The sequence below is a fragment of the Capra hircus genome, unplaced genomic scaffold (genome assembly GCF_001704415.2).
Source record: "Capra hircus breed San Clemente unplaced genomic scaffold, ASM170441v1, whole genome shotgun sequence".
NCBI classification, from domain to species: Eukaryota; Metazoa; Chordata; class Mammalia; order Artiodactyla; family Bovidae; genus Capra; species Capra hircus.
Genome location: NW_017189852.1, coordinates 6,243 through 76,631, shown reverse-complemented (window position 1 = coordinate 76,631; position 70,389 = coordinate 6,243). Strand labels below are relative to the sequence as shown.

Below are 70,389 nucleotides of genomic sequence, written 5' to 3'. Positions count from 1 at the left end.
GAGGTTGGAATGTGGTGGGATTGCAGGTGACACAAAGCAGGTTTTGGGGAGCTGGGGAGGCAGCTTGGGTTTAAAGAAAAGAGACATCTATAAAGGTCATTTTGGGAACCCTGGAGGAAATCTGAATAACTTATATTGGATAACACTATAGCACTGAGATTAAATTTCCTGAGGGGTGATGCTTTAGGCTATGGTTGTGGGGGGAAGATGTCCTTATTCTTGGGGGACACATGCAAGAGGATTTGGGGTGAAGTGTCATCAGGTTATTCAAGTGATTCAGGAAGATGATCAAGCGATCGATAGAGCGAGCTAATGTGGCAGGATGTTGACAGTTGGAGAATCAGGTGATGCGTATATGAGTGTTCATTGTACTATTCTTTCAACTTAGCTTTGCAGTAACTTTGAAATTTTTCAAAATGATAAACCTGGGGAAAAATAAAACATCCATTTAAGATAAAAGAACAAGAAAAAAGAAAGTGTAGAACTTCTGAGTCTCAGATTTCCAAAATTCTCAGCATCCTATAGGAACCTTGGGGACTTGGAATCTTATCTTTTAGATAAAGGCATGCCCCGGTTTGTGGAAACATTTCAGAATCTTAGAATCCAGAAATCTTATTATAATTCTAGAAATCCAGAATGCCAGCATTTTGGAAGCATAGAATATGAGAATTTCAACATGTCAGAATCCCCAAACCCTGTAACATGGTACTTTGGGATACATGGTACTTTCCATAGCCCTGTGACATGTGCATTTCAGAATTTTATAACCTTGGGATGTAGGCATTTCAAGACCCCAAGATTTAAGAACCTCAGCTTTCAAGAGTCCCAGAACCCAGGGATACTGAAAGGCATGGTTTGGCATGGCAGGATGAGACTTGATGTGATATAGCATAGGGTGGCTGGGTTAGTAGGATGTGGGGTGGTGGAGTGAGGCTTAGCCTGGTGGGATGTGGTAGGCTGGACACATAGGAGCCTGGCTTGGCAAGATATGGCAGAATAAAGTGGACCTTGGTATGGATAAATGTGGCAGGTGTGATATGGCTTGGCATGGTGGCCCATGGTGGGGCAGGCACTTACCAAGCCTCCAGAGGACGCGGCAGGCGAGGCAGATGGCAAGGAGCAACCAGATCTGGTCAAGGCCCTGCTGGGCAGTAGGCAGGAGACAGCCCTGCAGCAGCTGCTGGAAAAATTCCTGGCGGCTGAAGGTGGCCATTGCGGACCCCCAAGGATGGATGGACAGATGGATAGACCTGAAAAAGGAGGGACACAGAGGAGGCTAGCTGGGATGTCCATGGGGCAGATGATGCTCAAGGGATGGATTTGAGCACTCAGATTTCAGCTTAGGGTATGGTGGGGGGAGGGTGCGAGTGTAAGGTACATCAGACTGAGCTGCCAACTGTGTGTGTGTGTGTGTGTGTGTGTGTGTGTGTGTGTGTGTGGAGGGGTGTCCCAGGTGCCCATACACAGCCCGTGACCTGAGGTGAATGAAGGATCTGTGTTCTTGTACGCTGGGAACAGTCCGGGTCCAATGGTGATTGAATGGTGTACATTCTAGGCCTGTATATCAAATTGAAGGGCTCCCTGGTTTGCAAGGTAGAGTCACGCTGTGTGGAGGGCAGAGAGGGAGATCCTGTGACACTCGGGGACCGTGTGCATCTCTCCTTGAACGGAGGTGGGGGGTGTCCTGTATCCCCCGCGCGCCCCATCCCACCCCCACCCGGCCGCCAACAAAGCCCTTCCCAGGCCCGGGGGCTGCAGGGAGGTGGAGATGGCGGTAGGGGACACGGCAGAAGGGGGAGGTGGAAAGGTGATGGAGAAGGGGCCCTAGCACACGCACTGCAGACCCACAAGGGGAGGCCGGCTCAGGATGCAAGCTGGAGAGCCGAGCGTGCACCACCGGCGACCTACCTGGCAGTAAGGAAGCTGCGGTCCAAGGGGCTGGGGACGTGCCGCCGCCGCCGTCGTCGCTGCCTCCTCCCGGCAGCCTCCCCCGCAGGCCGCAAGGCCGGGACCAGCTGCAGCTTTCAGGGCTGCGCGGTGAGCGGGCCCTTTAAATCCCGGGCCGGCCCGGTCGGCCAATAAGAGAACGGGAGCGGGGCGGGGACGAAGGAGGAGGGGAGCGGGAGGATTGAGGGAAGGAGCTGGAGGTTGAGTGGAGCTGGGCGCGGAGGACGTAGGCGAGGGGAACGTTGGCTCCCTCAACTTTCCGACCTTTTAGTGTGCCAGTCACTAAAGGGTCGTGTCGGGAGGTCTTCTGACCATCCAAGAAGAAACCGTCCAATCACCAAATTCCTAAACCGTGGAAGCCAAGATGGGAAAGATAGGGGAGGGAAGAGAGAAAGCCCGTTCCTCCATTCATCCGCCTCGTCCCTTAAACTGCCCACCTGCGCACATCTTCGTGACACTGTTATGCCCCCATTTCACAGATGGGAAAATAAACCGAGGTCTCTCCTTACCCATCCTTTGAGGGAGCTATGGGGATTTCCAACCCTCCCCACCATCAGAGACCAGCCAGAAACACAAGTACTGACTGTGTCACCTGGGAGCACGAATTAAGCGCCTAGGCTTTCCCCTAGGGACTCCCAGTGAGCACTTAGCTTGTCATTGAGAACTGATTTGCAGGTTGACTTCCCCACCAGACTCACCTGATTTGCAGGTTGACTTCCCCACCTGCATTGAGGGTGACCCCAGCAACTACTGAGCGTTTCCTATGAACCAGGAGGCTAGTACAGAGCACCTATTTCCCGCTGGCTCAGCGGTAAAGAATCCGCCTGCAATGCAGGAGACATAAGAGACGCGGGTTCGATCCCTGGGTGGGGGAGATTGCCTGGAGAAGGAAATGGCAACCCACTCCACCCGCTCCAGTATTCTTGTCTGAAGAATCCCATGGACAGACAGCCTGGTGGGTATGGGCTCCTAAAGAGTCAGACATGACTTGGCGATTCGGGCTCTATCTGCACCAACTCTGAGGATTTATGCAGCACTTGGTGTTTGCCTCTCCCTTCCCCTAGGCTGATGAAGGGCCCTCCTCCAAAGGAGCATTTATTGGGTACGGATTGCAAATTTAGCTATCAAGTGGAAGGAAGAAGAAAGCTTAAGTCAAGATGGACCCCACCCTGGCCTGAGGAGCTAAATCAAACAGGTTCTAATCAGATTAATGCCTGCCTGTATGGAGCTGGGTAAGCCATGCCCATTCCCCAGGCTTCAATGTCCCTTTCTGTTAAACAAAATAGTGGGATTAGCAGTTATTTACTTGGAAATACCAATGGCAATTGAAAAAAAAAATGTATGTCTCCTCTCTTAAAAAAATGTTAACATAAAGTTAAATAGAGTTTAAACACATAACATATATTACAAATAAAAAGTATTTAACAGTTGATCCTTGAACAGCACAGGTTTGAACTGTGCGGTCCACTGTTAGGTGGGTGTTTTGAATCCTGGGGTGTGGAGGAACCGTGGGTATGGAGGGCCAACTATGAATTATACATAGATTAAACTCCTCCCAGTTGTTCAGTGGTCAACTGTAATGAATAATTACATAGGCCAGGTGCAGAATTATTAATTCCTTTCCTTAACAGCAGAATACAGGCCATAAATTTTGTGAATTAGACTTCATTCTAATTTTTTCCTCAGCTTTCAAACATACTCAAGTCAACAGTGACCCACAGCACAAGCAAGAACTATTTCCTTTGGTTGCAAGACCTGGCATTTAAAACTGGAAGATCCTGACTATGCGTATCCTGAGCATCACAGACTTGATTGTTTCCATCTAGTCTTTTGATGTGTGTGACAAAGAACCAGTCTCTAGATTCTAGGAGATATAAAGGGCATCTACAAATCAATAAGAAAAGGACAAACAATGCACTAGAAAATGGACAGTAGACATGAATAAGTAATTCACAGAAGACACCTGAAATGGCCAAAATGTATAATATATGAATAGATAACTGAATCCTTTTAGCTATCAAGGAATTGTAAAATTAAAACAACGGGTATGATTTCATATCTGCTAGATGTGATGTTTTATGTTTTTACCACTGGAACTTAGTAGAGAGTGGACACTCATTAAATACTTCTCAGACTTTGTAACCTGTATAGTCATTATGGGTTATGGGTTCTAGGACATTTAAAATGGTCTCCCTGTAATTAAAGAGATGAAAATTAAACGAAGAGATCTCATTCTTTGCTTATTGTTGTTGTTCAGTCACCCAGTCATGTCTGACTCTTTGTGACCCCATGGACTGCAGCACGCCAGGCCTTTCTGTCCCTCACCATCTCCCGAAGTTTGCCCAAGTTCATGTCCATTGCATCCTTGATGCCATCCAGCCATCTCATCCTCTGACGCCCTTTTCTCCTTCTGCCCCAGCAGCATGGACTTTTCCAATGAGTCCGATGTTCACATCAGATGACCAAAATACTGGAGTTTCAACTTCAGCATCAGTCTTTCCAATGAATATTCGGGGTTGATTTCCCTTAAGATTGACTTGGTTTAATCTCCTTGCTGTCCAAGGGGCTCTTAGGAGTCTTCTCCAGCACCACAGTTCAAAAGTATCAATTCTTCAGTGCTGAGCCTTCTTTATGGTCCAACTCTCATATCCGTACATGACTACTGGAAAAACCATAGCTTTGACTATAAAGGTCCGTAAGTGGGTAATTTTTCTTTTAATTAATTGTCCTCTCAAGCCAGTCACCTCTTTTTGGGGAGTCCAAAGGCATCAATTCTTCAGTGCCCTACCTTCTTTGCAGTCTAGTTCTCATAACCTTAGCTTACTAGATTGGCAAAAACAAAAAAATTGCCAAGCCTCAGAATAATACCATTTTCCCCTCTCTTTCTCTTTTTCTTTCTGTATCTATCTATAATTTTTTCTTAAGTATTTGATCATAGTTGCAGATGTGATGCCCCTTCAATTAAATTCAGTATGAATTTTCTAAAAACAAGGACGTTTTCTTACGTTCTTACCAGCAGAGTATGAGGGTTTCGATTTCTCCACATCTTCTCAAGCACTGTGTTATCTGACTCTTTTGGGTCTAGCCATCCTAGTGGGTGTGCTGATACTGTTGTTTTATAGGAAAAGGAAATCCTGGGTCACGAGCTGCCTTCCTTTATCAGGTCTTTTGGATTTCTTCCAATCTGGAACAACATCTTGCTCTTCCATTAACTGACACGATCTTGATGTTTTTGAAGAGCATAGGTCAGTGCTTTGGAAGAATGTCCTTAAATTTGGGTTTATCTCCTGTTATTTCAAGATTAGATTTGGATTATGCATTTTTGGCAGGAATTCCTCAGCAGTGACGCTGTGTTCTCCTCAATGTCTCCAGAATCACAAAGTATTTGTTAACTCATTTAATTAATACCAACTCAGACATGTTGGTATTAGTTTTGATCATTCAATTAAGGTGCTGTCTTCCAGGTTTCTCCACCGAAATGTACTCTTTCTCCTTTGTAATTAACACTAAGAAGTATCTTGTAGGGATATACTTTGAGATTATATATCTCTCCTATTTTTCCTCAGAACTTCCACTCACCAAATTTGCATCCATTGGTGATTGTTGCCTGAAGCAATTAGTATTATGATGGTGGCTATATGATAATTTTCTTTTATTAATACATGTATAGCCAGTCCCAAAGAAAGGCAATGCCAAAGAATGTTCAAACTACTGCACAATTGTGCTCATTTCACATACCAGCAAGGTAATGCTCAAAATCCTTCAGGCTAGGCTTCAACAGTACGTGAACTGAGAACTTCCAGATGTACAAGCTGGATTCAGAAAAGGCAGAAGGACCAGAGATCACATTGCCAACATTCATTGGATCATAGCAAAAGCAAGGGAATTCCAGAAAAACATTTACTTCTGCTTCATTGACTATGCTAAACCTTTGATTGTGTAGATCACAACAAACTGTGGAAAATTCTTAATGAGATGGGAATACCAGACCACCTTACCTGTCTACTGAGAAACTTGTGTGCAGGTCAAGAAGCAGCAGTTAGAACCAGACACAGAAAAGTAGACTGGTTCAAAATTTGGAAAGGAGTACATCAAGGCTGTATAGTGTCACCCTGTTTATTTAACTTATATGCAGAGTACATCATGAGAAATGCCAGGCTAGATGAATCACAAGCTGGAGTCAAGATTGCAGGGAGAAATATCAACAACCTCAGATATGCAGATGATACCACTCTAATGGCAGAAAGTGAAGAGGGACTAAAGAATCTCCTGATGAGGGTGAAAGAGGAGAGTGGAAAAGCTGGCTTGAAACTCAGCATTAAAAAAAGAAAACCAAAAAACTAAGATCATGTCATCTGATCCCATCTCTTCATGGCAAATAGATGGGGAAAAAGTAGAAACAGTGGCAGATTTTGTTTTCTTGGGCTCCATAATTACTGCAGATGGTGACTGCAGCCATGAAATTAAAAGACACTTGCCCCTTGAAAGATGGGTCAATGACAAACCTAGACAAAGCTATGACAAACCTAGACAGCATATTAAAAAGCAGAGACATCACTTTGCTGACAAAGGTCCATATAGTCAAAGCTATGGTTTTTCCAGATGTGAGAGTTGGACCATAAAGAAGGCTGAGAGCTGAATAATTGAGGCTTTTGAACGATGGTGCTCGAGAAGACTTTTTTTTCCTTTGCATTTTCTTTGTTTTCAATTAATTTATTTTAATTGGAGGATAATTACTTTACAATACTGTGATGGTTTTTGCCATACATCAACATGAATCAGCCACAGGTATACGTGTCCCCTCATCCTGAACCCCCCTCCCACCTCCCTCCCCACCCTATCCCTTTGAGTTGTCCAAGAGTACCAGCTTTGGGTGCCCTGCTTCATGCATCGAACTTTCATTGGTCATCTGTTTTACATATGATAATGTACATGTTTCAATGCTATTCTCTCAAATCACCCTATGCTCACCTTCTCCCACTGAGTCCAAAAATCTGTTCTTTTCAACAATCCCACTGCTGGGCATACACCCCGAGGAAACCAGAATGGAAAGAGACACATGTACTCCAATGTTCCTTGCAGCACTATTTACGATAGCTAGGACATGGAAGCCACCTAGATGTCCATCAGCAAATGAATGGATAAGGAAGTTGTGATACATATATACACAATGGAACATTACTAAGCTATAAAAAGGAACGCATTTGAGTCAGTTCTAATGAGGTGGATGGACCTGGAGCCTATTATACAGAGTGAAGTAAGTCAGAAAGAGAAAGATAAATACTGTATATTAATGCATATAAATGGAATTTAAAAAGACGGTACTGATAATCTTACATGCAGGGCACCAAAGGAGACACAGATGTAAAGAACAGACTTATGGAGAAGACTCTTGAGAGTTCCTTGGACAGAAAGAAGATCAAACCAGTCAATCCTAAAGGAAATCAACCTCGAATATTCATTGGAAGGACTGATGCTGAAGTTGAAGCTCCAATACTTTGGCTACCTGATGCAACGAGCTGACTCAATGGAAAAAAAAAAACTCTGATGCTGGGAAAGATTGAGGGTAAGAGGAGAAAGGGGCAACAGAGGATGAGATAGTTGGATGCCATCACTGACTCAGTGGACAGGAGTTTGAGCAAACTCCAGGAGAGAGTGAAGGACACGGAAGCCTGGCATGCTGCAGTTCATGGGGTCACAAAGAGTTGGACACAACTTAGTGACTGAACAAGCTCATTTGTTTATTTTGTTTCAGTATGGGACTCATAATTTAAAGGTTAAAATTTTAAAATAGTTAAAAATTATTGTTATGTAGTTATAAAAGTAGCTTGAGGTAAAATTTGCATACCATAAAATTCACCCGAGTTAGTTGTACCACACAAAGGTAATTAGTATATTTATATAGGCTTAAGAAAAAATCACCAAAATCTAATTTTAGGACATGGCGATCACCCCAAAAGAAATCTTATGACTGTTAGCATTCACTCCTTCTGTCCCTGAGCCCTAGGCAACCACTAATCTCTTTCTGGATTTGCTTATTCTGGACATTTCATATAAATGAAGTCATACAATCACAAATCTTTTGTGTCTTGTTTCATTCACTGAGCATAATTTTTTAAACTGTGATAAAATACACATAACATAGAATTTAGCATCTTAACCATTTTAAGTGCACAGTTCGGTGATTAAATATATTCACATTGTTGTACAGTCAACACCACTATCCATCTCCAGGACTTTTTTCATCTTTCCAAACTTAAACTCGATACCTATTAAACACTAACTCCTCCTTCCTTCTTTCCCAAGCCCTGGCAACCACCATTTTACTTTCGGTTTCTAGGAATTTGGGCTGTCTGAGGAGGCCTTACAAATAGCTGTGAAAAGAAGAGAAGCAAAAAGCAAAGGAGAAAAGGAAAGATATAAGCATCTGAAAGCAGAGTTCCAAAGAATAGGAGGGATAAGAGAGCCTTCCTCAGCGATCAGTGAAAAGAAATAGAGGAAAACAATAGAATGGGAAAGACTAGAGATCTCTTCAAGAAAATTAGAGATACCAAGGGAACATTTCACGCAAAGATGGGCTCAATAAGGACAGAAATGGTATGGACCTAACAGAAGCAGAAGATATTAAGAAGAGGTGGCAAGAATACACAGAAGAACTGTACAAAAAAGAGCTTCATGACCCAGAAAATCACGATGGTGTGATCACTCACCTAGAGCCAGACATCCTGGAATGTGAAGTCAAGCGGGCCTTAGAAAGCATCACTATGAACAAAGCTAGTGGAGGTGATGGAATTCCAGTTGAGCTATTTCAAATCCTAAAAGATGATGCTATGAAAGTGCTGCACTCGATATGCCAGCACATTTGGAAAACTCAGCAGTGGCCACAGGACTGGAAAAGGTCAGTTTTCATTCCAATCCTAAAGGAAGGCAATGCCAAAGAATGCTCAAACTACCACACAATTGCACTAGCACGCTCACACACTAGCAAAGTAATCCTCAAAATTCTCTAAGCCAGGCTTCAGCAATACATGAACTGTGAACTTCCTGATGTTGAAGCTGGATTTAGAAAAGGCAGAGGAACCAGAGATCAAATTGCCAACATCCACTGGATCAAGGAAAAAGCAAGAGAGTTCCAGAAAAATATCTATTTCTGCTTTATTGACTATGCCAAAGCTTTTGACTGTGTGGATCACAATAAACTGTGGAAAATTCTGAAAGAGATGGGAATACCAGACCACCTGACCTGCCTCTTGAGAAATCTGTATGCAGGTCAGGAAGCAACAGTTAGAACTGGACATGGAAGAACAGACTGGTTCCAAATAGGAAAAGGAGTACGCCAAGGCTGTATATTGTCACCCTGCTTATTTAACTTATATGCAGAGTACATCATGAGAAATGCTGGGCTGGAAGCAGATTGCCAGGAGAAATATCAATAACCTCAGATATGCAGATGACACCACCCTTATGACAGAAAGTGAAGAGGAACTAAAGACTCTCTTGATGAAAGTGAAAGAGGAGAGTGAAAAAGTTGGCCTGAAGCTCAACATTCAGAAAACTAAGATCATGGCATCTGGTCCCATCACTTCATGGGAAATAGATGGGGAAACAGTGGAAACAGTGTCAGACTTTATTTTTTTGGGCTCCAAAATCACTGCAGATGGTGACTGCAGCCATGAAATTAAAAGACGCTTACTCCTTGGAAGGAAAGTTATGACCAACCTAGATAGCATAATAAAAAGCAGAGAGAGACATTACTTTGCTGACAAAGGTCCATCTAGTCAAGGCTATGGTTTTTCCAGTGGTCATGTATGGATGTGAGAGTTGGACTGTGAAGAAAGCTGAGTGCCAAAGAATTGATGCTTTTGAACTGTGGTGTTTGAGAAGACTCTTGAGAGTCCCTTGGACTGCAAGGAGATCCAACCAGTCCATCCTAAAGGAGATCAGTCCTGCATGTTCATTGGAAGGACTGATGCTGAAGCTGAAACTCCAGTACTTTGGCCACCTCATGCGAAGAGTTGACTCATTGGAAAATCTCTGATGCTGGGAGGGATTGGGGGTAGGAGGAGAAAGGGACGACAGAGGATGAGATGGTTGGATGGCATCACTAACTTGATGGACGTGAGTTTGAGTGAACTCCAGGAGTTGGTGATGGACAGGGAGGCCTGGCGTGCTGCAATTCATGGGGTCGCAAAGAGTCGGACACGACTGAGCGACTGAACTGAACTGAACTGAAGTACTCATGTAAATGGAATCATGCAGTATTTGCCCTTTTGTGACTGGCTTATTCCACTTAGTATAATGTCCTCAAGTGTCATCCATATTGTAGCATGTGTCAGAATCTCCTTCCTTTTTCAGACTGAATAATATTCTGTTGTATGTATATGCCACATTTTGTTTATCCATTCATCCATCAATGAATGCTTGAGTTGCTTCCACCTTTTGGCTACTATGAACACACACAGGTGTATAAATACCTCTCCGAGTCCCTGCTTTCAATTCTTTTCATATTGTATGTCCAGACATGGAATTGCTGTATCATTTGGTAATTCTATTTTTGGGTTTCTGAAGAACTGCCATATTGTTTCCCACAGTAACTGTATCATTTTATATTCCCACCAACAGTGCACAGGAGTTCCAACAAGGTTATGCTCACCAATCCTTGTGTGTGGTTTTTTTTTTTTGCTATTTTATTTATTTATTGTTATAGTAGTCACCCTAATGAGTATGAGGTAGTATCTCACTGTGGTTTTGCCTTGTAGTTCCCTAATGATTAGTGATGTTTATGATCTTTTCATGTAATTATTGACCCCATTTATATATATTCTTTGGTGAAATGTCTATTCCAGCCATTTGCTCATTTTGAAATGGTTGTTGTTGTTGAGTTGTAAGGGTTCTTTGTATGTTCTGGATATCAGCCCCTTATCAGAGATATATGATTCATAAATATTCTTTCCCACTCCATGGATTGCCTTTTCATCCTGTTGATTGTGTTCTTCAATGCACAGGCATTCTTAATTTTGACATAACCAATTTACTTATTTTTTGTTTTGTTGCCTGTGGTTTTGGTGTCATATCCAAGAAATCATTACCAAATCCAATGCCATGAAGCTTTCTCCTTTGTTTCCTTGCAAGAGTTTTATAGTTTTAGGCCATACATTTATATGTTTGATCCATTGTAAGTTAATTTTTGTATACAATATGATCCAACTTCATTCTTTTGCATGTGGATATCCAGTTTTCTCAACATCATTTGTTTAAAAGAATTATCATTTTTAATTTTAATGCTCAGATTTTTCTAGTTTTGGCCAGTGGGGTTCTCTTCAAGCTGGATCCTGTGTCCTTTTGACACGTCTCCATCATTTTTTGAGCACATCTGTTCTTTAGATCACATCAAGAGGTTTCAGGCTCATCTTGTACTTTCCCAGTCCTGGCTTTGGAGTCAGCCATTTCTCCCAAGAAGCTTCATTTCTTTTTAGTGGATAATGGCACTTACAACACCAAGATCTGAGTACTAAAAGTGCTCATTTCTTCTGTAATGTTGCTGACTCTAGGCCCTCTCAGTGGACAGAATTAGGATATAAATATAGACATGTGTATGTTATGAATCCATATATACATATGTTTGTAAATCCATACACACATCTATCTTTCTCCTTATATATTCAAATCCTTGAATTCCTGACATCTACAATAGCAATCCAACACACCAGAGCGTTCATCTGAGCCTTTCCCTTTTCTGTTTGTAACTCCCTTCTCCAATAGTAAGAAACCTGATTCTTATTAGCCACAAGAATTTTACTTATTTGCTCAGCCCTAAAATACACATTCAGTAGTTTCAGATTTACTAACCTGATTCACTGTGGAAGAGAAGTCTACCAACTAGAGGTCAGTATTTTTTATAGTCCTCTTTTGTCTGTAGCCTGATGGATACCTGTTCAAGGGTTGCTTCGGTTTGGGACTTCCCTGGTGGTCCAGTGATTAGGACTCTGCATTGTCACTGCAGAGGGCATGGGAGATCCCCTGGAGAAGGAAATGGCAACCCACTCCAGTATCCTTGCCCGGAGAATTCCATGGACAGAGGAGCCTGGTGGGCTACAGTCCACGGGGTCACAAAGAGACAGACATGACTGAGTGACTAACATTTTTCACTTTCACTTTGGGGAACTAAGATGTTAAAAAATATTACTTGGGTTTGTTCTTCCTGGTCCCCTTCAGTGAAGCTGTGTTTGAAATGTGATTAAGGTTCACTTGTTTCTGTCTGTTTTAGGATTTTCCCCTACCCTGGTTAACTTCATTCATTTTTTTAAGTATGTGAAATATTAACATGGTTTCAAAAGTCAGAACTATATCAGCAAGTGTGTTGTGACAACAAGAAGTGGCATTTCTCTGTCCCGTTTCTTCCAGCTCACTCCCACCCACCCCTCTAGGCAACCAGTTTCAATGCTTGATGGTTTCGCCTCCGTGTGTTTCTTTTTGGTAAAGGTAAGCAAGTTTACATGTGTTTTCTTATATCATCTTCTTATTACACAAAGGGTTGCATACTATAGATCCTTTTGGGTACTTTGCTTTTTTTCCACTTAACGGTATGTCCTAGAAATCACTCCTCATCCATCCATAACTTTCTTCCTCTATCTTTTTGCAGCTACCTAGGACTCTGTTGTGTGACTATACCACAGTTTTTTAAACTAGTCTATGTATAGGAAATCATACTGTTGCCAAGATTTTGCAATTATCAATCATGCTGCAGTGAATAACCTTATGCATATGTATTTTCACATTGTTGGAGGTGTATCTTTAGGGCCAAATGCTGGAAGTGGGATTGCTAGGGTGAAAGAGAAACATATGTGCATTTTTGTTAGGTGTCATGTTCCCCTGCACTGGGGTTGTAAAAACGTTGTTTTAAAAGCACAAAGAAGAAAAACTACTATTCACAAGAGAAACCAAATCATCTTTCTTGCAGCCATTCAATAGTCCAATTGGATTTGAGGGATTTAATTACCCAAAGACTGATTTTAACAGTCATTGAATTTCGCTGATATTGTCAGGGCCTCTGCAGGTGGGTGTACCCTCCCCCACACAACCTGATGCTGCTATAGAAGCTTCTTTCCCTGGTGGCTCATATGGTAAAGAATCTGCCTGTAATGCAGTACACCTGGGTTTGATCCCTGGGTCGGGAAGATTCCCTGAAGAAGGGAATGGTTACCCACTCCAGTATTCTTATCAGGAGAATTCTGTGGTCAGAGGAACCTGGTGGGCTAAGGTCCATGGAGTCACAAAGAGTTGGACATGACTAAGTGACTAACACTTTCACTTTGGGCTTCCCTTGTGGCTCAGCTGATAAAGAATTTGCCTGCAATGTGGGAGATCTGGGTTCGATCCCTGGGTTGGGAAGATCCCCTGGAGAAGGGAAGGCTATCCACTCCAGTATTCTGGCCTGGAGAATTCCATGGACTGTATAGTCGATGGGGTTGCAAAGTCGGACACGACTGAGCGACTTTCACTTTCACTTCGATTTCATTTTCCAGAGGCAGCAACTGAGGTCACACATGACAAGTCACATGTGGGGCCATCTTGAAAGGTGATTTAAAACCTGTCTGGGCTCTAGGTGATTTTAAAAAATTATTTATTTGCGTATTGGTTACACCATGCAGCATGTGGAATCTTAGTTCTTTGACCAGGGATCGAACCTGTGCCCCCATACTTCGGAAGGCAGAGTCTCAACCACTGGACCTCCAGGGAAGACCCCTAGGCGATTTTAGAGATTTGTTTCTTTGTGAGGTCCAAAATCTTCTAGAAAATCTAATTAAAGCCCTCTCCAATTAAAGCTCTCTCCTTAGGAACACACTGAGAAAGAGAAAAGCAGCCCCCGACACCCAGGAGCTGGCCTCACACTCACAACCAGAACCTGGTGTCCTCCTGTTGAATGTGAACAGTTTTGTAGCATATCTGCCTTAGACAAGGCCACTCTGCAGCCGCCGTAGATCAGGACACAAACAAGACCATGTCATAATCACATCTGAACACAGACAGAGCATGTGCATTATCCAAGTCATAAAAATGACCAAGTGATCCCCTAACCTAGTTAATATGCTGTTCTTTACCAAATACAACTCACTTTAGTCTTCCCTCTTTCAAGATAAGATTTACTGATACCCAATCATAGCATCGGAGAAGGCAATGGCACCCCACTCCAGTACTCTTGCCTGGAAAATCCCATGGACGGGGGAGCCTGATGGGCTGCAGTCCATGGGGTCGCTAAGAGGCGGACATGACTGAGCGACTTCACTTTCACTTTTCACTTTCATGCATTGGAGAAGGACATGGCAACCCACTCCAGTGTTTTTGCCTGGAGAATCCCAGGGATGGGGGAGCCTGGTGGGCTGCCTTCTATGGGGTCGCACAGAGTCGGACATGACTGAAGTGACTTAGCAGCAGCAGCAGCAGCAGCAGCAGCAGCAGAGATTTCACAGCAAATTCAAGGACTCTTTGGAACCTCTAGTCCACGGACTCTTAATTAAATGGCCTTGTGGCTAGAGTATTGGTCATGTCATTAAATAGTTGGAGAAAGTGAGGTCTAGACAGTTGAATGGACTTCCTCAAGCACTCCTCTGAGCTGGTAGCTGGGTGGCAACTGGAAACCATGGTGGCTGGGCCCAGGAAGCGATATATGTCTAGCAGATATGGGACCTGTCCCCAGGCCCATTCCGGCCCAGCCAGGCCCCAAGAGGAGGTCAAGAGCGCCCCCTGCCTCCAGCACAGGCCACAGAACTCCCAGCAGCACTCTCATGTGATTGTGTCTGAAGGATGGCTTCTGGCCCTCCCTGACCCAGCTTTCTCTCTGCATATTGGAACAGTAAGATCCCAGGTTGAAGTGAGGGATAAAGGAACCCCCACCTCTGGACTGCCCTCGAGGAACTTCAGGCAGTGAGGTATCAGCCCAAAGGGTTTCATCCTCCCTGGTCCAGCTTCTCTGAGTCGCAGAGCCTGGTCCCTCACAGTCACCGGAAGCATACCTTATTCCCATCTGTTTCCCTTCTCATACCTCCCTGCCTTTGCCCATGCCATGCCCTCTGCCTGGAATGCTGTTCCTCTACTTGTCATCCTTGAGCTCTCCTGATTTCCCTTCAAGATCCAGCTTGCTATCACCTGTGAGGTGTGGGGGTAATCGTTCCCACCTCCTGGCTTTGGCACTCCCACACCCTGGGCAGACACTCCCTTCATAAGCCTTATCACACAAGAGTGCCTGTCTCCCCACTAGGCAGGGCCTGCACATCTGTTCTGTCTGGGGCCCCCAGTGCCTGAGCTGGGCTGAGCTGGGCTTCCAGGGGGTGTCCAGCAACAACTGACTACAGGACTCTATCGAGGAGCCAACTAGTGTGGGTGAAGGAGGGAGGTGCTGCCGGCCTCTGTCTGCCCAGAGTGTGCTTGGGATAGGGCTGCCAAAAGGACCTTCTGGATTTATGGGGGTACTGAGGCTCCCTGTCCAGTCATAGGGACCCCTGCCCTCCGCTTCCTGCTCCACTCCACCTGCCAGCTGCTGCCTCTGTTCCTTCCAGAGTCCATGTGGGCTTCTCCATAGCTTCTGGCACACCAGGGCCTCCTAGCACAGTTCCTTACCTCAGGTCCCCCTGGTGCCCCAAGATCTGAAAGCACTGATATCATGTTGAGCTGTTAAAGCTGTGGGCTTCCCTTGCAGCTCAGCTGGTAAAGAATCTGCCTGCAATGCAGGAAACCCTGGTTCGATTCCTGGGTTGGGAGATCTGCTGGAGAAGGGATAGGCTACCCACTCTGGTATTCTTGGGCTTCCTTAGTGGCTCAGCTGGTAAAGAATCCGCCTGCATTGAGGGAGACCTGGGTTTGATCCCTGGGTTGGGAAGATCCCCTGGAGAAGGGCAAGGCTACCCACTCCAGTATTCTGGCCTGGAGAATTCCATGGACTGTATAGTCCATGGGGTTGCAAAGAGTTGGGCACGACTGAGTGACTTTCACTTTCACTTTGTGCTAACTGAGCCTGACATCTGGAAGGCTGTAGCATGGGTGTCTATTAAGCCATTGAGCCCTATCCCCTGCCAGGGATATCATTTCATATCATATTATATCATATCATATCTATGGCACATCCTCAACTGTTCTCCCTGTGAAAGACAATGCCATCCCACAGAGTCAACGGAGACCAGTGCTCGATGGAGACCTAGGCCTCCTGACAAGGGGCCTAGGATGGTTTCTTATATAAAGATTCAGCTACACTCAGGAAGTTCCAGAAGCTTCTTCTCGCCGGAAATTTTTATTTAGAACCCCAGCTAGCAGTGGCCTCCACCTCCTGGTTAGAGACACCCAGTGCTCCCCTCCCTCCTCTTCCCTTGGCAATGTGGCCAGGCATCCTTCAAGGCCCTCAGCCCTGCAGAGCTGGGTATACTGCAGTGCACATGCCCAATGCCCTCAACCATGCTGGGTCCCTCACATGTCCCCAGAACATGTGGCATGAGTCAGAATTCATGATGGCATCTGCATACCAACCAGCCATCTATGCATCCATCCATCCCAGAGACAGTTCCCACAAAGGCATCCTTTCTGAGATTTAGAGTCTTTTTTTCCTTTGAATTGCAGGCTGGACTTGACATGCATGTCTCCTTGGGGCCTGAAGCAATAGCGGGCTGGTCACCCAAAGGTCTTTAGCCACACCCTCTGGGTTCTGGCTCTTTTGCTCAAATGTCACCCCTGGCTTCCTAGGGCCAGGAATGAAAGGTTTCTGCTCCTCTTTCCAGAGTCACCTTCTGCCTTGGCCCTTCATCCACCTGACTCTTCTACCACAGTCATCTCTCTTATAGCTTCCAGAATTCACCCATGCTGTTCCCACTTCCAGGAATGCCCTTCCTTCTTCTCTCTCTTGAGGCCTTCACAGCATTGATCACAGAGTCATGCATTAAGATATGCCCATGGTTGTCTCTCCAGCTAGACTAGGGGCTGCTTAAAAGCAAGGGGGTGGGCATGATTCATCTCCGTGCTCCCAGTGCATATGGTATGGACTGGATCCATAATAGTCTCCAGTTATGTGGATGGGTGGATGGATAAGTGGGTGAATGAATGAGTGGGTAGGTGGGTCACCGATGGGTGGATGAATGAGAGTAAGGCTAGGTGAGTGGTTGGGTCATGGGTGAGTGTATGGATGGATGGAAGAGTGGGTGATGACTGTTCTAGTGTTTTGACCTGCCCTATCTGCTTTCTGGAGCCTCCTCTCTGACCCTCCCACACAGAACTTATCTGTAATTGTCTGGAAGAGCAGACCTCCCTCTTTAGAAGGTTTTTTCCTCAGCATTCCCTGATAGCTCAATTGGTAAAGAGTCCACCTGCAATGCAGGAGACCCCGGTTCGATTCCTGGGTTGCGAAGATCTGCTGGAGAAGGGGTAGGCTACCCACTCTGGTATTCTTGGGCTTCCTTAGTGGCTCAGCTGGTAAAGAATTTGCCTGCAATGCAGGAGACCTGGGTTCGATCCCTGGGTTGGGAAGATCCCCTGGAGAAGGGCAAGGCTACCCACTCCAGTATTCTGGCCTGAAGAATTCCATGGACTGTATAGTCCATGGGGTCACAAAGAGTTGGACATGACTCGGAGACTTTTACTTCCTCAGCATTAGAAATTAGTGCTTGATGAATACACATCAACCTAATAGCTTTGGAGCAGAACTGAAGTGACAGGTTGACAGTTGGGCAGACAGAGCCCTCAGAGGAAGGGAACAGAAGTGCCTGGGAGGACCATCTGCCTTGCATGGAGACCTAAGATAGGAAAGAAATTTTCTTTTCCTCTTGCACTGCCTTGGGGCTTCTAGATCCACTGTGTACTTGGAGGTCTCCCCAGAGATCTCCCCTTCTTATTGCCACACTGCCCTAAATTCCACCACTGGATCAAATCATTTCCAGCGAAGCTTTGCCTCTGCCATAAACATTCTCGCTGCTTCTTGAAGACACTGACATTTTATTTTTACTTTTTATTTTAATATTTTTTTTTTTGGCCACACTTGTGTGGGTTGTAGGATCTTAGTTCCCCAACTGGGGATCAAACCCGGGTCCTTTGTGGTGAAAGCATCTAGTCCTAACAACTGGACTGCCAGGGAAGTCCGGACATTGACATTTTAGTATAAAATACCTTTTAATTGGAGAAAGAAATGGCAACTCAGTCCAGTATTCTTGCCTGGGTAATCTCATGGACAGAGGAGCCTGGTGGGCTATGGTCTATAGGATTGCAAGAATGTCAGACAAGACTGAACAGCTAAAACAACAAACAACAATCTTTTATTCTGTCACGAGAGGCAGAATTTCTGATGGCTGAGAGGGACGAGGTAAGTTTACTGTGTAAGCCTGAGGCCCTCCAAACAGTGGGCAGAGAGGGGACTAAGTCTGCCAGTGATTTTATTTAAGAATTCAGTCATGGCCAATTGTAGTAGGCAGGCATTCCTTTTGTCAACTCAGCAGCCTTCCCCTCTTCTATTAAACACTACCTTCCATTTTCTTTTTGACAAAACACCTCACTCCACCACAGCATGTTTAGTTCTAATGGGGCTAATAACCCCCAACCCTGCCCAGAGCTCCAAAAGTGGACCTGTGACTAGCTTGGCTGTTCAGAGCAATCTGTCATCCTGAAGACAGGGTCGGGAGTGAGCATGTGACCCGAGCTAGGCAACATGACCTAAAGCTGTGACTACAGGGGAAAAGACTTCTCTTTCCCCCTTGGGGCTCCTAGCTATTCAGGTGGAGGTGAGGTGGTGACTCCGGGAGTGGCCAGCTGAGAGTAAAGCTGTTAAAGAAGCAGCAGAGCCTACTCCTGGTGAGAGGAGGAGCCCTCAGATGTGGGGTACAGGCCCCACACTAGCTCTGCCCAGGCCAGGTCTCTTCAGTTACCCACGTAAGTCCCTTTTCCTTCAGCTGCTTTGACTTGGCTTTCTGTCACTTACAACCCACAGATCTCTGAAGAATACATCCACCTTCCTGCCCTCCCCTGCCCCAGTGAGATTCTCTGCTCATTTTCAAGATGGATGCTTGAGGTCAGAGCATGCCACAGCCAGGATTCAGGTCCAAGAACTGGCCACTGAGTCCATCCCCTCAGCCCCTACAAGTTCCCCAGGCAGGCCTTGGGAGTGACCTGGACCAAAATCTCCTCTACATGAGACTTGAGCACCTGGGCACCTGGGCTCTTGGCCAGTTCTGTCTCTTAGCCTGTTGGGCAACTTCTTTGTTGTGAAGGGAATGTGCCTTACCCACTCTGGTCTGCAGTGCTTTATCTCTGAAAGCAGGGCCTGGGGTGAGGGAGAGCTTCAGCTCCTGGCTGTTATGCTCTCAGAGACCATCTATTCTCTAAAAGGTGGCTACAAAGGTCCTCAGCAATTCTCAGGTCCAATGTGCCCATTGTGCAGATGGAGAAACCAAGGCCCTAAGAGGTAACTTCTCCCAGGGTGCCCCACAGTCACCTGACGGGAATTCATCTTTCCTTGTGCTCCTTTCCCCTTTGTCCTCTGGGCCCCATGATCCCCTGGTGGCAGCCAGGGGAGTGCCAGAGACTGCAAGCCAGACATGTCTTCACAGGACAAGGATCTGACTCACCTCTCCATCATGCAGGGAGCACTTGCTGGGTGTCTTAGCCCGGGATGGAGCAGCTGGGTCCTGCTAAGAAGAGGGCCCAAGTATCCTTTGTAAGATGTCGGCCATTGTAAGTTCTGCAAAGCAGACAGATCTAATGACTGGCAGCTGACATTTATTGAGTGCTTGCTCTGTGCTGGACTATTTAGAAAGCTTCTCATCCATTATCTTGATTAATCTACTCCAAACCACTGTAAGGCAGGAACCATATTACCTGGGTTTCATTGATAAGACAGCTGAGGCTCAGCAGTTGAAATAATCTGTCTAAGAATAAAGCCATTCCTACCGGTGTCAACAGCCCAGCAGCCTAGGATGGCAACGGGGCATTCGAACATCTTCATGTTCTGAATAAGCCCACCTCGACGGCCACTGTCCGAAATGGGAATGGGAAGCTTGCTGTGTCTTAGATCTGAATCAGAGCACAGCACTGAAGGTGGTATCAATGGGGGGGGGGCGTCCCCTCACCTCAGAGGGTCATTCCACATCCTCAGGGTAGGGGAGTATCACAGCAACCTCCCCCACCCCCACTATTCTAAACCCTGTGTGAAGTACAGCCCCTCCCTCCAGGACCAGGGCAGAACCCACGATGGTCTGGATTCAGCTCTGTCTCCACACTTAAGCCCTTGACGTTCATTTCACATGAGTCCCTTCCCCTCCCACCTCAGTGACCTCACCTATACTATGAGCTGGTAGATGCAGTTGAAGGGAAATTTCCATAATGGTAATATCATGACTCATACACATAAAGAGTGAACACATGTCAAAGATTTTACTTAGGGCTTTTATTAATGAGAGAACGGGTACGATGTTACAATCAGCTCAAAGGAGAATCTGCAGAATAGACATATACAGATAAATTTGCCAATCGATGTGCTAGGATATTTGGAATCATCCTTTCTACAGGGCAGAAATCAGTTGTATCTCGAAAGGACAAAATTCACTTGCATGTTTAATAATGGGACTCTGCAGGTCTGTGCATGTTAACTCCTGTCTCTGTAGAGTTTCAAAATGGTGCTGTCAGGGACAAGGGTGCTGCCCCTATGGATCAGATAAGCCATAAAGGCCACCTAGACACACCAGTGTTCTGTGGAAACAACACCTAAGATAGTTCTGCCCCTTTAAAAGTCTTTCACATTTTTTCCTGAAAATGTATAGGTCCGAACTAGACATTGGCCGAGACTTTTTCCAGCTCAGAGGCATTCGTGGGTTGAGGCAAGCCCAGCCCCTGGGGTTATATCTGCTTTCTGACTCATCTATCCCTTCACTTGTTTGCTTTCAAGATCTGGATGCTGAGGGGGGCCACTAGCTCACATAGGGCATTTCTGGCCCCACTTTCCTCTTTGGCCAGGTGTCCCCAGTTAGGGCACAGCCTGCTCAGCTGAATGAAGGAAGGGGCGATTTCCCAGCTTCAGCTTTGTCCCAAGTAACAAGGGTGGAGAATAGCAAAATGGTCACGAATTCTGCACACCTGGCTCTGCCATAACCTGGATTCCTAGAGAAAGCATCTTTCTTGGTTTCTCTTATAATCCCTAGCCAAGTGGAGGGGAAGGGAAGCAGTGTATCCATCCCCCACACAGATGCCATATGTGTGCCCCCAAAGAGACATGTGCACGGACACCAAGATCCAAGCTCAGGAGCATATCTGAACACTTGAGTATGTGCTGTGCCTGGGCCCCTAGGGGTACACGTACAGACATTCCCTGACCCAGGCCCACATCCACACATGAAACCATGCACACACATGTGCATGGGCCCCCAGAGTTGCACAGGCACAGATAATGAGGCCCAGGACCATGGGCACACCTGTAACCACACACACACACACACACACACACACGCATGCATGCACATTCATACAGGGCCTGTGGACCAATATGCCCCTGTGCACACACACATTCGTGGGTGCCTGGAGGTCCATGTGTACAGACATCACAGTCCAGGCTCCTGTGCACTTGTGTGTCCATCCACACACACATGTGCCTTCATGAGTCCCCCAGGGGACATGAGCACAGCCAGCCATGCCCAGGTCGATGGAAATACCTGCATCCATGCCCACACACATGCCCAGCTCAGGCTCTCAGGGGTATGTGTGTCCTGACACCCAGGATCAGCCCCATGCGTGCACTTGGTCAATCACACTGGCAAATACCAAGCACCTGGGGTATATGAACACTGACACTAGACACACAAGCCTGGGCCAATGGGCTCCCCTGCACCTGTATACTTACACACAGCCACGTGTGTGCACCCTGGGGTATACACATACACACAGACAAAGAAACACTCAGGCTTGCACCTGTGGCAGTAGGGGTTTGAACTCAGACTCTCAGGCATAAGCACATCCTCGCCCATGTACACAATTGCTTTTCACAAGCATCCTGGGCAGGGTACAGGCCCCTGTGTCCCTCCTGGGCTCATGCGTACCCTAGCACCTCCATGAAAATGCACTCGCACCTGTGTAATGCACATGCACACCTACATCCAAACCAGCACATCCTGAGTACACCACATGCCACGTATGCATGCATGTGTGCGCACTGTAAATGTGCACTCCAAGGCATAGGCACACCCGGCACATTTGCATATAACTTCATATATGCTGGAATGCACACATGTGCACACACACACATCCATGAAGGCACGTGCACCCAATTACCCGCGGAAGCTTTCATTCACCACCTCCTGTCTGGCAGGTAAGTACTTTCAGCTCCTGCATCTGGCAGAACTTTCTCATGAGATGAGGGCTGTGACTGATGATCCACCTCAGCTTTCACCAGCTCCTGCCTTCTAGAGGGCTGGACATTTGTCCCTAACCTCGGGCTGCCACCAATCCTGAGATAACACCATTGCAACTACTCTCCCAAACCACAGCACCAGTGGCTCTAAACTGCGTATGTATTCCCTGGGAGAACAGCCTGGAATGAACGAGGTGTGGGTGGGGCTTTAGAAGGAAACATACAGCAGTTCTAAAAGCTCCCCAAATAATTCTTACCCATCTTGCAGCATGGCTGTGGGTGTCTTGTGGATTAGTTCAGTTCAGTCGCTCAGTTGTGTCCGATTCTTTGTGACCCCATGGACTGCATCACCAACTGGACTGTCATCACCCTATGGACTGTCCATCACCAACTCCTGGAGCTTGCTCAAACTCATGTCCATTCAGTCGGTGATGCCATCCAACCATCTCATCCTCTGTCATCCCCTTCCCCTCCTGCCTACAATCTTTCCCAGCATCAGGGTCTTTTCCAAGGAATCAGTTTTTTTTGCATCAGGTGGCCAAAGTACTGGAGTTTCAGCTTCAGCATCAGTCCTTCCAAAGAATATTCAGGACTGACTTCCTTTAGGATTGAATGGTTTGATCTCCTTGCAGCCCAAGGGACTCTCAAGAGTTTTCTCCAACACCACAGTTCAAAAGCATCAATTTCTCAGTGCTCAGCTTTCTTTATAGTCCAACTCTCACATCCATACATGACTACTGGAAAAACCATAGCCTTGACTAGACGGTCCTTTGTTGGCAAAGTAATGTCTCTGCTTTTGAATATGCTATCTAGGTTGGTCATAACTTTCCTTCCAATGAGTAAGCGTCTTTTAATTTCATGGCTGCAGTCACCATCTGCAGTGATTTTGGAGCCCCCCAAAATAAAGCCTGACACTGTTTCCACAGTTTTCCCATCTATTTCCCATGAAGTGATGGGACCAGATGCCATGATCTTAGTTTTCTGAATGTTGAGCTTTGCCTCTTCATACATGAACAGTATGAAGAGGCAAAAAGAGATGACACAGAGAGATGAACTCCCCAGGTTGGTAGGTGCCCTATATGCTACTGGAGAAGAGTGGAGAAATAACTCCAGAAAGAATAAAGAGTCAGAGCCAAAGCAAAAACAACGCCCAGTTGTGGATGTGACTGGTGATGGAAGTCAAGTCCAATGCTGTAAAGAATAATATTGCATAGGAACCTGGAATGTTAGGTCCACTAATCAAGGTAAATTGAAAGTGGTCAAACAGGAGATGGCAAGAGTAAACATTGACATTTTAGGAATTAGTGAACTAAAATGGACTGGAATGGGCGAATTTCATTCAGATGAATTAAAGGCAAAAATCCCTTAGAAGAAGTGGAGTAGCCCTCATAGTCTAGTGGATGCAGCCCCCAGAATCTGATCCATGGGAGTGCTGCAGATTTCAGCCTGTGTTTCTCTTCTCTGAGCTTCAGAGTTCCCTTCAACTAGACAAGGAAGATGGGCCAAATTTTCCTTCTTTCATTTGAAATGCCTGCCGCCCTCCCCAATGGCCAAAATGTGTCTCCTGGAGTCAAATCTGAAACTGAGAGGCAATATATTAGTTTGATCAGTGTATTAGGGCTGCCATAACAAAATATCACAGACAGGGTGGCTTAAACAATAGATACTATTTCCTCAAAGTTCTAGAGGCTGGAAGTCCAAGATCAAGGTGCCATCTGAGTTGGTTTCTTGTGAGGCATCTCTTCCTGATTTGTAGATGGCCACCTCTTCACCGTGTCCTCACATGGTCCTTCCTCTGTGCACATGCACATGGAAAGAACTCGCTGGTGTCTCTTCCTGTTCTTATTAGGCCCCCAGTCCTATTGGATTATGATCAACCCTTATCACCTCATTTTAAAACGACTTTCTTAAAGGCCCTATCTTAAGAAACAGTCACACAGGGGATGAGGGCTTCAACGTATGAATTTGTGTGTCTGTTAGTTGCTCAGTTGTGTCCAACTCTTTGTGACCTCATGGACTGTAGACCACCAGGCTCCTCTCTCCATGGAGTTCTCCAGGTAAGAATACTGGAGTAGGTTGCCATTCCCTTCTCCAGGGGATCTTCCTGACCCAGGGATCGAACCCAGGTTTCCCGCAGTGCAGAAGATTCTTTATCAGCTGAGCCACCAGGGAAGCCCTATGAATTTGTGGGACGACACAATTCAGGTCCTAACAGTCAATAAAGTGCTACCTTGAGGTGCAGCAGGATGGCTATAGCTCCTTCTTTTCCTCTGATGTGTTCCTGAGATGTGCAGAAACCAGATGGAGAGGAGGAGTACCAACAGGCATGATCACAGCCCTTCTTGTAGAATAGAATTCTTTATTGCTTGTGAAGTAGTGCACTTAAAACAAGTCACATTTACTGAGGTATATTTATTTACATACAGTAAAATGTCTCCTTTGTACCATACCAGTTCTCTGAGACTTGCTAAACAAAAGCTAATTGGTTAACTGCCACTAGTAGGAAAGAAATTCTCTCACTCAAAATAGTTCTTTGTGTGGCCATGCTGAAGTCAGCCTCTCCCTCCACTCCTAACCACCACCTGGTGACTGCTGATCTGTCTGCTATTCCCAGGCATTCCACTTTGCGTGTGCTCAGTCGTGTCTGACTCTTTGTGACCCTATGGACTGTAGCCGGCCGGGTTCTTCTGTCCATGGAATTTTCCAGGCAAGAATACTGGAGTGGGTTGCCATTTCCTCCTGCAGGGGATCTTCACATCTCAGGGACTGAACCCACATGTCCTGCATTGCAGGCAGATTCTTTACCACTGAGCCACCAGGGAAGCCTGGGGGATCTCTGATCTTCATTGCAGCATGCAGATCTTTAGTTGCAGCATGTGAATGCTTGGTTTCGGCATGTGGCATCTAGTTCTCTGATGAGGGTCAAACCCAGGCCCCTGCATTAAGATGTTGGAGACTTAGCTACTGGACCACCAGAGAAGTCTCTATATCCACTTTTTTTTAGATTCTTTTTCCATATAGGCCATTACAAAATATTGAGTAGAGTTATCTGTGCTATACAGAGGTATAAATAAGTTATCTATTTTATATATGTGTGTGTTCAGTTGCTCTTTCATGTTCAACTCTTTGTGGCTCTGTGGACTGTAGCCCACAAGGCTCCTCTGTCCATGGAATTCCCCAGGCAAGAATACTGGAGTGAGCTGCCATTTCCTACTCCAGGGGATCTTCCCAATTCAGGAATCAAACATGTGTCTCTTGCATCTCCTGCATTGGCAGGTGGATTCTTTACCACTAGCATCACCTGGGAAGTGATTTTATATATAGTATGTACATATTTCATTCCCAATGTCCCAGTTTATCCCCCCACCCCATCTCCTCATAGCTCAGCTGGTAAAGAATCAGCCTGCAACGCAGGAGACCCCAGTTAGATTCCTGGGTTGGAAAGATCTGCTGGAGAAGGGATAGGCTACCCACTCTAGTATTCTTGGGCTTCCCTGGTGGCTCGGATAGTAAAGAATCCACCTGCTATGTGGGAGACCTGGGTTGGATCCCTGGGTTTGGAAGATCCCCTGGAGAAGGGAAAGACTACCCACTCCAGTATTCTGGCCTGGAGAATTCCATGGACAGAGGAGCCTGGCAGGCTACAGTCCATGGCGTCTCAAAGAGTCAGACACGACTGAGCAACTTTCACTTCACTTATCTCCTGGTAATCATGTTTGTTTTCTATAGCCATGACTCTACTTCTGTTTTGTAAATAAGTTCATTTGTACCCTCTCTTCTTTTTTAGATTCTACATATAAATGATATCATATGGTATTTGTTCTTCTGTGTCTGACTTAATTCACTCAGTATGATAATATCTAGGTCTATCCACGTGGCCGCAAATGGCATTATTTTGTTCTTTTTAATTGCTAATATTCCACTGTATACATGTACCACATCTTCTTTATCCATTTCTCTGTTGGTGGACATTTAGGTTGCTTCCATGTCCTGGATATTGTAAATAGTGCTGCAATTAAAACTGGGGTGCATGTATCTTTTTGAATTATGATTTTCTCTGGGTATATGCCCAGGGGTGGGATTGCTGGGTCATATGCTAGTTCTATTTTTAGTTTTTAAAGGAACCTCCATACTGTTTTCAATAGTTGCTATATTAATTTACATTCCCCCAACAGTGTAGGAGTTTTCTTTTCTCCATACCCTAGCCAGCATTTATTACCCACTGGACCACCAGGGAAGTCCTGTAGATTTTTTGAGGATGGCTATTCTGACTGGTGTGAGGTGATACCTCATTGTAGTTTTGATTTGCATTTCTCTAATAATTAGTGATATTGAGCATCTTTTCATGTGCTTTTTGGCCATCTGTGTATCTTCTTTGGAGAAATGTCTATTAGATCTTCTGCACATTTTTTAAATTGGGTTTTGTTTTTATATTTAGCTGCATGAGCTGCTTGTATATTTTGGAGATTAATCCCTTGTTGGTTGCTTCATTTGCAAATATTTTCTCCCATTCTGAGGGTTGTCTTCTGTTTATAGTTTTCTTTGCTGTGTAAAAGCTTTTAAGTTTAATTAGATCCCACTTGTTTATTTTTATTTTCTTTACTCTAGGACGTGGATCAAAAAAGATCTTGCTATGATTTGTGTCAAAGAGTGTTCTGTGTATGTTTTACTGCAAGAGTTTTATAATGTCCAGTCTTGTAACTCATTTTGAGGTTTTTTTTGTGTGCTATTAGGGAGTGTTATCGGAGAAGGCAATGGCACCCCACTTCAGCACTCTTGCCTGGAAAATCCCATGGACAGAGGAGCCTGGTGGGCCACAGTCCATGGGGTCGTGAAGAGTCAGACACAACTGAGCAACTTCACTTTCACTTTTCACTTTCATGCATTGGAGAAGGAAATGGCAACCCACTCCAGTGTTCTTGCCTGGAGAATCTCGGGGATGGGGGGAGCCTGGTGGGCTGCCATCTATGGGGTCGCACAGAGTTGGACACGACTGAAGTGACTTAGCAGCAGCAGCAGGGAGTGTTATAATTTCATTCTTTTACATGTAGCTGCCCAGTTTTCCCAGAACCACTTATTGAAGTCATGCTTTCACTTTTGCATTATTTTATACCTATTACTTTATTTATTTGTTGTTGTTGTTCAGTCACTAAGTTGTGCCTGACTCTGTGACCCCATGGACAGCAGCATGCCAGGTTTCCCTGTCTTTCACTATCTCCTGGAGTTTGCTCAAACCAATGTCCACTGAGTCAGTGATGCTATTTAACCATCTCATCCTCTACTGCCCCCTTCTCCTCCTGCCTTCAATCTTTCCCAGCACAGGGTCTTTTCTGAGTCAGCTGTTCATATCAAGTGGCCAAAGTACTGGAGCTTTAGCTTCAGCATCAGTCCTTTCTTTCATTTATACTTTCAACAAATATTCATTAAATGTGCCAGACACTGCTCTAGGTACCAAAAACACAGGAAACCCAGCAAGCATAAACATCTGTCTTTAGCGACCTCCCATGCTCAGTATTATTCAATAGGTAATGAAAAATACTATATTAACATGCTGGGTATTCTATTTGTTTCCTGCCCCAATCCATTCTCTTACCTTCCCTGTCCTGCCCTGTGTCCCTATGACATCATCCTGCCCCATCTGGCTTCTAGTTGGGTTGGCCAATGAGAGACCCTGATAGGTGACTGGAGAATGCAAGGACAGAGAAAGCTGGGTGTTCATCAGCTGGGGCTGAGTTCCAGCTCTTCCTTCCTGGGTTTCGGGAAGATTGTTCCCTTTCTTGCCCATTCAGACCTAGGAATGGTGGCAGAACCCCTCTGATGCCAGTCCCTGGATAATTTGGCAACCTTATGGGTTTCCTGAACCCTCTCTGTACCTCTGTAATGGTCCTCTCATTTAGGTCTCTTCAAAATTCCACCTGTGTGTGCTTTGTGTGTCCTCACGTGCACTGCAGGGCTCTGGCTGACTCAACAAGTAAACATGTAACGTACTAGGAAGTGCTATGAAGAAAAACCAAGAAGGATGCACGGATACAGGGGCACTATTTTGGATAGTCAGGGAAGGTTTCCTGAGGAGATGATCTTTAAGCAGAGATAAGAAAGCGAAGGGGCAGCCATATAACTGTGAGCGATGCACATGTCTTGGGAAGAGAGTTCAGCAGAGGGGAAACAGCAGGCACCAAAGGCCCTAAAGTGGGAATAATGCTTTGGTGTGTTTGAGGAACTATCAAGGAGGCTGATGTCGATGGAGAGAATAGGTGAGTAGAGATGCTGGAGAGATTGGCAGGACAAGAATTATTATACTAATCTGCCAAAGGTGGAAACCCAGGGCCCAGGGAAAGGGGAGGGGCTGGCCTGAGGTCTTACAGTGAGGTCATTTCCACTCAATCCCCATGGCTTCTCCTCAGTATATCCTGTGTTTCTGGTGCACAGGAGGAGGGCTGCCATATGCCCCAGAGAGAATGTATAGCCTCCTGGGGAGGCCTGTCAGGTGGCCATGGTCCTGGTCCCTGGGGCCCCCACCCTCCACGGCCCAGCCTGATCTCTGATCTGATTAAGGACTTCAGCCTGTCCTCACAGTAGCCAAAGGATCCTGTTACAACCCAAGGCAGCCCATGGCCCTCCTCTGCTCAGACCCCTGCTCCACTTCTTTCAGAGAAAAAGCCAAAGTCCTCCCCGTGGCCAAGGAGGCCCTACAGGACCAGGCTCCATCACCTCCTGGACTTCACCTCCTGTCACTCACCCTTGCTCACTCTACTCCAGCTCTACTGGTCTCCTCACTGTATCTCAAATATGCCATGTATGTTCCTGCCTCAGGGCCTTTGCACAGGCTTTCCCATTTTGTCTGGATCACTATTCCTGTACGTGTAACCCTTCCTGGGGTCACACTGACTTGTGTATGGACCCTCCCAGGGTTGTATAGCCTGGAGTGTGGACAGTCTTGGGATCAAACAGATGAGGATACAGACATTCATGTGGTCTCTAGATCTGGGTGCCAGCAATCCTGGAGTCACACTGATTGGGATGTGGACCTCCTGGGGTCACATACTTGGGTGTGAGGGCTCTAGGTGGTCACACTGCCTGCAATGTGAACATGACTGAGGTCATGCAGGATGGGGCATGACCACTCCTGAAGTTCCCAGGCTGGGATGTGTTCTCCTAGAGTCCTTCAAGATTGGTGTGTGGACATCTGGAATCACATGGACTATGATCAGGTACTTCCTGGTTTCACCTAGGCTCAACTTTGGACACCCTCGGAGTCACCCTCTGGCATCTGGACACTCCTGGGATCACACAGACTGGGACTAAGGACATGACTGAGGACACATTCACTGGGGGGCCACTGCGGTCAAATGCTTGTGGTGCGGCCACTACTGGAGTATCATATGCTCTGCTGGCAACACCTCTGTAGTCACGCTGCTTGCAGTGTGGTTTGTGCTGGGATCACACCAACTAAAGCAGGGATGCCTCTCAGTGCAGACAGACGGGGGTGGACACAGGTGTGGTAACAAACACCAAATTTGGTGCAGGCATTCCTCTAATTGGGCTTCCCTGGTGGCTCATTCTGGTAAAGAATCTGCCTGCAATACGGGAGACCTGGGTTCAATCCCTGGGTTGGGAAGATCCCTTGGAGGAGGGCATGGCAACTCACTCCAGTATTTTTACCCGGAGAATCCCCATGGCCAGAGGAGCCTGGTGGGCTACAGTCCTTGGGGTCACAAAGAGTCGGACACAACTGAGCAATTAAACACAGCACAAACACACATTCCTCTAATCACACTGAATGGGGGACCAGTGCCCCTGTGGTCACAGACACTGGAGCACGTAGATGCCTTTGTCACACAGATGGGGGATTATCCCCCCTGGGTCACCCAGACCAGAGTGGAGACCGGCCAGCAGTCACAGGCATGGGTTTCATACTCCTGTGGTCACACTGACAGGAACACATTCTATCGAGGCCACAGATAGAGACTGGGGGGTTTGAACAACACTGGGGTCACATACACTCGAGACTGGTTGCTTCTGTCACAAAAACAGGTGTGGACACTCCTGGGCCATGGAGGCTGGAGTGTGGTCACCTCTGTGATCACAGTTTGAGATGCGCATACTCATGGTGCCACTCAGACTGCACTGCAAAAACTTCCAAGATCACACAGACTAAGCTATTGCCGCTTCTGGACTCTGACTGTGGGGTGAACACTGCTGGGGGTCACAAAGGCTTGGCTGTGGACATTCCTATAGTCAAACATTGTGATGTGGATGCAGCCAGGATAAAACCCACTGGCTCCATCTGGGGTCACAGAGACAAGGGCAGGATGTGTTTGTGGTCACACATACTAGCATGTGGACACCCCTTTGTTCACATTGTTTGGGATGTGGACACACATGGCTTCATGCAGACTGGAGTTCAGCTACTCCTAGGGTGATGTGGACAATGTAGTGAATGAGCTTGGGGCAAGAGAAATTGAGGTGGAGACACTCCTTGTTCCCACACTGGGTGGAAAGTTCTGGAATTGCAGGCTTGGGAGTGACACCCCAATGGTCACAGATCCTGGGGCACAGAGACTTTACTGATCACACAGTCAAGGGTATACCACCCTAGAGACATGCAGACTGGGTGGTGGCCACTCGTGGTCATACAGAAAGTTGATCATCTTGGGGTCATGCATATTATTATGTGTATACTTTTGGAGAAACACAGGATGACTGTGGGTCCTCCTGGGGTTACATACCCTGGGGTGTAGATACTCCTGGCATTTCAGTCTGAGGAATGATCACTCCTAGGGAACACTGCTTTTTCATACTGCTCATGGGGTTTTCAACAGTTAGAACCTTACACGGAACAGCTGACTGGTTCAAAATTGGGAAAAGGGTAAGACAATGTTGTATATTGCCACCCTTTTTATCTAATTTATATTCAGAGTACATCATGTGAAATGCCAGGCAGGATGAAGTTCAAGCTGGAATCAAGATTGCTGGGAGAAATATCAACAATCTCAGATATGAAGATGATACCACTTTAATGGCAGAAAGCAAAGAGGAACTAAAGAGCCTCTTGATGAAGTTGAAAGAAGAGTGAAAGCTGGCTTAAAACTCAACATTATAAAAAACTAAGACCATGGCACCTGGTCCCATCACTTCACGGCAAACAGAAGGGGAAAAAGTAGAAGCAGTGACATATTTTATTTTCTTGGGCTCCATTTTGGTGACTGCAGTCCTGTAATTAAAAGACAGCTTGCTCCTTGGAAGAAAAGCTATGACAAACCTAGACAGTGTATTACAAAGCAGAGACATCATTTTGCTGACAAAGGTCCTTCTAGCTCTGACTAGTCCTGAATATTCATTGGAAGGACTGATGCTGAAGCTAAGCGCCAATATTTTGGCCACCTGATGCAAAGAGCTGACTCCTTGGAAAAGACCCTGATACTGGGAAAGACTGAAGGCAGGAGAAGGGGACAACAGAGGATGAGATGGTTATAGATAGCATCACTGACTCGATGGATATGAATTTGAGCAAACTCCGGGACATAGTGAAGGACAGGGAGGCTTGGCGTGCTGCAGTCCATGGGGTCGCAGAGTCGGACATGACTGAGTGACTGAACAGCAGCAAGGGGATACTGACTGGCAGGTGAAAAGTCAACAGTGACAGGCCTGCGGTCTGGACAATGCTGCTATAATGCAGACTAGGGGTGTGCTTCCCTCAGGACACACATTGGTGTTACCGAAAGGAGAGTGTGTGTGGGGGGATCTGGCTGCTCGCCGCTCAATAGCCAGTGAACAGGACAGGTTCGTGGAAAGGAAAGTACGTTTTATTTCACATGCCAGCAACTGAGGTGGGGGGGGAGGGTGGCAGACATCTGTGCAAAGGCAGATTTCCACCCCCTGACAATCAGGGGATGGAAGATAAAAGGGAGAGCTTTTATAGACAGAGTGGGGGGCAGTTACAAGCAGAAACAGTACAGTCATCTTCAACTGGTCATCAGTGTCCTGACTAGCATCACCTTGGTTGTTTCAGGTACAGTTCATCTATAGTTCCAGAGTGAAACCTTTCTTTCCCCTTTCTTTGCAGTCAATTCTCAGAACTGTGGCAGCTCATGTTCTGGGTACAGTCTGGTCATCATGCAGTTAACTTCTCCACCTGGGGTTTTGGTATCAGTAAGACAGCTCACAGGATATGGCAAATATTATCTATAGCCCTTGGGAGAGAACTAAAGGTCCCTGACTATGCTGAATGACTACATTATTATTATTTAGTCTCCTTTGACTGTTTTCATTTCAGTATTTCTCACTTCTCTGATTAAATTTTTTGACTGTAGTTTTCCACAGGCAAAAGGCAGGCAGAGGACTTGGTGGGGGGTGTGTCAAGGGACATATGGTCCTGCTCCATTTTATTGGGGTCTGGAGACTCCTGGAATCACACACAGGGGGTGACAAAGGCAGAAATACAGCCATTGGTGAAGTCACCCAGATTGAAACACAGGCACTGCCGCTGACTGATATACTTGGCAGTGGACACCTCTGTTGTAAAACACTAGTTTTCACAGCTCTGTGGTCAGAAGCTTTAGGATATGCACACTTATGGTGTCACAGACTATGTTTTGAATACTCCAGGTGACACACGGACTGAAGTGTATACCCTCCTGTGGTGACATGGACTACACTGTAGACACTTTGGGGGATGATAACGATTGAGGTGTGGTAACCCCTGGGGTTATGGTAACAGGGGAATGGGCACCCATTGTTGTTACACAGTCTAGGCAGTTGACAAATCTGAGATCAAACTGAACAGAATGTGTACACTTTGGTGGTAAAACAGGTTGTGTTGTGGAAAGCCTGGGATCACACAGAGTGGAGAATAAACATTACTGTCATCACAGGTTGGGGTGGAAACACTCCAGGAGTCACTCAGACTAATGTTAAGTACTCCACTGGGGACACACAGTCTGGGGTATATGTACCTCTGTGGACAAACTGACTTTAGTGTGGAAAATTCTGGGGTCACACAGAAGGGTGTGGACACTCCTGAAGTCACAAGACTAGGGCCAGAGAGGTGGAGAGTAGGCACTCTGGAGAGGTCAGAGACCAGGCCTAGGCCAGATGGGCCCCTCCTAGGCTGTACCCTTGGGGGTGCAGACACTGCTGGCTTGCAGACTGGGGATTAGACACTGCTCCCATCAGAGTCTCTCATCAGAGACTTTTGGTGTATACTTCAGATGTAACATAGATGGGATGGACATAACTAGGGACACAGCCTGAGGTGAGTATGCCCACAGGTTCCCAAAGGCTTGTGTTTTTGCTCCTCGAAATGGAGACATGGACACTCCTAGGATTATACAAATGGGACTGTCCATACTCCCCGGCTCTTGCTGATTGTATGTGGATGCTGCCTGAATATACATGGTGACGGGGGTGGATACTCTTATGTTACACCACCTTTTGTGTGGATACTTCTGTTTTACATTCCTGGAGTCACACAGACTTGGGTGTGGACATTCCTGTGGTCATACTAATGTGAATGAGAAGACTCCTGCATTAACGAGCTGTGGTGTGGGCTCCCTGGGGTTGGAATTGGTATGGACACTCCCAGGTTCACAAAGTCAGGTACAAACACCTGGGGTTACAGACTGGGATGTCAGTAGTCCTGAGCTCAGTGGATGGGGGTGTGCACAGAGGATGGTGATTTTCTAAAGATATGTGAGTGAGCTGCAGAAACCAGACCTGCCTACGTAGCTGTCAGCTCCTGTTTGCTAAAATGTAAATTCAGGACTGCACTCATGACAAACTTTCTGACATGCCTTTAAGAAAGGGTTTCTTAACATAAAAAAGAAAAATTTGCTCTGGGGAGTTCCCTGGTGGCCTAGTGGTTAGGATTCTGTGCTTTCACTGCTATAGTGCAGGTTCAATCCCTAACTGAGGAACTGAGATCCCCATAAACCATGCGACACAGCACCCCCTCCCCCAAAAAGCTTTGTTCTAGGGAACCCTACGGCATCTGATCTGATCAAGTCTGTGAACTCCTTCATAGAATGTTTTTAAAAGCATGCGTGTGCATACACACACTCTCTCTCTCTCTCTCTCTCTCTCTCAAATACACAGGAATTATTATGGATACCAAGTAAAACAGTATGGTGGTTCCTCAAAAATTTAAACAAAACTTACCATATAATCCAGCTATCCCTGGATCCCACATATATACTTTTGGGTCTGTATCCAAAGGAGATGAAGTCACTACTCAGAGATATCTGCACCCCATGTCACTGCAGTATTATTGACAACAGCAAAAATATGGAAACAACCTAGGTGTCTTGTCAACAGACAAATGGATAAAGAAGATTTGGCATATGCATATGACAGAGTATTATTCAGCCATAAAAAAAAGGTGGTGGTGGTGGTTTAGTCACTCAGTCGTGTCTGACTCTTGCAACCCCATGGACTGTAGCCCACCAGGCTCCTCTGTACATGGGATTTTCCAGGCAAGAATACTGGAGTAGATTACCATTTCCTTCTCCAGGGGATCTTCCCAATCCAGGAATTGAACCTAGGTCTCCTGCATTGCAGGCAGATTCTTTACCAAATGAGCTATGAGGGAAGTCCATTTGTGACTACATGGATGGACCTCAAGGGCATTATGCTAAATGAAGTCAGAAAACACAAATACTAAATATGGAATCTAAAAATGGGGGAAGGTGGTAAAAAGGTACAGCTTCCAGTTATAAGTTCTGGGATGTAATAGTGCACAGTGACTATACTTATCAATACTATTTTGTATATTTGAAAGTTGCTTAGAGAGCAAATCTTTTAAAAATTAGTTTACATTTGGCTGTGCTGGGTCTTTGTTGCTGCATATGGGGTTCCTCTAGTTGTGGTGAGTGGGGGCTACTCTGTAGTTACGGAGCACAGGCTTCAGCAGTTGTGCATGGGCTTAGATGCTCCGCCGCATGTAGAATCTTCCTGGACCAGGGATCAAACCCGTGTCCCCTGCATTGGCAGGCAGACTCTCAATCACTGGACCTCCAGGGAAGTCCAAGAGCAAATCTTAAAAGCTCATATCACAAGGAAAAAACTCTTAACTATGTGATGTGATAGATGTTAACTAAACTTGTGGGAGTCATTTTGCAATATATAAGTATATTAAGTCATTATGTTATATACTTTCAAATTACACATATTATATCAATATGTCAGTTACAGTTCCAATAAAAGAAAACGTATCGTATTAAAATGAAACAACATTGAGGTGCTACAATAAATGAACTTTAATTAGTACATCAAATTATAAGATCTTACTCACTACAAACAAGGTGAAAAGACAACACTTAGAATGGGAGAAAATAACAGCAAATTAAACAACTGACAAAGAATTAATTTCCAAAATATACAAGCAGCTCATACAACTCAGAATCAGAAAAACAAACAGCCCAATCAAAAAGTGGGGAAAAGACCTAAACAGACATTTCCCCAAAGAAGACATACAGATGGCTAACAAACACATGAAAAGATCCTCAACATCACTCATTATTAGAGAAATGCAAATCAAAACTATAATGAGATACCACCTCACACCAGTCAGAATGGCCATCACCAAAAAGTCTACAAACAATAAATGCTGGAGAGGATGTGGAGAAAAGGGAACCCTCTTGCATTGCTGGTGGGAACATAAACTGATATAGCCACTCTGGAAGATGGTATGGAGATTCCTTAAAAAACTAGGAATAAAACCACCATACGACCCAGCAATCCTACTCGTAAGCATGTACCCTGAGGAAACAAAAACTGAAAAAGACACATGTACCCCCGTTGCTCATTGCAGCACTATTTATAATAGCTAGAACATGGATGCAACCTACATGTCCACTGACCGACAAATGGATAAAGAAGTTGTAGTACAAATATACAATGGACTACTACTCAGCTATAAAAAGGAACACATTTGAATCACTTCTAATGAGGTGGATGAACCTAGAGACGATTATACACAGTGAAGTAAGTCAGAAAGAGAAAATGTAAATATTGTGTACTGATGCATATATACGGAATCTAGAATGATGGTACTGATGAATTAATTTTCAGGGCAGCAATGGAGAAACATACATAGAGGACAGACCTAAGAACATGGCTGGGGAGAAGGGGAGGGAGAGGGTGAGACGTATGGAAACTTACAATACTATATGTAAAACAGATAGCCAATGGGAAATTGCTGCATGACTCAAACAGGGGCCTTGTGACAATCTAGAAGGGTGGGATGAGAAGCAAGTTGGGAAGGAGGGGACGTGGGTGTTCCTATGGCTGATTCTTGTTGATTTGTGACAGAAAACTACAAAATTCTGTAAAGAAATTATCCTTCAATTAAAAAAATAAATTTAAAAAGATCTTATCCAAAGTGGTGACCAATATTTTAAGATGCCCATGACAACTGTAACAACATAAACAAGTAACTTTGATATGTATTGGTGGGAAAGTTGCAGGCACTGCTTTTACTACTGTAAAGGTAATTTTACAATACTGATTTGCTGCCAGCATTCAGATTCTGGAGTAAAGCTAAAATTTCAGTTAGTAAAACTGAACTGATTTCCCTCCATCAAGTTCACAAATACCCCTGACTTCTACCCAGGGTTAAGAAGCCCTGCTTTCAGGGTGAGTTCTGGACATATTCAAGACACAGGGCTGGAAAGATTTAGAGAAAGGCAAGACCCTACTCAAGAATCCCCTCTACAGTGCAGATGGACACGCCAGGATGTTTCTTTCCTTGTTGTGTTTGTGGTGGTTGCTGGAGGTTCCTACTCAGAGCCTGTACATTTAGGATGGGTTGACGAGGTATTTGAAAACAAGTTCATCAACTCAAGTTCTGGTTTTCCTGACAGCAAACAGCTTCCGAGTCCTTATCAGATTGCCAGCTAACTAAAAGGTCAAAGTAAAAGAAGTTTTAAACCAAAATATGTTTCCTACTGTCTTCTACTATAATCACTGTTTTCTCAGCTACGTTTTTGTGCAGTTTTTTCCCTCTACTTTCACTGTGAACCATAACACACAGAAAATGCACAAAACATATAATGTTCATTCTTTTTGATGTGTAGTTCTCCACTGTGAATAAACCAGGATTTAACGATCCATCCTATAGCTAATGGGTGTTTGGGCTGTATTTAGTCTGGGGGTACTACAAATAGGCTGGTTAGAAACATTCAAGTACTCCTTTCTTAGTGGAACTAAACACACATGCAGCTTTAGTGGATAATTCCTAACAATTATCTAGCAGTTACACCATTATATGCTGCCTTTGGTATATACAAGGGTTCCAATGCTGCAAGTCCTTTCAGATACTTAGTATTGTTAATCTTTTTAGTTTTGGCTTGCATTTCTCTGAAGAGCAGCTTTTCATGTACTTACTGGGCATTCTCATATTTTCTTTTCCTTATTGATTTATAGCAGCTTTTTAAATATCATGGATACTATACATGTACAGATTATAAATATCTTTTCCCACTGTGATCTGCCATTTCATTTTTTTAAGGTGTCTTTTTTACTTATTTTAATGGTAAACTTGGTCTGAATAAACTGAAAAGCCACTGTCAGACGGGGATGTCCTCTAAAGTGGTGTCCTGAGGATGAGAAGCCCTCCAGCACTGACAGGTTTAGCCCAGACTGTTCCAGGCAAACTGGCTCCTCACTGCTCCCCCACCATTCCTCCTCAGGGCCTTTGCATTTGCTATTTCCTCTCCCTAGAATGTTCTTACCTAGATTAATACATGGATTCCCTCCCTCATCTCCTTCAGGTCTCTGCTCAAACATCACCTTAGTGAGACCTTCCATGGTAACCATCTTAAAAACTGCAAACTGCCAGACCCTAGAATTCTTGATCTCTTGTGTGCTATGTGCTAAGTCTCTTCATTTGTGTCTGACTTGTTATGACCCTATGGACTGTAGCCCACCAGGCTCCTCTGTCCATGGGATTCTCCAGGCAAGAATACTGGAGTGGGTTGCCAAGATCCAGGGGATCTTCCTGACCCAGGATCAAACCTGTGTCTCTTATGTCTTCTGTATCGGCAAGTGGGTTCTTTACCTCTAGCACCATCTGGGAAGCCCTTATCTCTTTACCTTGCTTTAAAATTTTTTCATACCCCAGGTTACTTTTACATATTATATACATATGGGTGGACATAGAGAGAGCAAGATAAATAATACGTGTATGTGTGGTTGGAAACTCCTGCATTTAGATTGTGAATTATTACCTCTTTCCTAAACTAGAAGCTCTGAGGGCCAGGGTATCTGCCTGTTTTGTTCCCTGCTCCATCTTCAAATCTAGAGCAATGCCCAGCACACAGCATGTATTCAATAAATGTTTACTGAGTACCTCAATGTGTAAAATCATTAAGGCAGTTCCTGGCACATAACAGCAGGAGTTTTAGTAAAGGTCTGCTGACTGAAATCTTACCAGTTGATGTAAAAATTTCAAAAAGTAAAATTTTACTCAGTTTTTTCTTAAAGGTGCTGTTTACTCAAATTCTTAGATTAAAAAGGCAAATTTACCTTCACGTGCTAAGACGAGCAATTCACTCCACTGTCTTCCACCTACCCAAGAAAAAGAAGAAAGACTCAGATATTTGGTTAAGCTTTTCTGCTCACTATACTTGGTTTTACCCATTGATTTTTATAGCTATTGGGAGTTAGGAAACAGAAGTTTGTCCCAGATACCACACAATTTGGGGCAGAAAGCAGCACACGAGGAGTGGGTCACTGTGGGCACTGAGTCCATGTTTTCAGACCTCAGAGATCTGCAGGGTGTAGCGCTGTGGAGTGGCCAGGGACTGGGGCAACATGTCCACTGTGCTCATGGGGCAGTCCTGGGGGCAGATCTCCTTGGCCAGCTGCCCCTTCTTCTTCAATGCGCAGGCCTCCTGGTAGGGTGGTGAGATGGGGGGCTGCGTGGGTGGTGTGTACTTGTATTCTGAGCCGTCCTCTAGCTGCAGGGACACACATTGGGAGGGATGGTGAGGACCTGGGAACAGAGGACAGCACCCCCCATCCAACCCACTGTTGGCAGGGCACTTACGTCCAGTGGGTAACTGCGGTCTGAATCATAGGCGCTCAGGTCCCCACAGGTCACAAATGGCACAATGATGCGGGTGGGGCCATCCAACTGGTTGAAATCTGGATCTGACAAGCAGGGATAGATGAGACAAGACAGGGCCAGGGTGTCTGGGGTCAGCTGTGACTCAGGCTGCACCCGAGATGGGTACGGAGGCCTCCCTCACATATCCACCAGCTACTCTTTACACTCCTGCACCAGAAATCCTTCATTTGGTTCAGATCACCTCCTCAGGGAAGCCCTCCATGATCACCCATTCTAAAACAGCCCTCCCCAACCTGCTTTTCTCCCACTGCACTTATAGCCACCTGCCATATGCTGCCTGGACTTTGTCTCACTCAAGCATGCTTGACACAAGAGCAGCCCTGTGCTTTTTCCCTCTAGGGGCCAGGCTGAAGGCCCTCACAGGACAAAATTCCCACACAGAGGTGGGGTTTCTACTTGGGGGTGTGACTGAGTCTTCCTAGGCTAGAAACTCCTTAGGCAGGTGGAGTGTCCCTTGGGGTAGGACTCAGAACTTTCACCAGGTCTAAGAGTCATCACTAGGGAACTAAGCCAAAGATCCTCCTAGATCAAAATATCCCTACAGGGGTGGAATTTCCAGAGGGTGGGGCTGAGGATCCTTTTGGGACAGCATTCCCTTAAGGGGCAGGGTTTCAGCCGCGCATGGGGCTAAGGGCCCTCCTGGGACATAAAATTTCACTGGCAGACAGACTCTCCCCAGGGATGGGGCCCAGGGCTCTCACCATAAGAGTGGTCCAGCAGGGGTTTGGTCAGGTCCGGCAGGAAGCCCTCAGGGGGGTCGTAACCCTTACAGACAGCAAAGGCCTCTACGGGGAGAAGGTGGAGTGAGGGGCAGCTGCTGCCTCCACTGCATGTGGGAGATGGGTCCCTGAGATTCGAAGCCCCTGCCCAGCCCCTCCACCCCACTGACCAATGCTGGAGTTCCGGCTGCTTCTGGGCTTGGCACAGAGCACGCTGGAGAAGAAGACACGCAGCTGGCTATAGATCAGTGTCACATCCCGGCCTCGGAAGATCTGCAGGGTGGGGAGGCAGAGATGGAGGCATGAGGATGACCTTTGGAGACTCCTCTCTACCCCCTACCAGGTTCCCTGAGACTTACCTTAGCCACAAAGCAGCCCCCTGGCTTCAAGACGTGTGTAGCAATGTTCAGAGCCTATGGGCAGGACAGATGGCTAAGGCTGAGGTAGAGCCAGCCAGGAGGGGGCCAAACTGAGGTAGGGACAGCCAGGGTTACTCACAGCTAGGAGGAGCTGGGCCTGCATATACTCATCAACATCGTGGAGGCCGGTTACTGTGGCAAGAGGAACAGCATTAGGGGGCCATACAGTCTAGCTATCTTCCTGTCCCAGAGAGGTTAGAGCGCTAAAAACATTTACCAAGCTCTCTTACTGCTAAGGTTCTGCATGCAAATGACTACATCTGCCAACTGGATGCATATTCTGAGCTCTTAACCCTAAGACACTAATTTTCAATCTCAAAACAATCTTAGGCACGAGTATTATTTCTTCTATCTCCAGTCCAGATTCAGATCAGAACGAACATCAGATGCAACACATCCAAAAACAAACTCTTGACCTTCTTGCCGGAACTTGCTCCTCCCATCATTTTCCCCATCTCACCCGATCCTTCCAGTTGTTCAAGCCAAAACTTTCAAGGTAGTTACCTTTGATACACACACCCCTTCCACTCTCTTCTCACACCCACATTTAAGCCATTAGCAAACTTTCTCAACTCTTTCAAAAGATCTCCTCTACTCGTCTCCACCACCATCGCCACTCACCTGGATGACTACAGCGGCCTCCCCTCCCCAGGTCTCAGCCCTCACACTGCTCACAGCAGCCAGAGGGATCCTGTCAAGACACACATCAGGCACGGCCTTCCTCTGCTCACAACCATCCCATGGCTTTCGCCATGCTCTTGTCTTAGTGAAGGAGCCAAAGACACCACTGTGGCCCAGAAAGATCCACCTGAGGATCTGATTCCCACCACCTCACTGACCTTACCTCCTACCACTCTCACACTTGCTTACTCTGAGCCAGCCACAGTGATCTCGCTCTTCACCCTCCTACCTCAAGTCCTTTGTATGTGCCAATCACCTTACCTGGATTGCTCTTTATCCAGATATGCCCTAGCCCACTCCCTTGCCTGCTTCTGGTCTCTATGCTAAAGGCAGTGAGGCCTTCTCCACTTTACTTAAAATTCCTCCAGGTATTCCCTCCCTCCCTCTCATTTTCATTATTTCCCCATGGTGCCTATCACTTTTTGACATGCTATACAGTTCAATCATTTGTTTCTTTTCTGTCTGCTCCCACTAGAACACCAGCTCTCTGAGGTCAGAGAATAGTAGAATTTTATTCATGTTATCCTCCCAACATGTATAACAGTGCCTGACACACAACAGATGCTCAGTAAATGTGCTGAATGGATAGATAGATGGCTGACTTAAAAAAAAAAAAAAGAAGTGAACAGTAACGGAACAGTTGCAGAGAGATGACAAAAGGTTGGACAAAACCAAAATAGTAGAAGGCAGAGAACAGGAAACAGGTAGGGAGAAGTTGCCAGATGTGGGAACAGCTGACAGTGCAGGGGAGAGGCAATAAAAGAAGCCGACAGAGGTGGGACATACAGAGAGGAACATGCAAACGACCCCCTGCCTGGCCGCCCAGTCCCTGCTGTTTACCATCAGGAGCCCCGTCACACACCACTAGGTCCGCGGGGCAGCCTTCAAAATGCTGGATGATCTCTTTGGCAGTGGACAGCTATGGAAGAGAGGGATGATGAGTGGCCCCACAGCACCCCCACCAAAGCCCTCTAAGCCCACCTGTCGTCAGCCCTGGCCCACAGCATCAGGTCAGCCAAATTCTCAGGCTTTGCCTGAGACTGGGCTCCATCGCTGGGAATATTTTTTGCTGTCTCCCTGTGATGACAACTCGCTGGCTCTGTTCCTCTGCTGTTATCCTCTCTTGGTTTCTCTCAGTTACTCTACCTTTGTCTGTCTTTCTTGGTCTCTTTGTCTTTTTCTTTCTTGCACTTTCTGCAAACCCCAGACTGGTGGCGGGGGGGGGCTTTGTCCAGGATACACACCAACACCCCCAGCCATGCTCTCACCTGGGTGATATCCCCCTGGATCTGTAACACACCTGGTAGTGGAGCCATAGCCTGAAGGTCCACAGCCACCACGTGGCCAGACCCTTGGCCCCTGTGGACAACATGGTCCATGTCAGCTCAGTTTTTACTCCTGGTCCACCCTCCAACCTAGTCTGCCCTCCCAGCCTCCCATCTGGGACTCCACACTCACCCAATCTTCTGACTCAGCACCTGGCTCCAGCTGCCTGGGGCCGCACACAGGTCAACTGCCCGCGTCACACCTGAGCACACACAGGAAGGTGCACTGGTCAGCTGCACCCACCTTTCCGACTGGGACCCTGCAAAGTTTACCCCTTTCCCCCAGGAAGCACCCAAGCACCCATATCTACCTGTTGCCCAGATGCCCAGCTCCTTTTGAGTACCTGCCATCTTCCTGACTGCCCCATGGACCCTCCAAGTCAGCCCACCTACCACACAGAGCTCTGTAGACCTAGCCCACTTGTCTATTCCCTTCACCCACCCTATCCCCAGTGAATTGCCCACCAAATGGGGACCTTGGAAGAGTTGAAATTCCTCGTCAAGTTGTAGCAGCTTGAAGGCACTGCGGGCACGCCAGCCATTCTCCTTGGCTAGGCGGTAGTAGACATCTCGCTTGTCCTTTGACGTCCGTCCCATCTTCCACGCTGTTTGCCCAGGGACCTGCCAATAGTAAGCTGATGCTGCCCCATATCAGTAAGTGTGTGAGTGGGCCATTACCTATCTCTGCGGGGCTGTGAGAACCACATGAACTAAACCAGGCTCATCTGATCTATGTGACAGCTCTCTCAACAGGTGGGGAGGTTGGAGCCCAGTCACTAACCCACTGAGCTCACCGAGCCTGAAGGATCCCATTACTGAGGCCTCAGGCTTCACTGATCACCCTATAGATTCCATTATTAAGCCAACAGACCCCCCAAAGTCCCACAAACCCAACACTTGTCACACAGATGATGTTACTGACCCTGTCCACCTCCCACTGCTGTCACTTATACTCCACATATTATACTCTGCAAGTCTCACTATCAACCCTTCTCTGCCCACCTCATCCCCAACATCTCACCACCACCCCCAGCTCTCCTCGCTACCCCTAGTCATAAAGCCCTACTAGGCCCCATTAATCCCCTGCTTTCACTCCATTACCCTCACACTACCTCACTGCATTCCCCACCTCCTTAATCTCTCTCCCCTGAAATGATTAGGCCCCCAATTATTCCTTTTGTTGTTTAGTCGCTAAGTCGTGTCCGACTCTTTTGTAACCCCATGGACCGTCGCCCGCCAGGCTCCTCTGTGCATGGGATTTTCCAGGCAAGAATACTGGAGTGGGGAACCAATCCCTTCTCCAGGGGATCTTCCTGACCCAGGGATCAAACCCACATCTCCTGCATTGCAGGCAGATTCTTTACTACTGAGTCACTTGGGAAGCCTGATAATTCTTTTATCACCCCCATTAATACCTGGAGGATCATGGTCTATTAGTTCCCCATTAAACTCTCAGTTACTATGATTTATCAGCCCACATTAGCTCGGCCCTCCAACTGATCCTTCACAGATCACTAGACCCTGTTAACTCTTCTTACCACATTCACCTTAATTCCTGATAATCATACATCAGTTCTCCATTCTCCCCTCACTGCCCATCTGTCTCCCCACCCAAAAATCAATTTATGATCACACCCAACAGCTTACTATTACCCTCTCTTTGCTCACTCTGTTCTCATTACTTCAATGATCATGTCATCATCACAAACTAAAATCCTTTGATCACAATACCCCTTTATCTTCCCATTCTCTCTTCTTTGATCACTACTCCATTAGTTCCTTGATCATGACTCTCACCTCTATTATTCCCTCCACAGCCTCGCCATTATCCTTTGAATCACTATGCTCCATCACTCTTTATTAACCCCTTGAATGTCATAACTCCATCCGTCCCCCAGGGATCACACTGCTACTTGCCTCCCATTATTTTCCAGTTGCCCATTCTACCATCGCCTCATTAATTAAAGAACACATCCCCACTGGCCCCCATGAACACATCGACTAAAGCACACCTATTAGCCCCCACTGATTCCCCAATAACACTTCCACCAGACCTCTACTATACCCACGCAGCCCACCAAACCTCTACACCTACCCACTAACAGCCCTCTGGCTACACCACCGGTCCCTCATTACCTCAAAGCCCAAGTCTCCACTGGGACCACAAGACCCCCTTCAAGGCGGCTCCGCCGGTATCTGGACCCCTGCGCCCCCGTCCCCCACTCCTAGCCCATCCCACAGGAGCGGTCCTATTCTCCAAACAAACGTTGGGTCTGGAGCCTACCCAATGCCAGCTGCCCAAACTACACAGTTGCGAACTTCCCTCCTTCCCTCACTGGCGGGACAGTGCAGGCATGCCTTAACTGTCTCAGTCGAGACCCAAGTCCTCCGCGCCCCAGGGCCTACCTCCAATTTTCGGAGTGGGGAGAAAAGGAACGAAGGAGGCCGGTTCGTGAGCAGCACAAGCCTCGGCGAGAGCGCAAACCGGTGAGAAGTCGTAGGTTTTCAGTTTGGGTTCTTAGTTGCTCCGAAAGTCTGTCGCGCATGCCTAACGGCCACCAGAGTGTGCCACGCCTGTCATCGTGGAATGCGGTGGCTCGCGCGAAGCCGGGACCGGACCTGAACTTACCACGTGAGTTCCGGCAACTCGAGCTGACGTAGCCGGTCTGGCGAATTGCCGTTCCCAACATGCAACGGGCTCTAGTAAAGCCGCCGAAGTCTCGCACGGCGAGGCCGAAATGTCGCGAGGCATGAGAACTGAGCGTGCTCTTTTGTTACAAGGCGAAAAATCGCCTTTTTCTCCGCTCCTCCCTTCTTGGACAACTGTATGTCTTGAGCCTGTGAACTACATTTCCCAAGATACTACGAGCACGCCGGCACTTACTTATTTTTCGCGTACCGTGAAGTGCAGTTACCTTTGGGGTGGTGAACTTGAGAGGAAGGAGAGTGCGTTACTTAAGTGCGCGGGCGCGCGAAAGCGACTGGTCTGCGATTTCAAATCTCACTTCCTCTAATTGATAGCTCATTCTGATTGTTACCTTCTCAGAACTTCAGTTTCTCTATCTGTAGAAAGGGGATAATAAATAGTACAGACTCCACCTAGAGTTACTGGGAAGATTAAATAGGTGCAGTTCAGCACACTAATTGTAATTCTGTGTTCTTCAAACACTTTTAACTCGGACCTAGGAAAAAAAAAAAGACTGCATCTGGACTCAGTGCACAAGCAAATATAGTAATGGAAACATTATAGCATTTACCGTGTGCCAGGCACTTTTCTGAGTGCTTTCAGTGATGTGCTGGTAAATGGTTAACAAGCATTTATTTAGGTGGAGCGGGAAAGGAAGCCCTGATTTCTAACATTTGCCAGTTTCCATGGTTTACATACTATTATCTTGTCAGATTTCAGCCTACCAAGGTGTAGTCACGGAACACAGAGTCTGGAAGAGATGCAGTAGTGCACCATGTCTGTTGTCTCCATTGTACAAATAAAATAAGGATAAATGCTCTCTCAGGAGCATAGAAATAATGAAATGTAGTAAAATAATAAGTGATGAATTTTGAGTATCACCTTTCAGAATTTAATTTAGTTGTAAGTTTATATAATTTCATGTTTAATAATAGCTGTTTCCCCCGTTTACAGATGAGGAAAAGGAGGATATGTATGTATGCATATTAGATATGTAAACACATGCCATTTACTATGTATATGGTGACATAGAAATATATAGTGATGTCTAATTTTTATTGGTATATAAATTATATATTAGTAAACAATACAATAAATATATGTATGCCATTATATGGAAATATAGAATATATTTTTGCATTTTGTATAGTATATGTACAATATATATATCATCATATAGATTTATATGCTGATATATATATATATAAAACTGCTGTATATATCTACTTACTAAAGTAACTGCACTAAATATAAATAAATAATGTTATGTCAGGTGGTAATAAAAGCTATGAAGAATAATAAAGGATGAAAGGAATGGAGAGTAACAGGGGTTGAATTGCTATTTTAGTATGGTCATCTAAGGCTTTCAGAGGAGGTGACATTTGAGCTGAGCTGGAAGGTGAGCACTTGCTACAAATATTTGGAGGAAGAGCATTCCAGGCAGAGGGAACGCCAAGTGCAAAGACCCTGAGGTGGGAATGAGCTTGGAGAGTATCCAAAGAACTGAACAACCAATTCATCATTCCTTAGAAATGTGAGCATTGCTAGGCAGGGGTTTCTTTTGTTTTGTTTGCTGTTGCCTCCCTGGCGCCTAGAATAGGGCTCAGCACACAGTGGGTATTCAATAGACGTTTGCTGAATTCACCCTTTTATTGCTTTGTTCCTTCACTCTTTCCCTAGTGGTGTGCTCTGCGTTTATGTGGGGCCCTGGGAGGAGGTGTAGACAGCCAGACACAGACCCTGGAGAGCCAGGGAGGAAGCCAGAGTTTGTCACTGGAGTTCAAGGGCATTGTGGGGGGCAGTGGGAACATGGCCCCCCTTCAGAGGTTAGCATGTGTGAGAAAGCAAGGGTTCAAGCTACCAGGCGCTGCTCCACAGAGAGGAGGAGGTGCCAGGCATTGGGGGCCCAGGTTTACCCTGTGGGACGCTTCCCACGTCCTGTTTTCTTGCCTCTAACAAAGAGGATGTTTAACTTTTTGCAAAGAAACTTGCTTCCTCCAGCAGGGCTGGGGGGATTGGGGGACAGGAGCCAAGCTCTGAACTCTCCAGGCTCTTCCCGAAGTGAGGTGTCCGCCTGCAACTCCCACCCAGCACCCCACTGAGTGTAAAGTTGTCCTCCCCTCAGCCTCCAGATAAGGTCAGAGAGGGGAGCTGCCAGGCCGGCCCTGTGCCGGAGGGCATCTTACCACGTGAGGGAAACGCGGGGCCAGGAGTGGGGGTGTCCAGGCGCAGGAGACCAGACACTGACTCAAGAAGCCTTGCTGTCCAGGGGCTGCTTTGAGGGACAGAAAAGTTGTCCATGGGGAGCCTGCCTGAAAGGAGAGATTAGAATCCTAAATCCAGCTCGGTGGGGGATTACTTTCACTGGCGGAGAAGAGTTTATTAATTCCTTTCACAGAGATGTTATTGAGCAATTACTGTATGTCAAGCATTGTTCTTAGCGCTTTATCTGTACTAATTCCTTCATTCTTCCCCATGGCCCTGAGTTAGGCAGTAGTTAGCCCCGTGAGGAGGCAATGGCACCCCACTCTAGTACTCTTGCCTGGAAAATCCCATGGGAGGAGCCTGGTGTGCTGCAGTCCATGGGGTCGCCTAGAGTAGGACACGACTGAGCGGCTTCGCTTTCACTTTTCACTTTCATGCATTGGAGAAGGAAATGGCAACCCACTCCAGTGTTCTTGCCTGGAGAATCCCAGGGACCGGGGGAGCCTGGTGGGCTGCCGTCCTTGGGGTTGCACAGAGTCGGACACGACTGAAGCGACTTAGCAGCAGCAGCAGCCCCGTGGGAAGCTTGACAGTGAGATTTTGAGACTTACTCCTGGCCACTCAGCTCCTAAGTGGCAGAGCTGGGAAAACTCAAGCTATTAACTGCTTTGCTCCATGGTTCCCTCCCCTGAAGGCTGCTGTGCAGTGATTTAATGAAAAGCAGGGGTCTGCTTAGAAGAACTGACAAGAACTTAAACCAACTTTTAATAGATTCGATAGGAATCCCAAATGTCACATGAGGGTCTGCTTTACTGAACCAACAAAAGCCTTAAATGACCCCTAGAAAGGGCCCTACTTTGATGAACGAATACCGCGTTCTTATCCCTGGCATAGCCTCAAGGCCTCAGTCAAGCTTAAAGACATCTGTTCCTTCTAAAGCAGGCTGCCTCCGCAGCCAGATTTCACTTTCCCTTTGTTTTTCCTCCTACCAGCATATGTGGAACACCTGCTATTTGCAGTGCCCTGAAACTTAGCTGAGTGATGGGGTGTAGAGCCGGATGAAGGCTTGCTCCTCCCCTAGAAGAGTTCACTAGGCAGAAATGAAAATAATAATGATGATAATATGACACTTGATAAGACGCATTTATCGACCTACCTCCTGCCATGTACCCGGGTGGCCCTGTGCTGGGCAATGTTTAAAGGCCAGGGTGGCCCTGGAAGGGGAGGGCAATGATCAGAGTAGGAAGCTGTTGCTGGGTGGTAATGGGTGAGGGCATCTGTTTTTTGTTCAAGTTTCACCAGTTCTTTGGACGGGATACTTCAGACTTTTCTTGAAATCTAGATACTGGCCTAGCCAGTCCCCATCCCCCTCCTCCTAGTCATTTGGGCCAAGGTCTCGGCTGACAGGTGTCTCTTTCCCTGGCTGGCCTGGGGCACAGGTGTGTAATGGCTCTTGGGGAGAAGAGGAGAGAGACTAGAGACAGTAGGCCCGAATAGACAGGGGAGTAGTGTGTGTGAGCGCATGCACGCACGCAGGTGTGTGAATACCCTGAGGGTATCTCAGCCGCCTATACATGGTCCTAGCCACAAACACATGTATGTGAGCTCCGCATGTGTCTTAGTATGTTACTTGCCTGGTTGTGTCTTGTGTCCACGGTTGCCTATCCAACTTGTGTTTCCTTTTTGGCAACTGTGTGTTGGTCCCATCTGCTTGTGCAGTTCATCTCTGTGGGGCTGTGTGTGTGTTCTCTGAGTGCTTCTATGTCTCCTTTGTAATGCTCATGGGTGAGAAGTCTGTCTCTTCTCTGTGTGTCTGTCTCTGATGTCTGTGTGTCTTTCTTCTCTATCACCATGTTTGTGTCTCTACTCGTGAGTGGCTGTAGGTGTGTATGCCCTATGTGTGCTTAGTCAATCAGTCGTGTCCAACTCTTTGCAACCCCATGGGCTGTAGCTCGTCAGGCTCCTCTGTCCATGAGGGTTCTCCAGACAAGAATACTGGAGTGTGTGTCCTAACGGTATTTCCTTTGGTGCAAGCAAATACTCCTTTGCTTCTTCTTCAAACAGTTCTAGGTGTATTTTCTGGATTTCCTCTTTGTAATGATAGTAAGTGTATTTTCTGCATCCCTGTTTCTCCTGTTTGTGCGCCTATATGTGTGTTCTCTGTGCACATCTTCCCTGACTTAATTTGTGTGAATAGTTGTGTATACACAGCTGTGTGCACCTGTTTTCCTGAGTGCAGTTGTGCATGTATCTGTGACTGTGGCTTCTCTGTCTCTACAATCGTGTCTGGCTGTGGGTGCCTCTCTCTGTGACCAGAGCTGTATGTGGTCACAGTTCATACACAAGTTCACATGCACAGAGATATCACTATAGAGGCTGAACCTGAATGTTGGCCTCCAGGGTTGTCTGAACCTGCAATCATGTGTGTGGGAGATGCTGGGACTATGTATAATGTTGTTGGTTACGTGGAATTTTATTTGTCTGTGTGCTCTGGCTCTGTGTGTGGCTGAGTCTGTGTGTGATTTGCCCATTGGGTCTCTTTCAAGTGGCTCGGAGTCTGTGGGTGACGATGATATCTGTGAGTCTGCAGTAGCAGTAAAGCAGTGTGAGCCTATTCCAGCATCCGTCTGTTATCTCCATGTGCAGCACTGAGGCTGTGGATGACGATGCTTATAAGACTAAGCCCCTCTGCACAGCTGCCCCATCGCCTTGGCTCTCCATGTGCAGTCTGTGTGTGTTTGAATCAGTCAGCCTGTGTTCTCTATATGTGGCTGTGAGTCTGCATGGGAGTTTGTGTACCTCTGTGGGTGCTGATGAGTCTGCCTCCATCTCTAAGCCCCTGGATGGGGCTGTGATCCCTGAGTGTTCGAGAGTCCCTCTCCTGCTAAGGGGAAGGAAACGCCCCATCCCTCACCCTCCTCCCGCTGCCAGTGGGGTGGAAGCCTCCAGGGTAGCTTTGAAGCCCTAGCCAGCCCCTGGCCTTTCCGGGAATTCTGTGCTCCCTGTGGGGGGCGGGCAGGTGGGTGGAGGGGCAAGGACAGAGGCTTCTTGTCCACCTGGGCCTCAAGCATCCCAGTCAAGTGGGGCCCCATGTATACCCGCCTGACTTCCTGCAGGAGACACATGCTTCGCCTGAAACAGACATGCCTGTCCCATGCCCGAATGGAGTCAACACACAGACCCCTATTTAAGAGAGACAGACAGACAGTGGGACTCCTCAGTTAGGGCGTGGACAGGCTCCACCCAACGCCTAGGCTGGGGTCCAGGAATTAAGGGCGTGCCTAATTTACAGACAGCCTGTATCCACACTCTCCACCCAGCTACAAATTCCCTCGGTGCTTCCCTCTGGGGACCCCCCAAGATCTAGGGTCCTTTCTCCATTGGGCTGTCTGTCTGAGGTCAGCCTGTGGTGGCCTGGCTGTGTCTCTCCCTGCACCTGTCCCACTGCTGTCCTCACATCTGTCTGCTCTTCTGCCTGAATCTGACTTTCTCTGCCTGTTGCCACCTGCCCCCCTATGTGTCTCTCAGCCTCAGCCACTTGCTCTGTCCCTTTGGGCCAGTGTGTCTGTTCCTAATCTCTGTTTGTGGATGTGTCTGGCTGTGTCCACCTGTCCATCTGCATTTGTCCAGGAGCTTGCATGCGCCTCTCCCTGCCCACCGTTTCTGAGTCTTTCTCCCCTTACTGCCCCGCTGCCTGTCACTCCCTCACACTCCCCGTGTCTTTCTATCCCTTCTTGTTTTCTGTCCTTGTGCTATTTCTTCTGCCTGCTCGTCTCTATTTGAGGTCATTTCTCTTCCTATCTCTGTCTCTCCTCCTGCCACCCGTTCCATTCTGCCATGTGTCTGACCTGAGTCAGTTCCGTCTGTCTGTCTTTTCCTCTCTCTAGATGTGGGTCTGTTCCCTTGATCTTTCAGTCCACCTCCACCGCCTGCCCGGGAAACCTCTGTTTACTTCAACGTGGGTTCAGATGAAGGGAGGCAACCCCTCTCTTTCTGCCACCCAGAACAAGAAGAGGGAAACTGAATTAAAGTTAAAACTCTACAGGGGAAAAAAAAAAAAAAAAAACGCGGGGCAGATGGAGCACCGGCAGTGCTGATTAGCCACCGACAAAACCTGAGGTGTTGATTGGTCAGAGGGCAGGCGAAGGCAGGGTCTGGCTGAGTGGGAGCCCTGCCGCCCAGTGGCGGGGTCCCAGAGCCCCAGTTCTGAGTTGCCGCTTCAAGAGCTGAGAGGAGCAGGGAGGTGAGGAGGGGGTGCTGGCCATCGAGGGGGCTCCTGAGATGCCAAGGCACGAACAGGGGTCCCGGGAGGGGGCTCAGGGGTTCCCTGGAGATTTTTTTAGTCCTAGTGAGGAATTAAATGGGAGGGGGAGTCCTTTTGGTACCCGGATCCCAGGAAATGAATCCAGGAGTGGGTGGGAGTCTTGAAAAGGTGTTCACACTTGACGATGGGGCTCCTTGATAACCTTCCCTGACCCACGGAGGGGATTCGGGGCTTGGGTAGGGGGTTTCCTGGAGGCAGTTTTAGTGATGATGGGGACCTTGAATGGGGTTTTCTGAGATACGGCATTCCCAGGAAGTGAGTTCAGGGATGGGGGTTTCTTTAGAGACACTCTGTCCAGAAAAGGGGGACTCCAAGCTTGCATGGGGATTGCAGGGACACCCCACCCCAGGAAACACATCAGGCACTGGGAGTGGGTTTTTGATGACTGTCTGAGGGACCTCTTTTCACGAGGGGAAATTAGGGCTCAGGTGAGGTTCCTGAGACACCCCAAGTCCAGAAACAATCTCAAGCCTGGAAGTGTCTCTAAAGTGACTTCTACTAAAATAGGGGTGTATAAGACTTGACAAAGGTCCTGGAGAATACCTCTCTAGTCCCTAGGAGGGGAATTAATTGGGAGTCCCCGGGTCACTTCTATCCCTGGAAGGGAGTTCAGTTTGGAGAATTGCCTTTGGCCTCTAGCGAGGATATTCAGAGTTGTGGCAGAGAGCAGTTTGCCGTGTCCTGTCCCCGGCGGGGCTGGGGTCGCCGAGCCTGCCCCCCACCCCATCCCCAGCCCCTTCAACAGGTTGCATCAGCTCTTGCTCAGGCTGGCGGCCCAGGCGGGGAGGAGGGGGGTAGGGGGCGTTAGGAGGGGTGGGGCAGTTGGGTCGACACGTGTCCCTGTAAGGAGTGAGAGGCCTAACCACACGGTGAGGGTGGAGGGAAGGGGGAGGTGCTCAGGGGACCGGGGAAGGAGAGAAATCGAGAGCAAGAGAGAGTGAGTCTGGGGTCTGAGAGGAGAGGCTGTCCCCACTCCAGATGGCTATCTCGTCTGCTGAGGGGTCGGTAGCTCTCATTCTGTCTCTGTCCCTACCCCTTTATCTCTGGTTGCCTTCTTTTTTCTCCGTGTCTCAATGAGTAAACTGTTGGCGTCTCCCTCTCTGATTCCCTTCTGTCTCTCTCCCATCTCTTTCTCCCTCGGCCTCTCCCTCTTGTCTCCAATCCTCTCCACTTTCCTTCCTATCTCTCTCATCCCTCTGTCCCTGTTCCCCTCGCCTCATCTGTGTTTCTGTTTCTGTATCTGTCCATCGCCATCAGAGCCCCAGTCCCCTTCATCTAGGTCGCCCCACTTTGTAAGCCGCCCTGCTCCATAACTGACCACCTCACCTCATTTCTCTGCCCACAGGATGGAACTGCAGGATCCAAAGATGAACGGAGCCCTCCCTGGAAGTGCTGTGGAGTGAGTCAGGGGCCCAAGCGGTCAAGGTCAGAGGTCCGAATTACCTTCTCATCACCTCCTTAATTTCTCTGCCTATTCTACCTGCAGGCAGGAGCATGAGGGCTTCCTGCCCAGCCATAGTCCTTCTCCTGGGAGGAAACCGGCCCAGTTCATGGATGTGAGTGACCCCACAGGACCCATCCCAGTTGTATCTTGCCCAGCTCAGCCCCTCCCCTACTGCTCTCTCTTCCCCAGCTCTTCCCTTCTGCTGTTTTGCCTCTGGTCTCTGCCCCACCCTCCCCTGTTCCTCTCTACTTCCAGCTGCTCCCCTCTAGAATCTCCCTTCCCCGCTCTCCCTTTCCCAGCTTCTTCCTATCTTCAAATTCTTTTCCTTCTTCTGATGGCCCTTCCTGGGTTTCTCCCTGCCCCCATCATTTCTTCCCTAGCCTTTCCCAAGGCCCCAGCACTGGTCTCCATCCCTAGTCTCCTTACCTGGTCCCCTCCCCATGTTCCCTGGGCCTTGCCCCTTACCAGCAGTTCGAGGGGAAGACATCGTTTGGAATGTCAGTGTTCAACCTCAGCAACGCCATCATGGGCAGCGGCATCCTGGGGCTGGCCTATGCCATGGCCCACACGGGGATCCTCCTCTTCCTGTGAGTTCTAGGCAGTCTGGGGTGGGGGCTGGGTGTTGTGGGGCCAGCCGGGAGGCCTGGAGGCCAAGTCCGAGCAGTGCCATCTGCCATAGGGCTTTGTTGCTGTGCATCGCTCTTCTGTCTTCGTACTCCATCCATCTCCTGCTGACCTGTGCTGGTGTTGTAGGTGAGACCCAGAGCTCACCTAGACCTTGGCCTCCAGACCCAAGACCGACCCCTCAGAACTTGGATCCAGAACCCCAGACACCACACTCAACTCTCTGGGCTCCAGACCCCAGACTGTACCCTGGGTCTCATACCTTATCTGGGCTCCCAGATTCTCAAGCCCCAATCCTCAGCCCTCGGTCTGACCATCAGAGCCTGTTGCTCAGACTCTCCCTACTCCCAGACCACTCCACTCCACCCTCAGTCTCCGGCTTACTTAGCAAGGAAGCCAGCCCCACAACCCAAGACTACCCCCCCAGCTCCCAAGCTACCACAGCCCCAGATCTCAGACTTCATTCCTACCATGGCTTCAGTGAAGTGAAGCCATGGTAGGACCCCCAAGACCCCTCACTACCCATGTCTGGCCCCCAACCTTTTCCCTGGCCACAGATCCTACCTGACAGACTCCAGTCCCAAGCCCAATCCTAACTGCCTAACCCTCACCTTCAGCTCCGAGCAATGAGACCCAATCAGCCCAAGCCCCAGCTCCCTAGCTCCCAGGCTCTGGCCCTGGGAGGCTCTCCCACCTCTGGCCTGGCCTCCTGGACCCACAACCTGTCCCTTTCTGGTCCCCTCCCCTCCAGGCATCCGAGCCTATGAACAGCTGGGACAGAGGGCACTGGGGCCTGCAGGGAAAGTAGTGGTGGCGGCGGTCATCTGTCTGCACAATGTTGGGGGTGAGGACTCTGAGAGGTGGGGGTCAGCTTGGGGGGAGAGGGTGGGCTGAGGTGGGCTTCCCCAGGCTGGGGTGGGAGGGAGATGAGGGGAATGCTTCTGCTTATACCTGCCCCCACCTGCACCAGCCATGTCCAGTTACCTGTTCATCATCAAATCCGAACTTCCCCTGGTTATCGCCACTTTCCTGGACATGGACCCTGAGGGGTGAGTGTGCAACACCCCTTGGCTCTAACCCACAGGCCACTGATTCTGCCTGTGGGGTCCGGCTGCTAGCTTCAACTCTATGTCCAGCTGACTCCCAACTCTTCTATTTTTGAGGCTGTTGGGCAGGCCGGTTTGGGCAGACTGTGATTCCTGTGTACTGTGATGCTAGCAGTATGTGTGACTGTTGCTCTGGCTAGTGGAGTCCAGTAACACCACATGTTGATTTTTGTGACTGTTCTGGCTGACTCCATGTGTCCAGTGTACTTTCATGTTGACCCTGTGGCTACACCTATCCAGTAGACCTAAATCCTGTCCATGGGTTTGATTCTGTGACTCTTGTACTGGCAGATTCTCTGGCCATCTGTATGCTAGCTGACTATAGCTGTGTCCTATATACTGTGACTCCAACCATGTGTGTTTGACATTTGCTTACTCTGACTTTCTCTGTCCGGTGGATTCTGTTTGATTCTGGGTCCGTTGGCCTGCTGAATCTGTCTAGGTGTAAGTGTATGGTCCCTGACTCCAGCAGAGTATGTGCACGTGTTTGTGCAGTGTACCGTGGCACCAGCTATGTATACATGTGTGTGCCTGCTCAGTCACTCAGTCGTGTTGGACTCTGTGACCTCGTGCACTGTAGCTTATTAGGGCTCTTCTGTTTGTGGAATTTTCCAGGCGAGAATACTGGAGTGGCTTGCTGTTTCCTACTCCAACGTATAAATGATTTGTGTTTAACTCTTTGTGTTTAACTTGGTTACCATTGTTCTGGCAAATTCTTTCTGGCTGTTTGTGTGTGAGCCTCAACTGTGACTATATATGTTTTCTGTATTATGGTTCCAACCATGTATGTTTGCCTTTTCTGAGTATACATCCAGCCAATTGTGTGTTTAATTCTGCATCCGTCTGTTGGCTGAATCTTTTCAGTTGTTTGTATGTGACAGCTCATTCCGGGTACCCTCTTAGATCTTTGGTTTGATCCTGAAGCCATTCAGGTAGCTAACAGTCTATGTGACTAGATGTGTCTCATTATTATAATTAGCTCCCACTGCATATATGACCAGTGGTGCTTTGCTTATTTGTAACTGTGTGTCTAGTAGGAAGAGAATATGTGAATGCCTGGAACATATTAAGCACTATTTAATAAAATTCTTTGAAGAAATGAACAATTGTTCAGCCAATTCTGTATTAACAGACTATCCTGCCTGGACACCTCCCTCCAATATCTGTACAGATCCCTCTCTTTCTTTGAGCTTGGTTCCAACAGCATGGCCAGCTGGCTAATTCTGTTTCAATTTCTATCTTTGACTCTGGCCAAATCAGCTCAACTACTTTCAAGTGCTCAACAAAACTTGAGTTGTTCAAACAATCACACATATTTGTTTCTGACTTTTTGTCGCGTCTGCTGATCATCGAGAGATCATCAGACTGCTGTTCTACCTGTTAGACATATCAGGGTCATGACTCACTCTGTGTCTGGTACCTTGTGTTGGACACTGCGAATCTGGCTGTTGTGGGCTGTTGTGTGCCCATTTGACTATACATCCACTTGAGGTCTGATGACATAGTTTGTCCAGCTATGTGTGTGTTCCCAGCTATATCCCTCTGATAGTGTGTGGCTGATAGTCTGATAATCTGTCTGGCTGTTTCTGTCATTCCTGTTGTGCCATTTGTCCCTGTAACTACCTGGAGGGGTCAGCTCATCTCTCCTGACTGTGTGCAGAAACCTGTCTGGCTGTCTTCTATGAGTGTCTGCTTGACAGTTTTCTTTGGTAGGCAGTTAGTCACTGTGTTTGCCTGTCTCCTTAGGGACTGGTTCTTGAAGGGAAACCTCCTTATCATCATTGTCAGTGTTTTAATCATCCTGCCACTGGCCCTCATGAGACACTTGGGTAAGAGGCTTCCTGCCTTGGTCATTTGCATGATGGAATTAAAGAAGGGGAGCCAGATTCAAAGAATCTCAATTTTCAAGGGCTGTGGAATACCAGGGGAGAGCTTGTTTTGTGTGGGTTTTAACAGATGAATAGGAGTTTTTCAAGTGTTGGGAGGCTGGTCCAGGTGGAAGTTTGTGCAAAGTGTGGCAAAATTGGGGTGAGGGGGCCTTGAATTGAAGGTCAGACTAGGGGGTTGATATTTGCTTGGGGGGGGTTCCCTTGATTTCTGAGACTCTGTATATTGCCCCTTGCAGGCTACCTGGGATATACCAGTGGTCTCTCTCTGACCTGTATGCTGTTTTTCCTCATTTCGGTGAGTCTGAGGGAGAAGGACATGCAAAAGTACAGAAAGGGTTTGGGGCATTGGGACATAGCCTTCCCCATGACCTCACTTCCCCACCCTCCCTCCTCCAGGTCATCTATAAGAAGTTCCAGCTTGGCTGCACTGTAGGCCACAATGAAACAGCAGTGGAGAGCAAGAGCTCCCCAAGCCTTCCCATCCAGGGGCTCAACACAAGCTGTGAGGCCCAGATGTTCACAGCTGACTCACAGGTTGGTGTGCTGGCATATGTCTATGCCTTGCACTGTACGCAGGTCCTCTGGTTTTGTCCCACACTGCACTCTGCTTAGAGTGGAGCCAGGTATTGGACATCAGGGGCTTCCATGTGTCTGATGTGGAAGGCACTGGTGGGGCTGGGGGGGGCTGGGGAGGAGAAGATGGAACCCTTATACTCTAATCTCTTGTACTTGGACCATTCCCTCAGATGTTCTACACAGTGCCCATTATGGCTTTTGCCTTTGTCTGCCACCCTGAAGTGCTGCCCATCTACACAGAACTCTGCCGGTGAGTGGGCAGGCAAGTGGGCATGGGTGATAGGGCAGCCGGTGGGGTGATAGTCATAATGTCTATCATAGTCTTGGTACTGTACAGCTCGATTGTGGCCAGATTGTGCCAAGGGAGGGGTTTGAGGTGGCCAGGAGGCCTTGGGGATGCAACACAGTGACTGTTTACTAATTGGGGCTTAAGTATTCTACCCTGTTAACGTCCAATACAAGTGTGAATGGACAAATGGAGAGGCTGAGATCAGATGAAGGGGTGGCATATGTGGATGGGATGGGGAGAGGGGGAAGGTCAGATGGAGAGGGATATGGATGTGCAAAGAAAGGGCAGGGATGATATGATGATGGGAGGAATGTATGAATGATCAATCAGGGAGACAGTGTGGATAATCAGAATGGAGGGAGAGACTGTGACAGTCAGATGAAAAAGAGAGACAGAGATGGGCAAAGAAATAGGCAGAGTTGGTTATATGGGGTGAGAGGGATGGATAGAGAAGGGAAGCATGGCTAATACAGGGGAGGCAGAGATGGGCATCCCAGTGTGTACCAGCTGAGCATCAGCTCTGGGAAGACTCTAGAGGATGGGGGCTGGTTCTGAGGGGCCTGGACCAAGTCCATGGGTCTGGACATGACAGTTCTATGACCTCTATACCTCAGGCCCTCCAAGCGCAGAATGCAGGCTGTGGCCAACGTGTCCATTGGGGCCATGTTCTGCATGTATGGGCTCACGGCGACCTTTGGATACCTCACCTTCTACAGTGAGTGGGGCTGGGGCCAGGGTTGGGTAGAGAGCTAGGGTGGGGACTGGGTGATGACTAGGCAGGAGCCTCAGCACTTTCCCTGCATGTTTTCAGACCCCTCGGTTTCCAAAGGGACTATACACACCCTGCATGGAGATTTTGCCACTGTCTGTGTGTGAGTGTGTATGTGTGTGCACACATATATGTTTCTGGGACACTGGTCCTGGTGCTCCAATCACATCCCATCTCCTGTGTCCCATGTCCCAGGCAGCGTGGAGGCGGAGATGCTGCACATGTACAGCCAGCATGACCTGCTCATCCTCTGTGTGCGTCTAGCGGTGCTGCTCGCTGTGACTCTCACGGTGCCAGTCGTGCTGTTCCCTGTATGTTGGGGGTGAGGGTGGGCCTACAGGGTGGAGGGGCGTGGATGGATGGGAAGAGGGTGTAGGCAGGAATGTTTGGATGGAGGGTGGAGGTAGGAGTGGATGGATGGATGGATAGAGGAGGCTGGGATGGACAGACGGGGAAGATAGAGTTGTCAGATGGACAGAGAGGGCTAAAATAGATGGTCAGACACAAGGGGGACATCAATGGCAGAATATAAAGAATCAGAAGAACAGGGCTGGTCATTTCGAGGGAGGAGGCACAGATGTCTGACTAGACAGAAGAGGGAAGCAGGAGTAGATAGAGGGTAGAAGCATAGGTAGATGGATATTCAAGATGAAGAAATAGGGATGGACAGATAAAAGATGGAGACAGAAGTAGTGAGGTGTAGGAGGGACAAGGCTCCCTGATGGAGAGGTTGGCTGAGCAGACAGAGGAGGGAGATGGAAGTCATCAGATGAGGAGAGAGGGGCAGGGACCTCACGGTGGAAGGAAATGTGGGTGGTCAGGAAGGAAGAGGCAGACATAGTTGGATAGAAGAGGACAAGATTTCAGACAGTGAGTGGAAGCATAGGTGGATGATCACCCAGAAGGGTCACGGACTGTCAAGCAGAAGGGATTCAGGATGCTCATTTAGAAGGTGGAGGCACAGATGGATGGTCAGACAGAGTGGAGGTAGAGTCAGATGGAGGAGAAATCAGGGGTCTCAGACTATGGGTGGTGTTAGAGACAGATAAATACATAGAAGGGGAGGCAGTGCTTAAGCCCTGACCCTCATCCTACTGTACTCTGGTCACAGATCCGCCGGGCTCTGCAGCAGCTACTTTTTCCAAGCAAGGCCTTCAGCTGGCCACGCCATGTGGCCATAGCACTGATCCTGCTTGTCTTGGTCAATGTTCTCGTCATCTGTGTGCCAACCATCCGGGATATTTTTGGGGTTATCGGTTTGTATCCCCAGCCCTAGTTCCAGACCCCACCTAATATGGGCCTTGTACCCCAATCTTACATTGCTTCTTTCCTTCCTGCTTGTTCTTCAGGGTCTACCTCAGCCCCCAGCCTCATTTTCATCCTTCCCAGCATTTTCTACCTCCGCATTGTGCCCTCTGAGGTGGAGCCCCTCTACTCCTGGCCCAAGATCCAGGTGAGCATTCCAGGGAAGGGCTGGGGAAAGAGGGAGCATTCTGAGGAGGGAGCATTCAAGGGTGGCTAAAAGTTGAAGGAACATCTTCAAGAGGGGGCTTGGAGGAGAGAGGGCAGACGGTCTAGAAGGATGAAGAAGATTGTCATAGGAAGAAGCTGAGCAGATAGAGCACAAGAAGGGTTTGAGAAGATAGCAAGCACTTTAAGAAGGGGCTGGCATGGAGGAAGCATTCTTCAGACAGATGGAAGGAGCACTATCAGGAGAAGTTTGGAACATTTTCAAGGAAGATGGGGGAGAGTACTCCCTGAAGAATTCTAGGAAGATGGAGGGAGGAGTCACAGGAAGGGGTTGGTTTTAAAGGAGAGAGAGCAGAAAAGGAGGATCAGGAATGAATGCGACACTCCCTGGAGGGGATGGAGGAGCTTGGGTGTAGGTACACACCCAGCCCCATCTTTTTTCCCTCTCACCCACAGGCTCTGTGTTTTGGTGTCTTGGGGGTCCTCTTCATGGCGATCAGCCTAGGTTTCATGTTTGCCAACTGGGCCACAGGCCAGAGCCATGTATCTGGACACTGACCAAGCCCTGCTTCACCTGGGCCCCAGTGTGCATCCACCTGTGCACATGGAGGGAGATGGACTGCTCTCCTGGTTCCCATCAACATGGCCACAGGCTGAAGAGTGGTTCACTCCCTTCTTCCTCAGGGGATGCCAAGCTCAGATCATGACTCTAACCCCAACCCCACCCCTATAGGAGGAGGAGGAGGAGGCTCGGTCCTCGGGGAATCCCTGCCCAGTCCAGTCTTTTCTGCCTCCTCCTTGTAGAAGCTGTTTGTCAGGATCACCGTTGAGCTAAAGGGGAAGAATAAAGACGCTAAATTGCAACTCTAGCATCAGTATTTCATTTCTTTCTGGGACTTCTTAGGGGAGCCTTCCCAGGTTCACACGGGTAAACGGACAGGAGGACTGTAGTGGCTGTTCACCCACTTCTCTGCCCTTCAGTAGCTAGCTACAAAACTCGCATAGATCCCTTCACTGGCTCACTCAGGAAACATCTCCCAGAGCCTACTGGCAACCAGGTGCTGTCCTAGGTGCTGGGGATGTAGCAGCAGATCAAGCAGACAATAATCCCTGAAGTTGCACAAGAAAGGGCAAAATATGACCTGCCAGCCAAATTCAGCCCACTGCCTTTTTGTTTATCCCCCAAGCTAAGAATGGTTTACACATTTCAAAGTGATTGGAAAAAAATCAAAAAAAGAATTTGTGACAGTTGAAAATTAACATGAAATTCAGACCTCAGTGTCTGCAAATAAATCTTCATGAAACTGTCACACTCCCTGTACAGGCCACCAAAGCAAACAAACAAACAAAACAGTCACGCTTGCTCACTTACACACTGATGATGGCTCTTTAGTGTTACAACAGCAGAGATGAGGAGTTGCAAGGGAGACCATAGAGCTCACAAAGCCTAAGCTATTTATTATCTGGCCCTTTCCAGGAAAAAAATTGCTAATCTCTGATCTAGCTGAAGAGAGAAAAACAGATAAAGAGGAGCACTATGAGGAAAATGAGTGTAATGCTGAGGTTGGTGGTGGGGGGCGGGCAATCAGGGAGACCTCATCGAGGAAAGGAAAAGGAGCTGGGTCCTTGATTGACTAGAAGGAGCAAGTCAAGTTTCAGGTAGAGGAAGCAGCCAGTGCAGAGGCACTGAGGTAGAGCAAGCATGGCAGGTCCAAGGAGGAACCAGGGTGGCCATTTTGCTCTCCCATCAGCCAATGACACCACAGTCTTGCCAGCAGATGGTTAGGAAACATAGACATTTGCCCCACTAATAAGTGAAAAAGGTATTGCTCTTAAAATTCACATGTGTTTCTTTCAGTTTAGTTTAGTCGCTCAGTCATGTCCGACTCTTCACGACCCCATGGACTGCAGCATATCAGACTTCCCTGTCCATCACCAACTTGCAGACCTTGCTCAAACTCATGATCGTCAAGTGGGTGATGCCATCCAACCATCTTGTCCTCTGTCGTCCCCTTCTCCTCCAGCCTTCAATCTTTCCCAGCATCAGGGTCTTTTCCAATGAGTCAGCTCTTTGCATTAGGTGGCCAAAGTATTGGAATTTCAGCTTCAGCATCAGTCCTTCCAATGAACATCCAGGACTGATCTCCTTTAGGATGGACTGGTTGGATCTCCTTGCAGTCCAAGGGACTCTCAAGAGTCTTCTCCAACACCACAGTTCAAAAGCATCAATTCTTCGGCACTCAGCCTTCTTCACAGTCCAACTCTCACATCCATACATGACTACTGGAAAAACCATAGCCTTGACTAGATGGACCTTAGTTGGCAAAGTAATGTCTCTGCTTTGTAATATGCTGTCTAAGTTGGTCATAGCTTTCCTTTCAAGGAACAAGTGTCTTTTAATTTCATGGCTACAGTCACCATAAGCAGTGATTTTGGAGCCCAAATAAACAAAGTCTGTCACTGTTTCCACTGTTTCCACTGTTTCCCCATCTATTTGCCATGAAGTGATGGGACCAAATGCCGTGATCTTAGTTTTCTGAATGTTGAGTTTTAAGCCAGCTTTTTCATTCCCCTCTTTCACTTTCATCAAGATGCTCTTTAGTTCTTCACTTTCTGCCATAAGGGTGGTGTCATCTGCATATCTGAAGTTATTGATATTTCTCCCGGCAATCTTGATTCCAGCTTGTGCTTCAGCCAGGCATTTCACATTCTGTACTCTGCGTATAAGTTCAATAAGCAAGGTGACAATATACAGCCTTGATGTACTCCTTTCCCAATTGGGAACCAGTCTGTTTTTCCATGTACAGTTCTAACTGTTGCTTCCTGACCTGCATATAGACTTCTTATGAGGAAGGTCAGGTGGTCTGGTATTCTCATCTGTTAAGAATTTTCCACAGTTTGTTGTGATCCACACAGTCAAAGGCTTTGGCTTAGTAAATAAAACAGAAATAGATGTTTTTCTGGTACTCTGTTGCTTTTTCCATGATCCAGCGGATGTTGGCAATTTGATCTCTGGTTCCTCTGCCTTTTCTAAATCCAGCTTGAACATCTGGCAGTTCATGGTTCATGTATTGCTGAAGCCTGGCTTGAAGAATTTTGAGGATTACTTTACTAGCATGTGAAATGAGTGCAATTGTGCAGTAGGTTGATCACTCCTTGGCATTACCTTTCTTTGGGATTGGAATGAACACTGACCTTTTCCAGTCCTGTGGCCACTGCTGAGTTTTCCAAATTTGCTAGCATATTGAGTACAGCACTTTCACAGCATCATCTTTCAGGATTTGAAGTAGCTCAACTGGAATTCCATCACCTCCACTAGCTTTGTTTGTAGTGATGCTTCCTAAGGCCCACTTGACTTCACATTCCAGGATGTCTGGCTCTTGGTGAGTGATCACACCGTCATGGTTATGTGTGTCATGAAGATCTTTTTTGTACAGTTTTTCTGTGTATTCTTGCCACCACTTCTTAATATCTTCTGCTTCTGTTAGGCCCATACCATTTTTGTCTTTTATTGAGCCCATCTTTGCATGAAATGTTCCCTTGGTATCTCTAATTTTCTTGAAGAGATCTCTAGTCTTTCCCATTCTATTGTTTCCCTTATTTCTTTGCAGTGATCACTGAGGAAGGCTTTCTTATCTCTCCTTGCTATTCTTTGGAACTCTGCATTCAAATGAGTATATCTTTCCTTTCCTCTTTTGCCTTTTGCTTTATGAAAGATTTCACTTTATGTCTTTATTTATGAAAGAAGTTTTCAGATGTTTAAGAGACATTCATTTGTCTTCTCAGATAATTTTTATACAGCTGTAAACCACTACAGTTTTATAATCTCTTCTCTCCTCTCCATATTTGGAAATGGGGCAGTTGACTAGAGTTGATTACTTCTGTATACTCCTTGTTTCACTGTCCCTTCCTTCTTGCCACTAAAGTTAAGCTCAACAAGCTTGCTTTTTAATAATAAACTAACTTTAAATCCCAGTGCCTGGCCCTAAAAATGTTAATCTTCATATTGAATCCTAAGATCATCCTCTCAGTAAGCACTCTTGCAGAGTGAAACTTAAAAATTTTGATGAAGTCTAATTTATCTATTTTTTAGTGGGTTGCCCTTTCAGTGTCATGTTTATGAACTCTTCAGCATGCCCAGTTTTAAATTTTTATGTTTTACATTTAAATCTATGACCCATTTGAATTACTTTTTGTGTTAGGTATGAGATTTAGGGGGCTTCCCAGGTAGGGCTAGTGGTAAAGAACCCACCTGACAGTGCAGGAGACATAAAAGACATGGGTTCAATCCCTGGGTCAGGAAGATGCCCTGGAGGAAGGCCTGGCAACCCATTCCAGTATTCTTATCTGGAGAATCCCACGGACAGAGGAGCCTGGCAGGCTACAGTCTATGGGGTTGCACAAAGTCGGACATGACTGAAGCAACTTAGCACGCACATGAGGTTTAGTTCAATGTTCTTTTGGGGGAGCCTATGGATATCGAGTTGCTTTAGCGAAATTTCTTAAGACAATCCCTCTTCCACTGAATTACTTTTGTAATTTTAAAAAATAAGTGTGCAACTATCTCTGGGTTTTCTATTTTGTTCTGTTGATCTACATATTTATTTTCTACCCAACATCACATTTTTGACTCCTTGAGATTTGGTAGAGTGATTCCTCCCATGTCATTCATTTTCCAAGTTGTTTTAAGCTATTCTAGTTCTTTTGCCTTTCCATATAAGTTTTAGAATAATCTTGTCTATATCTGTAATATTGCTGGAATTTTTATAAGAATTGCATCAATCTGTACATCAAAGTATATACTTTTGTGGATATCAAGTGTTTGATATCTGTATATCAAACCTTTACTATGTTGAGTCTTCTCTGGTTCTTTTCCTCAATGTTTTGTAGTGCTCAGTATATATGTTTTATACATGTATTATTAAATTTATACCTAATTGTTTCATTTTCTTTGCAGCAATTGTAAATGGTATTATGTTTTGGGGCTTCCCTTGTGGGACAGTGGTAAAGAATTCACCTGCAATACAGGAGACTCGGGTTCAGTCCCTGACTTGGGAAGATCCCCTGGAGAAGGGGATGGCTACCCACTCCAGTATTCTTGCCTGGGAAATACCATGGACAGAGGAGCCTGGCAGGCTACAGTTTATGGGGTCTCAAAGTGTTGGACACAACTTAGAGACTAAAGAACAAATTATGTTTTAAATTTAAGTCTTCATTGCTCACCATTCCCACTATTACTATCAATATTAGTCGATATTGAACTAGACATCATGCCCATTGCAATAAGAGGGGTATTTTAAAATGATGGTAATCATGTTATTTTTTCAGATGATGAGATTATCTACTTAGGAGAACCAAGAAAATCAACAAAATATTAGAATTAGAAAAAGAATTCAGTAAGTTGTCATGGACACAAAATAAATATCCAAAAATCAATTTGTATTCCTACCTCTCAGAAATAATCAGATAGAAATTACAATGGGGGAAAATATTCTGCTTACAACAACCACAAAATGGTTAAAAAAAAAACTCACTAAGAGTAAACTGAACTGCAAATATTCATGACTGTAGTAACAGCACTATAAAACTAAACTCAAGGATAGAAAAGAAAATGGGAACAAATTTGCAGAAATATTCTATTTCTGAATGAGAAGATTCTTTATTGTACAGATGTCATTTCTGATATCTATTTTATACACTTTCTATGTACTGCAATTTTCTACTTAATGCAATTTTTAAACAAAATCCATGGGAGATTTTCTTTGGATTATGACTTTCTTTTTGGATTATGTCATACTGATTCTAAAGTTTGTCAGTAGAAAACCAGGTGGCAGAAGAATAAATTTGTGAGAATAGCCAAGAATTATTTTTAGTTTTTATGAATTATTTGAAATTTAGACAAGTTTGAAACATTTTTATTTATTCTTTTGAGAAAATACTCAGATGTACAGGCCTAAATTCTTTTCTTAATTGGAATATAATTGACATATAGCATTATATCAGTTTCAGGTGTACACCATAATGATTTAATGTTTGTATATATTGTGAAATGATTACCACAATAAGTCAACATCATCACCACACATAGTTACAATTTTTTTCTTGTGATGAAAACTTTTAAGATCAACTCTTTTAGCAACTTTCAAATATACAATATGTATTATTAACTATAGTCACCATGCTGTATATTATTACATCATCAGGATTTATTTTATAACTAAGATTTTTTTAAAAACTAAAGAATAGTAGAGTAGTACCTTAACAAATGTTGTTCAGTTCTGTTCAGTTCAGTTGCTCAGTAGCGCCCGACTCTTTGCGACCCCATGAATTGCAGCACACCAGGCCTCCCTGTCCATTACCAACTCCCGGAGTTCACTCAAACTCATGTCCATCGAGTTGGTGATGCCATCCAGCCATCTCATCCTCTGTCATCCCCTTCTCCTCCTACCTCCAATCCCTCCCAGCATCAGGGTTTTTTCCATTGAGTCAACTCTCTGCATCAGGTTGCCAAAGTATTGGAGTTTCAGCTTCAGCATCAGTCTTTCCAATGAACACCCAGGACTGATCTCCTTTAGGATGGACTGGTTGGATCTCCTTGCAGTCCAAGGGACTCTCAAGAGTCTTCTCCAACACCACAGTTCAAAAGCATCAATTCCTTGGTGCTCAGCTTTCTTTACAGTCCAACTCTCACATCCATACATGACTACTGGAAAAACCATAGCCTTGACTAGACGGACCTTTGTTGACAAAGTAATATCTCTGCTTTTGAATATACTATCTAGGTTGGTCATAACTTTTCTTCCAAGGAGTAAGCGTCTTTTAATTTCATGGCTGCAATCACCATCTGCAGTGACTTTGGAGCCCCCCAAAATAAAGTCTGACACTGTTTCCACTGTTTCCCCATCTATTTCCCATGAAGTGATGGGACCAGACACCATGATCTTAGTTTTCTGAATGTTGAGCTTTAAAACAACTTTTTCGCTCTCCTCTTCCACTTTCATCAAGAGGCTTTTAGTTCCTCTTCACTTTCTGCCATAAGAGTGGTGTCATCTGCATATCTGAGGTTATTGATATTTCTCCTGGCAATCTTGATTCCAGCTTGTGCTTCTTCCAAGGATCAAGACCATTCCCATGGAAAAGAAATGCAAAAAAAGCAAAATGGTTGTCTGAGGAGGCCTTACAAATAGCTGTGAAAAGAAAAGAAGCAAAAAGCAAAGGAGAAAACGAAAGATATACCCATTTGAATGCAGAGTTCCAAAGAATAGCAAGGAGAGATAAGAAAGCCTTCCTCAGTGATCAGTGCAAAGATATAGAGGAAAACAACAGAATGGGAAAGACTAGAGATCTCTTCAAGAAAATTAGAGATACCAAGGGAACATGTCATGCAAAGCTGGGCTCGATAAAGGACAGAAATGGTATGGACCTAACAGAAGCAGAAGATATTAAGAAGAGGTGGCAAAAATACACAGAAGAACTGAACAAAAAAGAGCTTCACGACCCAGAAAATCACGATGGTGTGATCACTCACCTAGAGCCAGACATCCTGGAATGTGAAGTCAAGTGGGCCTTAGGATGCATCACTACAAACAAAACTAGTGGAGATGCTGGAATTCCAGTTGAGCTATTTCAAATCCTAAAAGATGATGCTATGAAAGTGCTGCACTCGATATGCCAGCACATTTGGAAAACTCAGCAGTGGCCCCAGGACTGGAAAAGGTCAGTGTTCATTCCAATTCCAAAGAAAGGCAATGCCAAAGAATGCTCATACTACCACACAATTGCACTCATCACATGCTAGTAAAGTAATCCTCAAAATTCTCCAAGCCAGGCTTCAGCAGTACGTGAACCATGAACTTCCAGACGTTCAAGCTGGTTTTAGAAAAGGCAGAGGAACCAGAGATCAAATTGCCAACATCCACTGGATCATTGAAAAAGCAGAGAGTTCCAGGAAAAACATCTATTTCTGCTTTATTGACTCTGCCAAAGAATTTGACTGTGTGGATCACAATAAACTGTGGAAAATTCTGAAAAAGATGGGAATACCAGACCACCTGACCTGCCTCTTGAGAAACCTATATGCAGATCAGAAAGCAACAGTTAGAACAAATGTTGAGATGTATTTTAAAATCAGTAAGTGGCCTGTAACAGTGTGGTAGGCAGAATAAGTGCCCCACCTGCAAGGGTGTCCGTATCCTTATGCCAGTACCTGGGAATTAAAATTGCAGGTGGAATTAAGGTTGCTAAACTTTAAAATAGATTTTCCTGGATTATCTGGGTGGGTCCAAGGTAATCACAAGGGCCTTTACAAATGGAAGGTGGAACCAGGAGTCAGATAAAGAGATATGGTGACAGAACCAGGGTCAGAGAGATATTATGTGTTGGCTTTGTGGATGATGGAAAGGGGACCATGAGCCAAGGAATGAGGGCAACCTCTAGAAGCTGGAAAGGAAAAGACAGTGGTTTCTCTTCTGGAGCCCCAAGAAAGGAACATACCCCTGGGAACACCTTGATTTTAGCCCAGTAAGACTCATTTTGGATTTCTGATGGATAGCGGTATAAGAGAATAAATTTGTGTTGTTTTAAGCCACTAAGTATGTGGTAATTTGTTATAACAGCAAGAGAAAACTAATATCCAGAGAAACAATTAGTGAAACAAGATAGATGATAAAACAAGCTGATATATATACAAAACTTTTGCCTGCATTTCCAAACGTGGACAAAAGATAGATTGTATATGTTTTAAAAAATTAGAGGTTTAAATGTGAAAATTTAAAGTTGTTAAAAAACTAGAAGAAAATTTATGAAAATATTATAATAAATCTTCAGGTGACATAGCATTTCTTGTCATTACACCAATGCTAAGAGGAATAAATCTGACATATTTAAGATGTAAAATTAAAGTGCTACCTAAGTCAAAAGACACCATAGACAACGATTTGAAAAGCAAATGTGAGGGGAAATGTTGAAACATATTTTGGGTGGTGGGTAGTGATTTAGTCATTAAGTCATGTTCGGCTCTTGCAACCTCATGGACTATAGCCCATCAGGCTCCCCTGTCCATAAGATTTCCCAGGCAAGAATACTGGAGTGGGTTGTCATTTCTTTCTCCAGGGAGTCTTCCCAAACCAGGGATCGAACCTGGGTCTCCTGCACTGAAGGTGTTCTGCACTGCAGGCATTCTCCTGGATTGCAGGCAGATACTTTACCAACTGAGCCACCAGGGAAGCCTGAAACATGTTGTAGGAGAGGGAAAAAAATATTTTCCTTCTACCATTCTATGTTCTTGGCTGGGGCTCTGTAACAAGACAGATTAATAAGAGAAAAACAAGTGCAATTTTATTAATATGTGTAAATCATATACAGATGGGAGAAACTCAGGAATGAGTAACTCAAAGGGATGGTTAGAGCTTGGATTTACATGGGAACTTGGCCTAAAACAAAGGAAAGAGGAGTTTGGGGCTACTGGATGAGAGGAAAGGTATTGGAAAGTGACAGGGGCAAGTATGGTAAACAAGGATAAGGTTTGTTATGCAGATTTAAGTGAGTGTTTTCTCTGTGGATAAGAATTTCTGATGATTTAGTCATCCTTCTCTTCTTAGCTCAGAGAGAGGGTGACATTCTTACAAATGGAGATTTCCTTTATAAATGTAAATTTCCCGTACAAAAGAGTAACTTCTACTCTCTCTCTAGAACTTCCGTAGTGTCTGTTGTTTCTCAAAATGATCAGCTTAAAGTAATCTGTGCCAAAGAGGCATATTTTGGGGTGGCATATTCTATTCTCCTACAATATGCAACAAATTAAAAGTAACTATCCTTAATAGATAACAAAGCTTTAGAAAATCAATAAGAGAAGCTGGAGCAAACCAATGGAAAAAAATGTGTTTGGGCAATGACATTACCTCACAGTATAACACAAAGAGATTAAGAAGTAGAAAGTATGAAAGGAAAAAAAGGTAAAGCTAATGGAGAATAGATGCTGAAAGTTTCAACATTCATCTAATAGACATTCCAGACACAGAGAGTAGAAAAGCTGAACGGAAGACAGGCAATACATGAAAAAATAATGTTCTTGAATTTTCTGAGCTGAGGAGAGATATGAAACTTCAAACTGAGAAGAAACAGTAAGTTCTGAGCATGATTCAAACACACATACATGCACATGCATGCACACACATATATGGAATAAAAATTTTAAGTTAAAAATAAAGTCCCAAAAGATAAGGGGAAAATTCTGAAAGTTTCCAGAGAGGAAATAGAGAGAATATAATGACGTTTTTCAAACAGCTGATGAGAAATAACTTTGAACTTAGTTTTCTAGATCCAGCCAAAATAATCCAGACGAGAGCAAAAACATTTCAGGAAGTTCATCAGACACCCTTTCTGAAAGGATGATTTGGGTATGTGATTCAGCAAGAAGGAAAAAAAA

At 46.4% G+C, this 70,389-nt stretch overlaps 3 protein-coding genes across 14 annotated transcripts in view; 1 reads left to right on the top strand and 2 right to left on the bottom strand.

Annotated features, from left to right (window-relative positions):
- The window catches only part of PORCN (porcupine homolog (Drosophila)), a 10,715-nt gene extending 8,548 nt beyond the window's left edge, over positions 1-2,167 (bottom strand). For 4 of the 5 annotated variants that reach the window (XM_005700791.3, XM_005700792.3, XM_013976479.2 and 1 more), the window contains exons 1-2: positions 1,909-2,167; positions 1,078-1,250 (exon numbers count right to left, since the gene is read on the bottom strand). In XM_005700791.3, coding sequence (XP_005700848.1) covers positions 1,078-1,213 — 136 coding nt within the window. In that variant the 5' untranslated portion in view covers positions 1,214-1,250; positions 1,909-2,167. Of the gene's footprint in view, positions 426-1,077; positions 1,251-1,908 lie in introns of all 5 variants that reach the window. The other variant, XM_013976480.2, reaches the window with a different exon arrangement.
- A 34,134-nt stretch (positions 2,168-36,301) lies between these two features.
- FTSJ1 (FtsJ RNA methyltransferase homolog 1 (E. coli)) lies at positions 36,302-45,258 on the bottom strand. 7 transcript variants are annotated; one of them, XM_013976467.2, is made up of 13 exons: positions 44,988-45,258; positions 43,058-43,216; positions 42,715-42,784; positions 42,525-42,615; positions 42,097-42,175; positions 40,655-40,707; positions 40,516-40,569; positions 40,327-40,429; positions 40,139-40,222; positions 39,357-39,454; positions 39,070-39,267; positions 38,834-38,875; positions 36,302-37,207 (listed from the first exon to the last, which is right to left on the bottom strand). In XM_013976467.2, exons 2-12 carry the CDS (start codon positions 43,176-43,178, stop codon positions 38,843-38,845), a joined length of 984 nt encoding a protein of 327 aa, XP_013831921.1. In that variant the 5' UTR covers positions 43,179-43,216; positions 44,988-45,258; the 3' UTR covers positions 36,302-37,207; positions 38,834-38,842. The 7 variants fall into 7 exon arrangements, with proteins under 7 accessions (XP_013831921.1, XP_013831920.1, XP_005700851.1 ...); XM_013976466.2 differs by having other exon boundaries at positions 39,357-39,460; positions 43,058-43,222; positions 44,988-45,255; XM_005700794.3 differs by having other exon boundaries at positions 39,357-39,460; positions 43,058-43,202; positions 44,988-45,255.
- A 6,390-nt stretch (positions 45,259-51,648) lies between these two features.
- On the top strand, positions 51,649-60,832 carry SLC38A5 (solute carrier family 38 member 5). Of its 2 annotated transcripts, none has more exons than XM_013976440.1 (16): positions 51,649-51,715; positions 53,142-53,195; positions 53,283-53,352; positions 53,712-53,827; positions 53,920-53,993; positions 54,616-54,708; positions 54,835-54,913; positions 56,717-56,799; positions 57,096-57,154; positions 57,256-57,393; positions 57,606-57,685; positions 58,339-58,439; positions 58,689-58,804; positions 59,605-59,749; positions 59,843-59,946; positions 60,420-60,832. In XM_013976440.1, the coding sequence occupies exons 2-16, from the start codon at positions 53,143-53,145 to the stop codon at positions 60,519-60,521; spliced, it is 1,413 nt and encodes a 470-aa protein (XP_013831894.1). In that variant the 5' UTR covers positions 51,649-51,715; position 53,142; the 3' UTR covers positions 60,522-60,832. The 2 variants fall into 2 exon arrangements, with proteins under 2 accessions (XP_013831894.1, XP_017900369.1); XM_018044880.1 differs by having other exon boundaries at positions 51,667-51,715; positions 53,709-53,827.
- The last annotated feature ends 9,557 nt before the right edge of the window (positions 60,833-70,389 follow it).

What these genes read in the sequence shown, in the direction of transcription:
- FTSJ1 (XM_013976466.2), bottom strand. Translation starts at nt 43,178, where the DNA reads ATGGGACGGACGTCAAAGGACAAGCGAGATGTCTACTACCGCCTAGCC. An exon ending in GGAATTTCAACTCTTCCAAG is followed by an intron (nt 42,785 to 43,057) that starts GTCCCCATTTGG and finishes GTGTGTGCTCAG; the next exon opens with GTGTGACGCGGGCAGTTGAC. An exon ending in AGGCCCAGCTCCTCCTAGCT is followed by an intron (nt 40,570 to 40,654) that starts GTGAGTAACCCT and finishes TCCTGCCCATAG; the next exon opens with GCTCTGAACATTGCTACACA.
- SLC38A5 (XM_018044880.1), top strand. Translation starts at nt 53,143, where the DNA reads ATGGAACTGCAGGATCCAAAGATGAACGGAGCCCTCCCTGGAAGTGCT. An exon ending in TGGATACCTCACCTTCTACA is followed by an intron (nt 58,440 to 58,688) that starts GTGAGTGGGGCT and finishes CCCATGTCCCAG; the next exon opens with GCAGCGTGGAGGCGGAGATG. An exon ending in TGCCAGTCGTGCTGTTCCCT is followed by an intron (nt 58,805 to 59,604) that starts GTATGTTGGGGG and finishes CTCTGGTCACAG; the next exon opens with ATCCGCCGGGCTCTGCAGCA.